We start from the raw sequence: 72089 nt of genomic DNA on the forward strand, positions 1-72089 counted from the left end.
TACATATCAAAGACTTCCAAAAACTTATATTTAATTGTCAAGTTGAGGAGGAAGCACATGTTCTGTAGAGGAAAAAGTAGTTGAGTGATACCATCAACTTGCAATAAATTCTATTGTCGATATTGGCACGTATAGTGAATGAGACTCGGTGAGAATTCAATGAGAGTGTAAAAGTGTATACTCAAAAGCTACACAAAATTTTTCATTTTTTGGCTAATACTATCCAATTACCCCTGCCACTCAATTGCAATTTTTCTTAAGAGGGTTGGATTTCATGATCCAACTGCACTTGAGTAACATTGCCCTAAATGATCTAGATGGGGCTATAATAATAGTAGAGAAAGTCGAGTTAAGAATCCAATCTATCTATGTAGCAAGAGGTCAAGCCCTTTCAATGATTGGGATGGTGCCAAATGCAGTATTAACAATATATAATTCAATATCTACACCACCCAATAATATCATGGGTCAAAGTCAAGGGACTTTAAACCAATGGTTTCCTCAATTAGCTTCTCCTAAAGGGCCAAATGTTGCCCAACCAAGACCCATGATGTCTATGAATAGCGGACAAGGTCCCATCGTAAACCAAGGGTCTGTGTAGCCACCAAACCCTTGCATATCATAATACCTAATGTGGGGATGGCTCCTAATGCCACTGGTTATGAATCCTATCCATCAAATATTGTTGAGGAAGGATATGATGAAACATTACACTGACATGATTATTGAACAATATCAACAGATCACTAATGTCAACAAAATCTAATGGGCTCTAGGAAGCCTAGTGAAGTAGGTCCATCAAGGTTTAGTTGCAAGTAGTGTGGTGGTCAACACTTCCCTCGAAACTATCCCAATGGTAAATGTGACATATGTGGGAAGTCCGGACACTTAGCTAGAGCAAGATTAGTTCCCTTCAATAAGAAAGTAGATAGTCAAGTCTTATTAATCACCAAGGACAAGGAAACAATCTTCATCAAGGTAAGGGACCGAAGTAGATTTTGCAAAGAGGAAAGGCTATTGTGGAAGAACTACCTAGTGGAAATGGTGTCAGTGTGATTGAAGCATTGCGTGTTAATGCCATTGCTGCTTCTAGTTTACGAGTGATTGATGAGAGGTCAGAAGGCCAAATATAGAGATAAAGATAATGTAAAACCTCTTGAGGAAACCCTTAAATAGGATGGTAAGGGCAAGAAAATCCTTAGCCCTAATGTATAGGGTTGTTCTTTGAAGGTTGCTAATGGCAAAGCAGAAAGGAGCCAATAAAGAAGAAAGTAAAGGCCAAGAAAGAGGTGCCTAAACCTATGAAGTGACCAAACAAGTGGATGGTTTGGTGAGAGAAGAGAGCTATGGCTAACTTTCAAGTATTTAATCTAGCAAGTTCTCTTTGTGAGTTCAAGCCTGATGTTAACCTCCTACAGCTAATTAAACTATCCCCAGGAGTACGTAAGGAGTTTAAGAAGATTCTTCACATTGGATATATTGTCAAACCATTGGAATAGCCTATGTTGGTGATGACTAGTTTGAGCATGCTGAAAAAAATTTCCCAAGGGTGCCAACTTATGTTGATGGTATATTGGTGGACCATGCCATTGTGGATAGGGATTCTTTGTCAACATTATGAGCTCAGAATTGATAGAGAAGCTAGAATTAGAGATACAAAAAGATGCCTCCATAATTCTAAGGATGGCTCATGATAGTTTGAGACAACCAGAGGGTTGTATTACTAAAGTCCATGTAACCATTGCTAACGTGGAATGCATTTTGGACTTTAGAATCATTAGGTTACAAGGCAGCCAAGCTACTAAATGCTATTAGAAAGGCCATGGATCTGACATTTTTAGTGTCAAGTCAATATACTAGCAATGGTTTTTGGTATTTGGCAAAGATGCTAGACGAGTTATAATTGATACTTACATGGAATAGCCTCAAAGTAAGAGAGCATCCATATCCTCAATGGAATTGGATGCACTAGAGGGGTCTTTGGGTGGTGAGACTTCATCGAGTGATGAATCAAGAGAAGAGTCTACTATAAGAGATATTTATCAAGTAACTCTTAATGAGCTTATAGAAGCTCACGGATAGATTCAAATATGTAGATGTGATAGAGATGGTCATTGAATGATTTGCGACCGATCATATTAGGGTATATGCTCAGCATGGAAGAAAGAAAGAGCTACGTGTTGTTAATCTAGGAATTTCGTGATATATTCGCCTGGAGTTATGATGAATTGAGGGGTGTTCCCCCTAGTTTAGCTAGGCATACTATTCCCCTAAACGAGGGAAGTTGACATGTTCATCAAAAAGTAAGGCGTATGCCCGAAGTATGCCTTTTGAGTTAAGAGATGCCTTTTCAAAGAGTTACAAAAATTACATAAGTTTGGTCTGATATTTCCTGTGTAACACACGAAGTGGTGTTTACTGGTGGTTATCAAAAAGAATAATAATAATCAAATCTAGCTTTGCATTGATTTTAGAGAGCTCAACAAAAAAACAATTAAGGATTATTATAAGTTGCCATTCATTGATCAAATCTTAGATCAACTAGCAAGTAGGGATATATGCTCCTTTATGGATTGTTTTGCCAATTACAATCAAATGGCCATCTAGAGGAAGACAAGTTCAAGACAACATTCGTAACCGTGTTTAGAACCTTTGTGTATCATGTCATGGCCTTCAGATTACGTAATGCATCAGGCGCTTGGCAAAGCACGGGCGACAAAACCTTCGGAGACATTTTCCCAGAATAGCTAAAAGTTTCCATTGATGATCTAGGGGTAGCTACCATTGGGGATAGATAATGAATAATATGATGACAGCTATGTCAACCCTTTATGGACCTATACATTGTATTAAAATGTGTTGGAAGTGTCCATTCGTCAATCAAAGTTTGTTAGATAGCCCATTTTTAAAGAGGTGCAACTTTCTCATTACAAAGTAGCTACGTGATCCAAAAGCCAGAAACAATGTGCCAAGTTAGTAGAAAACAATGCCATAAACGCAACAGTGTTTTCAGATCTCGAATCCGAGATCGTTTGGGCCTTCATGAATCACTTATCGATAGTGCGAATGTTTGAGGGCTATGACAAGTTTTTTTAGTGATTAAGCTAAAGAGAGTTAAGAACTCTCAAAATCTCATGATTTGGAGGGAGGGAAGGGGGCACATTTTCAATGCATCCCCTTATTTCTCCAAAAATGTAAATTTTCAGCTGTTCAATTCATCAGAAACCCTCGTGGCCATGAGATGCTAAATTTCTTTGCCTTTAATCACCACAAAAATCATGCAAAATGATGCATTCTATTGAAAATGAAGTGTTCAAACTTTCTCTCTCCTCTTTCTCTCTTGCCATAATTGTTATTCATGTGGGCTGAGGGGACGAGGGAGAATGGGTGCTAGAATGTCGTACGATGCGAGAAACAGAGCAAAGGAGCATGAAGGTGGATGTCAATGGCTATGTGGAGCATCGGTATGCTACCTAAGTGACTCTAAAATCATAAAAAATTAAGCGATTTTATGGAATATTTCATGGTAAGTCTCGATTTCAAAAGAAATTTGATTGTATTTCCATTTTCATCATGGAATTGGGATGCATATGGGTCGAAATTTGATATGGAAGTAATATGTATTGCATTCAAGTGTCACAATTCCAAAATTTTAGAATTTGTGGTTATTATAATGCAATATTTAATTATTCAAGCTACGCAAAACCTATAAGATCAAGAAATATGATGATACTTGATAAATTTGATGAAAGTAATGATGCATGTGCGACAAAATAGTGCATCATGGTTGCCATGGCTATAATACTCTATTTTATTATTAGAAATTGCAAAATTATTGGTAATAATAATAATAATAATAATTGAGAAAAATAAATAAATTTAAAAAATTAGAAAAAAATAGATTTTTAGCATTCAAAAATGGAAAATTTTAAGGAAACATTGATGAATATGTAGTGAGCAGTATGATATAAGGTTTAGCCTCATTCTAAGCTTGCTTTTGTATTAAAGTGGTCAAATAGGGGTAGATTCTATACAAAATGACACATAAAACATAAAAATCGATATATACAAGGCATAAACATGAAATGAATGCTAAAATTTTATACCTTTGTAATTAAAAACCAAATGTTTATGCATCATAGTAAGGCATTTAGGGGTTTAGCGAATATTTAAAGAAGTGGAAGCATGGATTAGCCCAGTTCCATCTCTTCAATGTTGCACTATGCTAGAATAAATTAGGCCAATCCTTGGGGTGTAGGAGAGCTATAGGGGCCACAACAATCGGTTGGGAGTGCCCTTTTGTATATTTTTGATTCGAGGTGAGATGGTCACCTAAGTGCAGTTGGAACAACTATTTATAGTATCGTGACACCCCTAGCCACAAGGCTATATGATGGGGTTGTTTGTTGTGTTTAGGAGCCTATGGCTAGAGCCGTTAGAGCTAGTGTCGAGCTCATTTTAGGTTCCGACAATGGGCTTGCTACTCTTGTGACTGCAATAGTAAGACCACTTACTGCATAATATCCCTTGAACCAACACTTGATGAATCCCCTATGATTACAATAGTTTGGCCATCCTTCACATCAGGTTCACCAATGTCATAGCATGTAGGCCGAAGGACTACCACATAGGGGTAAGAGACAAAAGGGTGTAGGGAGATTGAGAGATGGAATAAGATGGAAAGAGAATTGAAAATTTGGAAGATTTAACGGAGATAGATAAAGGTGAACCCGTATGAACCCTGGCAATATGAACCTTCGCGCTTCAAGCATGACCGGCATCATGTAAAAACGAACATGCTCGTAGAAGACACAGCCTGGCATCCAGTTTTGTCAGAGAGGAGTATGATGGTTTTCCAAAAAATGGTTACAATTTGCTCTGATACCAAATGATAAAACTGCAAGTAGAGGAAGACAAAGATGGAACAAGCATAGTTTTTTTTGGAGCTCAAGTCAACTTCACCTCCATTAGTCTCCAATCCTATCTTCAATAGTCCACACACTAAAAATGGTATCCTCAAAAGATAGATACCCCCAAACTTAAGGACACTTTACATACAACAATATGATAAGGCTTAGACTATGCCTTAGACTTTGGCTTATTTCTCAACAAAAATAATCCCAATACTCTCCACTCTCCTCTTCAATGCATGAGCCTCCAACCCACTTACTTTCTTTGGCTCATCCCCCCACCTTTCCCTTGTGTCCTCTCCCAGTTAGCAGGCCCTCGCCTTCATCTTTGTGGCCACATTGGACCACGGCCACCCAATTAGTCTTGTTGGTGCCCCTAAATCTATGTTGAATGGTCTTCTTGATCTCATGCTTCATTCTTTACCACATGTTCCACAAAACAAGTCACTTTAGTGACTACTAATCCCTACTCAAAGCCACATGGTTACTAACTCCCAAGACTCCACTTGACTAACTCCTATTATTAGGACAATGAGCAAGTTAGAGAAGTCCATTGACTAAGAAATCTGTCACTTACCATTTTGCAGACAGCATATTCCACTTTCACACTTTATGTCGAAAATCCCATGAAAACGGTTGGATTTTTCCAAATCTTCCCTCCAAGTTAGATATGTCCTATAGTCCTGAAATACAAAGAAAGTAGGTAACTAAGATTTGAGCACCTATAATTTAGCATAGAAATCCCAATGGTGAAAGTGTGGAGAGTGATATTATGAACATTTTTTGTTTTTGATATCTACAAAAGTGAACAATGGGATCTGAAGTTTCTAGCCCTGGAAGTCTGTACTATTCTAGGAAGCTCAGTATTAAGAAAAAAATAAGGACTAAAAAGTAGGATATCTAAAGTGGAATATCTTTATTGAGATGCCTACTATCCTATCAATATTATCTCATGACAACTATGCTTCCATTTAAAGCCATTTGTGCTAGTTAATAGTCTTCTTTATGCTAATTAACAGTGCTAGATAACAATACTATTTACAGTAACTTGTATACTAATAAGCATTGTATGCTTCTAAGAAGTTATATGCTAGTTAGCATAGTTGTCTATATGCTAACTTGTATGATAATTAGTAGTTGTATGCTAATTAAGATATGTATGCTAACTAGTAGTTATCTATAAGCAATTGCTTCTGCCAATTATAGCAGTTATCTGACTACCACTTAGCAGTTTCCTATATACTAATTAGCAAATGTCTATGTGCTAATTAGCATCTGAATTGTATCACATCCCTTATTTGTGATCTAATAAAGTCCACCTGATCCATCTTAGGCACGATTATAATTTTTGAAGAAAGCAACATCAAAACACTATAATAATATCCTTATAAAATACATTGTCCCAAATCACTTGAAGTTTTCTTCTCCATTACTTAATGAAACATTGCAACTGTATCAACATTAAGAAATAATGTACCTATTAATTATAGCTTGAACCACTTTCTAACATCCCTTCTTGTGTTGTTACATTGGATAAACTCTAAAAAATAAGCTGACTTTGATTGTGTCAAGAGACACAAGCAATGACAATGGTAAATAGTATTGAGAGACACTAGCTTGATGTTGTTACTTAAGTCTTCAAATATTCACAAATCTTCCAAAATCTCCCCTCCTTTGTTGATTTGACCAGTAAATGTTTCTTCAAATCTTCTTCTTGAAGTTTATATTTGTTGGAACTCATCAGATCTGAATGATAGGAACTCTAGTTGATTGAGAAGGATGAGAAATTTATGTGGGAGAAGAGCTTGAGTCTAGTGTCTATGGATGCTTGGTCTTCTCTTGAATCTTTTTCTTGTTGACTTGAAGGGAAAATCTTGCTAGGAACTTCAATGACTTAGTGAATCAGAGTAGCATGGACATCTTTGAGTTGAGGGAGGTGAGAAAGTGAAGACATTTTTAAGCTTGAAATGAGGAAGCTATGGCTTCCCTGTTAGGGTTTGCAGGCAGCTATTAGTTTTTCTTCTGGTGTAGCTCGTAGGATAAGAATCTCTTGGAGATATTTTATGGGGAGAGAGCTTGGATATGGAGCTTTAAAAGCCCTATAACTGCATGCAAAGTGAACCGTGGTGTGCAAGAGGAGAATCGATGATACAAACAATGATAGGCACAGATATGAAAACAATGACGAATTTCAGCAATGGTTGTGCAGTAGAGGGACTAATGTCTCACTATGATGTGCCAAGGAGAAGCGTGGGGAGTCAAGGAGAGAAACCTAGAAGGATGCTCAGAGAGATAAGGCTTGTAGAGAGAGATATAAGAGCTCAAAGTGCTACAGGTCTAGTCTTTGGCTATGGCTGCCAAACAGTGAGTGTGAGATTCAAATGAGAAAATGAAGTCATGCATTCAAACTGAGATGACTTGAGGTTGAGCAAAGTTGAGAGGAGTGAGAGGAGAGCTAAGCCGTGCTCAATTGAGCTCTGATACCATGTCAAAAACCCAGATCTAGAGCAACATGGTAGCTATGGAGGTTGGAAGATAATACAAGAATCATGGTGACATAGGTAGTGAAGAGACTTATTGTTACACAAGTAATTTAGGTTCCAAGATGGAAGCTTGAACTCATAAACACAATCTTGTGTAAGACACTAACAATGACAGTGATACTTGAGTGAAAGCACAAAAGTACTATGACCTCACGTTCAAATGATAGAAGTATAATGCTTTATAGCTTTAGGATATGTAGCACTTTCCACCACTGTGCTTATGGGATTGAGCAAGCTTGCATATCCTTAGCCCAATTGCTCCATACAAAGGGGATACATTGGGTGTGATTATCTAATTCTCAACAAGGACAACCTTAAAAGTTCAAGGCAAGTGCAAAAGAGGAACGGCACATTTTAAATATAAAAGTGCACTCTAAATCCTTGTAAAGAGATCTAGGCTCCCTCCTGTGCAATTTGTAAATGTCGATGGGCACAGGCGAAGGAACAATGGAAAGAGGAAAGAAAAAAGCAAGAAGACCTTGGCTAAAACGGCCAATCATGTAAAAAGGGATGGGCACCCAAAGAGGAGGAGGGCATGTACAAAAAGACAAAAAGGGAATGGAGAAGATCATTCTTATGTGTATCCAAAACTAGCTCTCCTCTTCTCTTCTTGTTCTTGTTCTTGCTTGCTTGAGCTCGTGCTTGAGAGAGGGATTGTGTGAGGGCGAGGGTCCATGGTGGAGAAGCTCTCCATCTTCTCCTCTCTTATTCTTCTACTCTTCTTTTCTCTTGTCTCGCATGCAAAAATGGAGCATTCTGAAGAAGGGCCTATGGGCCATCACTAATGGACAATAGAAGAAGCCCTGGGATACTGCCCTTGCAGTAATCTGGCAAAAGAATGATGACAAGGATCAAGCCATCGTAAAGCTTGAGTTAGATGATAGCTATATCCACCATGTGGATGCTTGTGACACGTCCCATGACACTTGGGATAGATTGGACACATTTTTTTGTGCCGAATCAAAGTCCTCAAAGTATGGTCTATTAATTGAAATTTTTAGACTGGACATGAAGCCTAATACATCCCTAGCATCTCATCTAAATTACATGGAAAGTCTTCTAACCTAGCAAGAATAAATCTAAAAATGGATGAAGATATATGTATTGGTGTCTTGTTAAAAAGTTTGCCTCCAGATTATGATAATGTTTCAATCAGTTTAATCAATATACCCAACCCTAAATTAGTTGACATTAAGGCCTCCTTGTTAGAAGGAGAAAATAAGATTAAAAGAAAAGAAGAAACTGCAAAAGATGGACAACTGTTATATGTCAGTAGTAATAGGAACAAAGGCAAAAAGGAGTAGCTAATTTGTGACTTCTGCAAAAGGATCAGACGTACTGAGAAGTTCTTTCATGCCGGAAAGAGGTCTCAGAAGGCCTATCTTGTAGCTGTGAAGGAAGAAGAAGACCATGAAGCAAAAGAAGAAGAAGAAGAAGAAGACCATCAAGAGTAAAAGGACAAGCCTCACCACTCCTTCTATTCCCAATTTTCTGATAGACTTTTTTGAAGCCTTGTATAACCTTACTCTAATGCTCCTTTTCATAAGCTTGTAAACTCCTCATGTAACCTGGTACTATAGCCTTTGTACACTTTGTGAAACTCTTGTTACAGCCTCTAGATATCCACCATGTTTTTAGTACCCACACTTAGCTTTGTTTGTGATAGCCTCTGGATGATTACCATGTTTGTGGTGTACCCACACTTTGCAAGTGGTTGCTCACTAAAGCCTCTACACACTTTGTGTCTTTCTGGTTATGATTGAGGAGGGGTTTTGAGAATAAGGCAATCACACCCAATGTAGTCCCTTTGTATGGAGCAGTTGGGCTAAGGATATGTAGGCTTGCTCAATCCTATAAGGACAGTGGTGGAAAGTGCTACCTATCCTAAAGCTATAAAGCAGTGTACTTGCCTATCATTTGAATGTGAGGTCATAGTAATTTTGTCCTTTCATTCAAGTATCATTGTCATTGTCAGTGTCTTACACAAGATTGTGTTTATGAGCCCAAGCTTCCATCTTGGAACCTAATTCACTTGTGTAATAGTAATTCTCTTCATTGTCTATGTCATCCATGAGTCTTGTATTCATCTTTCAACCTCCATAGCTACCGTGCTCTAGATCTGTGTTTTTGACACAGTCCTTGCACTTTTGGCATTTTTTCCTCCTATTTCTTTAACAAGGCCACCTTTTTTCACTTTGACATGTGTCTTTTAAATTTTATTTTTCATTTCTTTGCACTTGGATTAACATTACCCCCCTCCTAGCAGCCGAGTGCTAGTTCCATGGCACTTGTTGCACTTATCGGTGAGGGCTCGAGTGGTTGAAGGGTTACCATGTGGATCGGTGATGGGGCTTTGAGGAGATTGGACAAGGAGAAGAAGCATCACAAAATTGGATGAGAGATTGTAGAGGCCAAAAAAAGATTTGACTTAGGGAGACATGTCACAATCTCCCTAGGTGTGTCTAGCCCTTGATGTGCCCTAAGTGTGAAGTGGGGGGACATTAAAGGCTAGGGGGTTAGATATGGAGCCGGCCGACCGAGGCCACTAGACACATCTAACTTGAGAACCCCTAGATGCAGTATTTGTGGCACTCTGATATATATGGAAAAGCTTGTTGTTTCTTTTCTTTTGCTTTGTGTGGGTCTGTTATTTGTTTTCTCTCTCTTTTTTTTAATGATGAATTGGGAGGATACACTAAACCTTATCTTGATGCTCTTCAATAGTTACATTTCAGGGAGGCCTAAGAGATTTGCCCAAAAATGCATGGCTTTGCAAGTAGCCATTTTTGTTAATCCTTACATTGAGAGAGGTAGTAGAGAGGAAAGGACGATTACATTTTAAGAACTTGCTATCGATCATATCTTCTAAAAGGCTCATGGAAAAAGCTAGCAAGAGAGTGGCCCTTAACATTAGGTGGGTCATTGCACAACTATCTTTCTTGCTTGGTGACATAGGCAAGAGAAATGGTATTGTTGCTTTAGACTTAGAATGTGTATAGATCCTTAAGGATAAAAAAATAGAAGTAAATGACTCGAAAGATATTACTTCACTCAAAAGATAGTTCAATGCTTGCAATGCACTTAAAATAAAAGGATGTTCTCCACAAAAAGAAATAGCTTTTGTATATATTTTTATAAAGTCTCACACGTATAGATCATGAAGAAAGCAAATACAAATTTGTTGCAATATTTGAGCTTGTATTTATATTGAAAGTAAATAGATATTTTCTTTAATATCCTTACATTGTATATTTTTCTCTCTTCTCTTTGATATATGCAAAAAAGTTAGCATAGATGTTTACCATTCAAGAAGTGGAATCAAATATATAGATATACTATATATAACTTGATGTACAAATTTACTCATTTGTTGTTAAGTTAGAATGCAAATGAACATAGTAATTTGATATCTTCATTTTGTAAATCCACCCTCATTTGATGTAGTGCACATGATGATCTAACCTTTAGTATCATAATAATGTCCTCATTGAGCCAAACATCAAGATCCATTATAGGATCTTTGCTAAAATCCTCTAGATTTTGATCCAAAGCATCTAGACTACCACCAACATAATGCCATCTATTATAATAAAAGCTAAGGATGAAAATTTGAGAGTCTTGATCTATCTTACAAGTTATCTTTCATTCTATCATAGTATCCCACTCCTCATCAACAAATTGTAAGATATGATCATATGCCAGCCTCTTGGTTTGACAACATGGCCTTTGATCTCTTATCTCAACATTGAAAAAGAAATCAATAAATACATCAATAGACATAATCAAAGTAATCTTGCTTAGCCTACTTGAGATATCAAGTTTTAATGTCCTCTATATCACAGAAAAGACTTTACATGTATAGCTCTCACTAGGAGTTGCATTATAATAAAAGCTAAGGATGATATTTTGAGTAGTAGGTATGTATTTGCAAGCAATAGAGTCTTGATCTATCTTACAAGTTATCTTGCCTTTTATCTTGGTATCCCACCTCTCATCAACAAATTGTAAGACATGATCATATGCCAGCCTCTTGACTCTGGCAGCACCTACCGTAATAAAATCAAATGACAAAATTTTGAGTAGCAAGCATGTATTTGCAAGCAATAGACTCTTGATCTATCTTACAAGTTATCTTGCCTTCTATCCTAGTATCCCATACCTCATCAACAAATTGTAAGACATGATCATATACCAACCTCTTGATTGACATTATGGCCTTTGATCTTCTTATCTCAACATTGGAAAATAAATCAATAAACACATAATAGACATAAACAAAGTAATCTTGTTTAGCCTACTCGAGATATTAGGTTTTAATATCCTCTATATATTTCAAAAAAGATTTTACATCTATAACTCTCACTAGTCCACTCAAGGCTTGTAAAATCAAGCAAAGAAAGTAGGGATGTTACTCCCCATTGGCTATTATATATAGGGATAATATAAGAATGTTCATAAGAAAATAATTCATTATCTACAAGTTGTGTTTTTCTCCTGCCTTTGTATATTTATTCTCCAATCAAACCATGCATAATATCAATAATATCAATAATGGACTCAACAGATTGCCATTCCTAAAGATTAGAAGGATGAGTATCTACAAATAAAAATAGAATTTATCATAATAAAACCTAATACTAAGTTTAATTAAAAAATCATTGAGAATGAAATACTTACAATTCTGTCTCTATAATGAAAGCCTTAAAGCTCTAGGCTCCAAATTTCTCTCTATGCATACATATGTCATACTAAAATCTCTTTTACTCTTTTTTTGTTTGCTCTAAGTCTAAAATATTTGATTATTGCATACATGATGCTGTTACAAGGGCTATTGCTCGAGCCATGAACCAAATCGATGCTTTTGGACAACATAGCATTCTAATTGACATATGAAACCTCTTTGACTTTAGTCTTATTTTCCTTCTTAGACCCATGACACTAAATCCACAAAAAGTTCAAAATCCTAACTATCACAACAAACACTAACAAGTAAGCAAAAATTTTCACACTTTTACATATTTACAACTAGAACACTTCTAGGTGTATGGTCCCCTCTTACCTCCGTCTTTTCTATTTTTACCATTAGAATATTTTGCATTGTATCAACACCCCATAACTCTCTTAAAATCCCTTGTCCCTCACTAATCCATGTGTCAAGCTCAACACCACATTCATTTTCATAGGGATCATTAGCTAAAATGTGAACATTGTGACTAACTCCACTCTCTTCATTCCTTAGGATATCTAGTTGTATCACCAACCACTCTAAAAGTGATGGAGACCTAGGTCTTTCTAGAATACTAGGCACATCTATCTCCTCTATAACTAGGCCTTCATCATTTTTCTTAGCTTCTAAGCCTTCTTCATCCCATGCATATTCTAACAATATACTCTTTTGTTATTTTAATTCTTCCCATATCACATTATCTAATGTCACATATGAAAGTCCTACCTTCGCTCTTTTCACTCTATCCTCTACCTCTTATTTCATAGATGTTGTAGAGTCAAATCATAAACCCAATCTACATCTTCTTGCTTGTATTCTTTTAGGCCACAAGATGCATCATGAGATATTTATGTGGGATCATTTATATTATCAAGGTATACTTCACATTCATGAGACTTCAAGCAAGAGCTCTCAGTACATGCATCACCATGTAATCTTGCTTGATCTAACATAACATCATCATCTCTAGTCTCTACATAAAAATTTCAGACTATGAATAGTTATTTAATAATGCAATGAATATATATTCGTCACAAAAATTTGTAAATGATTATAGCATTAGATGTCATGAAAATTTGTAAATGACTATAGCATTAGATGATGCAACATGGTTTAAACCATATAACTAATCTTTTGGTGGAAAAGCTTGAAAATCTACACCTTGGACTATACAATTCTAAGGATAGTTAAACACTCATACTAAAATATTCACCCTACCTTGAGCTATTACAAAGACTAACTAATTCTTATGGACCATATGAACTTAAGAGTAGTAGTTTTAAGAAGACTAACCAATCTCCATCTAGCATTGTCAAAGCTTCATTGGTCTCCAATAAAAACAACCACCATTCCAAAGTCCTCCCTTAGTTTTGCTTTTGTAACAGCTCAGTCTTTTCCAAATCAAATCGGGGCAACATGGATTCAATCCCAAAAGAGATGTTTCCTTGTTTTTCTTCTACGCACTTACAAAGGGGCAGAGGGGAGACAAGGAAAATCTCTTGGCAAAAGTAGAGTGAAGAGGGAGCTTTGATTGTCGATCTCCACCTAAACACATTCAACTTCTAAGAGGGAGTTGCTTTCCATAAGCACTTCAATCTCCTCCACTAGATAGCTATCTTGGACATGGGAAGTTCCTTCCTTCATTTGGTCCATGGGTATCATTAGAGATGGCCCTTTGAAATCTCTTCCTTGCTTACATATCCATAGCTACTTTCCACTGAAACTTTCAAGTGACCTCAACAATGGAGTTATTTGAGAACCAAAGACATAGGCCAATCATCCCTTCTGGGTTGCATTCACAGATGCTTCTTGTTTCATCTCTTTTTGGTGTTCTCTCTCTCTCTCTCTCTCTCTCTCTCTCTCTCTCTCTCTCTCTCTCTCTCTCTCTCTCTCTCCCCCCCCCCCCCATTAGACAACAAACAACAACATCACAAGGTGCAAGCATCATCATGAGGAGTGTAGCAACTAGTGGTAGGTATTTCTCTCTCTTAAACCCCTCATATCTCGTATGCTTGATTGAGCCAAACGTTTATTTTGATTTGTCTTTCTCTTAACTCAAAGGTTTCACACGGGTTTTGATTTATGTCTTTAATAACTTTGTTGAGATAAGTGCTTTCAATTTTGGGGCACAAGAAAAGTGAATTTCCTTATGCAAAAGAAATGCATGTATTCATTTTAGTAAGAACAATTATAGAGAAAGGAACTTTGGCTCGCACATGAATACAATCTTCTTGCTTGACACTCCTAGAAAACTTTGGGTAATCATCCCATGTGCAAATAGTTGCTTTGCCTTTATGCTTCACCAATTGCTACCCATTGAATAGTAGTTATTACACTCATCCATAGTTGACCCTCTCCATAGATGTAATGGTAGAGATTAAGGTTGTCGGTAGAACTTACAACAACACTACCATATGCACTCATTTTTGTATGGACACACAAAAACATGAAGAGTTTATTCAAATAGAAAATAACACCTATGAATGCATAGAAATGTAAATAGCTTATTGAAAAGGAAAAAGAAAATTGGTCATTCCTCTTATCTATGAGAGAGAGAGAGAGAGAGAGAGAGAGAGAGAGAGAGAGAGAGAGAGAGAGAGAGAGATGATGTTGACCCTTTTCTTAGATTTAGATATTTTGAACCAAGAGATCAGGTTTAGGGTGGATAGGATAACATGGAAAGTATCTCAATGTCAGAAAGCAAGACATTAGGAGGACACATTGGATAGAGAGGAGAGGTTGTTAGCTTTTAATGTTTGTATTGTATAAGTTCTTGCAGGATATGAGGAAAGTCAATTAGAGGAGAGACTATGCAAACATTACTATAAAGAGGCTTGTTTCTTTACTTGAACTTTGCAACCACTAAGGGAGTACACAGAGCACTTGTTTCTTTGCACTACATTGGGGCTTCATATACCCCATCTTCTCAACTACATCCATGCCATGGGTGAAGACACAATGCATTGCACCATCTTGATGCACTACACATCATGGGGCCCATTGAGGCTATACTTAGCAAAATCTGGTTGCACGTGCACATGAGAGAGCACCGCCATTGTTCACACACCTTTTGGCACTGCACTTAAAGATGTTCACACACTCAAATCCTGGGGTTAGTGAGTGGGGGGAAAGGGAGAGTGTAGATGATCGTGTAGGAGTCCATCGACTATGAGAGGGGTTCATATATCCAAACAAGAGTGGTTGTTAGTGGAGGGGGTGAGGTCTCGAGTGTTAAAGGTTTACAAGTTTACCAATGAACCTTTTCTTGTTTGCATATGCATTGAACACAAAGCACTAGATAGGCTAGGCACAAGTATTCCAATGCATCCATTTATCTTAAGTGATCATAGATTGCCTCTTGTGCATGTCATATCTTTTGAAATTACACCCTATCTTAAACTTTTTAGTACTTGTACACATAAATCATGATCTATAGCACTTAGTTAGAATATATTCTATCAAAAAACATAACTACAAAACTCAATAATGAACCCATGTTTTGTAAAGTTGTAATGAGGATACTCTAATGTACAAGCTAACATAACATCATCATTGACATGCAATCTACTACTTCCTTTGATCTATATTTGGAGGTTGTAATTACTTTATTTAAATTACAAGCATATTACATATTTGTATGTATGTATGCAATATACTTGAGTTGGAAAAGTCGATAGTTAGTTCCAAAAAGAGAACCCATTGAGGAAACACATACACAAATGCATGCGCGCGCACACACACACACACACGCACACACACATTCTCTCTCTGTCTCATATTTGAGGTCCGCACGAATAAGGACACGTTCATTGTTAGAATCGACATATCATATGAGACAAAAACTATGAATGAGGATGATTTTAAAAACTAGGAATTTCAAAGAATAAATAAACAAACTCAAAAGCACAATTATTATAAATTATTACACAATATTATCATAATACATGTCTCTCATCTCGTAGGAGCAAGGCAGGCGTTGCTGCGCGATGATCTCTCTCTCTCTCTCTATTGGTGCCTTTGTGCCGCTTGCTAGAACACGAACAACTAGAGCCTCCATATGAGCAACTAGAGAGAGCTCTCTTTAAAAAAAAAATTCCAATAAATAAATTAGCTATAGAACGGTTTTATAAGTTTCTAGATTTATAAATTTAGATACTCTTCAATTGTCCTTTCTATAACTCTGAATTTTGAGAAAATATAAATATTTGAGAAAATAAAAAGCGATGAAGTGTTATGAGCCTTCAAACTGCAATATCTGGTCCTTCGGGACCAACTGGTTCTTAATGTGCGCGTGTAATAAGGAGGTGAATAGTTACACAGGCCAACACTCCTACCATGGCGGAGGAGCACGTATGGCTGTCTTCAATGGGCGTTTGGGCGAAGAAGCCTCGCTTGCCTTCCAGTTCCTCGGTCTCTGCAGAACATCAAGAAGAAGGTGACGACTCTTGCTCGCCCAAATATGTGCACGAAGAAGAAGAAGAAGAAGATGTAGAAGGCACACGCCCTAGTTGCCCTGTTTGCCTCTCCTCGCTCCACGACTCGAACTTGGCCATTCTGCGGTGGTGTATGCACAGGTTCTGCCTGGATTGCATCCAGAAATGGAGCTCGATGAAGCGCTTCTGCCCTCTCTGCAAACAGACCTTTCATGGCTGGTATCACAGCCTCAGAAGCTCTTCTCAGTTCAGAGAGAAAGTCTTGCTGCCGCCTTCGGAAACAGTGTCTGCACGGTTCAGGCAACACTATAGGTGAACACTGTCAAGCCTAAAGTCAGGCATCCTGAATTAACGTGGAAAATTTTACCGTTCTAGTCCTAAGGAAATACTTAGAAAGTCTTTTGCCTTGATTCTGAGCATTTCAATGGCCAAATCTACATTTTTATTATGCTGCGTATGTGAAGAGTAACGTTGCATCCCATGTGCAGTCATATGTGGAGCACACATGCTAGTATGCTGCCTGCAAATGCACGTGACACGCCTTATGAATGTAAGGGCCACGAGATGACACACATTCTTATTTGGAAGAGTTGACTCTATGATGAAGTCGAATGTCATACATCTGAGCCATATTGATATGTTTGCCTTGCCTGGAAACATTATGTTAGTGTGTAGTGCAGAGATATCTGGTTTGGGCTATTGTGCTTTTGCAGGCTTATTGATCCATTGGGAAACTTCTATCAATGATAAATCCATTTATTTGTGATTGCAGAAGAACCGAAAGGCAGCTGAATTCAACATCTTTCCAAAGATCAAAGCCATTGCGATGGAGGCGTTCCTTTTCTTCCTTCAGAGCACCCCGGGAAGCTGAACTTGAATGGAGAGCAAGGTCTTGTGCCTTTCCTCTTCTTACTTTATGGATGTAGTTCTATTTAACGCCAATGCCCTAAAATGTTATTTGATTGTCATTGTTATATGTGCTATGGTGGTGATTCATCCTTGTATATTTTTTTCTACTTATCACCCATGATTTGAGAGAGGGTGTTAACACAGTCCATATCATGGGTTATACAAGTACTTTATTAGGGTCATTTCATTTTCAGTAGATATTTCAGCCTATCATCCTGTATTTTTGGTCCATTTTGTGGCTGGCCAAGCTGATTATTGTTTTGCATAATTTTTGCATATTTATAGGCCACCTCTCATCATTGTCAATTTTTGTCATTGCATCTTGTTTGAGAGTGGGTGTCTAGGAGCATGCTGCTGGTTGCCCACAACATGTGCCTTGGTACACACTGTTGTGCTTGGTAGATGGATTTTGTTCTTGAGTTCATTATTTGTGAGTTAGTGGGTTCATGCATTTTTTGTTCTTGTGTTTAGTTCTTCGTGTATATAACAATTTCATTACTTTGCTTCTGTTGCCCACATTTTTCTGACACATGAATGAACCAAAGATGGTATCTAGGAGATGTGGTCGGGTATGAATGAGCTATATTAGAGACCCAACTAGATGCCTGTACTTAGTGATGTCGGCTGTTGCATGTGAGGAACGGTAAGACAACTTGGACCGTGGGTCCATAAGGCATGAAGTTGACTTGCAAGAAGTCATGCTAAGGGCTATCAATAACTTAGCCATATATATAATGGGCTTGGGCACCACCCAAGTATACATGCTTATATGTCGGGCAAGTGATGGTGCAGACAAGGGCAGATGACGTAATTGTGAAGAGACAAGGAGAAAAGAAGACAAGCTCAACATAAATTAAATGGATGACGTGGCATTTAACAAGTCAGCTGAATTAAAGCAACAATTTTGTAAGTGTTAGGCTGTTTAATTTGTGTCGGGCTGCCATGATGTGAAAGCTTATAAGTGTGAAGCTTAGCATTTGTAGAGGGGATCATCATGGAGTTGGACATGATCAACAAACACATCCTTTGTTAGAGATTTATTCATCCCCTGGACAGGCATTGGCAGTTAGTACTCTCGGGCACAGTCATACATTTCCTATTTTTTAGGTTGGACAGTTCTATCCAATCTGTAGGTCATTTCTAGCATTACTGGGTAGTTGGGCAAGCTAGTTAGGTTGCGTAGGATGCCACATGGCAGTCACTTTTGCTGCGCAGCATTTTAGGCATTGTTTTATTTATCGATTGCTATTTTGGCAGTAATTGGTTTGTTTTTACTGGCCGACTTGATTATTTTATTGCTATTTTTTGTGCCTATTTATAAGCAGCCTGCCCTGGTCATCATTCAATTGTTATCTCAGGTGGGGAGAGAGATCTGCTTGTGGAGATACATTCAATAGCCCGTGTATACATCCGCCTTCTTCATTTCAATGTTCATCTATTGCAGATTTCTGCGTTCTACTGCCTCTTTTCTCTCCCCCTCCTCTCATGTCCATTTTCTTTCAGTCCAGTCATACGCTTTCGCATTTGTTGCACTTTGACATGGTATTAGAGCAATGTTGAAGGGCTGAATGATTGTGGGAAGGCGTGAATGGGAGATTTCAGTGTGATAAAAGTTTGCGTTTTCAGCGTCAGAAGGCTGAGGTGAACAGGTGCAGTGCTGAAAAGGAGCAAAGTTGCTGTTTTCTGCAGGGTTTTGCTGTTCGTTAAGGAGAAAGGCTGAAAACATCAACCTTTTGGGTAGATTTTGAGTTTTCATTGCCTTTGATGGTTGAAATGGGTTCAAGGTGAGTGGAGAAAGCCCTAGCAAGCATCGTTTGCGGAGTTAGAGGGGGCTGCCCTTGTTTTTGTATAGGTTATTTAGGTGACAATGTCTTCCTAGATCGACGCAGATTTTCAAGCTACTTGTGCTATTGGCTCTTCCTTCAGATCAAAAGCGCGGAGTTAGAGGGGGCTGCCCTTGTTTTTGTATAGGTTATTTAGGTGACAATGTCTTCCTAGATCGATGCAGATTTTCAAGCTACTTGTGCTATTGGCTCTTCCTTCAGATCAAAAGCTGAATGGGGAGAATCACCGCATCTGGCAGTTTTTGATGTTTGCTATCTTGGAGTCCTTTGATTTGGTGGAGCTCGTGATTGAGGCTATAGATTGTCTTATAGCTTGTGATGCCTCCAAGCTTTCTATTGATAATAAAGCCGAGTTGCTCAAGGTATACACACATTGGGATAAGCTGAATGTGTGCATTCGTTTTTTCCTCTTTCTCTCTTGCACTTTAGTTGTTGTTGCTTATATTGAGCATTTGATTGTGGCTCAAGAGATATGGCCAGAGTTGGATCAAATGTACAATTGGATGATCATTATGAAGCAAGTGTCTCCAGAGGTCTTTGAGTCAAAATAAGTCTCCTTCTATATGGGATCGTGTCAATAAGCTTCAGCAATTACGAATGCCAATTTAGAATGCAAGGAAGGTGATTATCTCGGAGGATATGGTGAGGAAGAACCTAAAAATCAAAATGTTTCCAAGACGAAGGCAATGATAGGTCAATCTTTCCAATTGAGGGGGAAGAATGACAAGAAGAAGAAGGACACTACTTGTCACATCTGTGGCAAGACAAGTCATTGGAAGGAGGATTGTCTTACCAAGGATAAGTACACCAAGAAAGAAGACTACAAAGGACTCAACAGTGGTGGCTACTCCTTCATTGGTCACCTTTTTCCATTCGGAGGTGATGGTGGATGCTCCTCTGATGGCCACTGATTTAGTGATATTGGTCCCCTAGTCTCATGAGTGGATTGTGGATAGTGGGGCTTTCCACTACACAACTTCTTCTTTAGATGGTATTTCTTGAATGCGTTTGATGGATGGTCAGATTCTCATAGGTGATAACTCTTTAGTCATGATCAAAGGCAAAGGTGATATATGCAGTTGATTCTAGATGGGCAAGGTGGTATCCATACATTAGAGGTTTTCTATGCGTTGGTTTTTGGATATCATCTTTTTTCAATGAGCAAGATTTGTGCTCCTGGCCTTATGGTAGAGTTTGATCAGGACTCGTTCTTGATGGAGCTTTTCGACAGGTTCTTTGTGTATGTTATGAGGAGAATGGAGTCTACAAGATATGGACTTCATTGGTCTTTTATTCTCTTTTTCATTTTTCTCAAACTGAGATTGAGCTATAGTATGCTTAGTGTGACCACCTCAACTACAAGTAACATTGGCAGCTAGCTTGTGGTTAGCTTGTGCTTTGATTGCTGGAGATTAGGGTGAGCCGCCTGCCATGTGTATCTTGCATTTGTGGCAAGGAGCATAAAGATGCTATATCTAGCAAGGCTTTACGAAGGGCTAAGGAGCCCTTGGAGCTTGTTTTGACAGACTTATGTGGATTGATGAGGATGGAGTCCCCTAAGGGGAGCTTTTTCTTTATGCGAATTGTTAATGATTTTAGCAGGATGACTTGGGGCTATTTCTTGGAGTTGAAGTCAGAAGCATTCTTACACTTTAAGGACTAGTTGATTTTTGAGGAGAATAGGTTTGGTTGCAAACTCAAGACCTTGCGTTCTGATAAGGGAGGGTTGTTGAGCTAAAAATTCATTACTCTTTGATTGGCTCTCTAAAACAGCTCCAAGAGAGTAAGCTATCAGAAGTTTCATTAAACAGGGAGCAACTCTAGAGAGTTTTTGTGTTCCACATGCAAAACTCTAATTTGGGAGGATCCTTCTATGTCTATAAATAGACAAGCTGCCCACCATTTAACCCTATGGTTGTGTTATTGGCTTTAGCCATTAGCCCTTTTCCACCTGATTAACTTTTATCATTTGCCCCAAGTTTGTTTTTGTGTTTTCAATACTTTTCTTCATCTACCTCTGCTTTGACTGGTTTTATTGCACTCGGGATTTGTCTCCGATAGACGATACACATCAATACCTCCCTCATTCTACTCCCATGAGAGCCACCGGTTGTTAGATAGCTCTGCCCTTGAGCATCTTGTACTTTTTTTTTTTTTTCATTTACAACATTGATTCATTCACTTCAAAGTTCTTTTTCTTCTCTATTTGTGTTTATGTTTGTGTTTTTGTGTTTTGTGTTTAGGATTTGAGTTTTGCACGTTATTGTTTGAGTCTTTATGTTTTAGTAGTGGTCATACTTTTTGTGTTTCCTCAATGCAAACCCTAGCATATCTTCACATGATATCAGAGCTAGTGCTCTTGTAAAGAGCATCCTATAGATATTGTGGAGGCTTGGTTTTGTGCGAGGTACATGATTGATGTGTAACTGATTTATAATCTCTTAGATACCTCCTTCTTGAGATGCCACGATACCTTATTAGGCTTTTCCATCATTGGAAGCCTTGAGGAGGCATTATGTACTCGACGAGAAAGACGACACCCCACCTTCACCTTTACCTTCTTTTTCTTCTTCTATTATAGATTTCAGTCTCATGACAGAGGAGGATGAAGAGGACTTGCGTGTCATGTATAGTCGAGCTTACACCCCTCCTATTAGCTTTGTTACTCCACCTGGACCGGTTGGTGAGGATGGCAACCTCTTTGACCATGGAGAATATACTGCATTTGGGATGATTGGCTACCCATTTTCTTTATCTTAGCTAGGCCTAGTAAAACCAAACTTCCTTCTCAGATAGGTGGTACTAACTTGATTTAACACTAATCACAACAAGTAATTAATTCACATAAATCGAATGTACACTTTACCACTTTAATGTTTGACAATGGATAGCTTTTTGGCCCCAAAATTGGTGCCCCTTGTCGTATTTCTTTAGCTTTTATTGCAAATGTATGGAGTGCAATTGAGATTCTTTGATCCCCTCCGCTAATCCAAGCGCCTCTTGCTATCAAAACTAACCAGCAAGCCTTCAAACCAATCTGCCCCTTGGTTTGCTTGGGGAATTGGTCTTCACCTTGCTTCTGGCGAGACAAGTTTAGTCTCGAATTGACATTGGTTGGATGGCCTCTTGAATCTCCTTGAAATTCTTTAATTTCAGTTGATGAAATTCAAGTCATAGGCCCTCAATTTCGAGCTTGTATCTCGAGGTGGCTATCAAATTGTAATTTTTGTAGTAAATGGGGTTTACGATAAAGATTTTTCAATATTTCTACCTTTGATGAGGCAAACTGTTGGAAAATGCTGAGGGGGAGTTGAGAAATGGCTGTAGGATGAGAGAGAATGCCAAAGAGAGAAATTTCAGACTCCCATTGCAAGAAAATGAAAGAAATCAGTTGGTGGCTTGTCTAGACAGCCATGAAAGCTATCTCCATTGATGAAACACATTGAATATGATGTTGTTTGGCTGAAACAACCCTTAAACTGCTGTCACCTATTGTTGTTGTCTCTTTAAGGCATGTCATCTGCTCTTGGAGGTTCATATGTTGGCTAGAAATGGCTTGTCAATTGTAATAGCAACTATGGTAGCCCCCCCCTCCCCCCCTCCCCCCCGTCTCTCTCTCTCAACCTTCTCATCCCATTTTTCAGCATTATCCAGCTTATTAAATTACTTTTTGTAATATTACTTTTAAAAATTAATTTAATAATTATTCTAGTGTTTTTTTAAAAAAAAATTCCACTAGCCAATAATTAAATTGGCTAGGCCAATTTGTCTTCCAAGTGTCCATGTGCAGTTATTGATCCCTAGATTGGCATTAATCAATTAATTAATGCCTAGTCTCTAATGTCACTATTGACATTAGTAGCCAATAAATAGTCTAGACCAAAATCTAATACCATGCATCACCTAATATTTGCCATGCATAACTCATTACAACTTTAGCTATGGGAATCAATTGATATCTTGGGGTTCTAGGCCCACACTTCAAAATAATTAACTTGCACCTCACATATGCAAGTTATATTTGCATATTTGATTAACTCATAATCAAATGCCAAGCAAAGTAATAAAATTTCGTGTCCTCGTAATAGACCACCTCCTTGAAATCCTTGCAATTGTCCTCTATTGCATTGCAATGTGCAATAGCATATATTGTCACTACTGAAAATACATGTTGACATTATAGTCAAATAACATGTGTGCGCATGTGAAATTTCAGTCACTTAAATGAGTTACAATCCACTCACAAAGAACCATAACCATTGTTAGAACCATAAGGGATGCATCCATTGTAAAGAAATATCCTAACACAAACACAAATAACAATCGTATGACAAAGCACAGATTGATAAAAGAACACAGTTAGGGTTAGGGTAACTCAGAGACAATGAACACAGTGAATAAATGAAATGATATGACTACTGAATATACAATGCTCATGCAACAAACACACTATGCAGTGAATGAATACTAAACCTCAAACTCCTGTATCTCAAGGATCAGGGCAAGGGTAATGAGCTGGAGAGTGTGCTGTGCTTCGAACGAATCCCGAATTACAGCAAGGCAGCCTCCGGATGTTGAACGCCAGCAAACGCAGTAGTGGATAGCTGGATTTGATGCAGACGGCAATCGAGAGAGAGAAAGACTATAAATGTAGGTGAGGAGAGAGAAAGACTAAAAACGCACGCTGCAGGAGAGAGAAAACAACAAACGCAAGTAGTGGAGAGAGAAAAACTGTTGCGATAGGTTGAGGAGAGAGAAAACTACAGTGACAGCAGGGAGGAGAGAGAAAATTGCAGCGACAGCAGTTAGGAGAGAGAAAACTGTGCTGGCGGCAGCTGTGGGGTGTGCAAATGCAGCAGTATGCTGACGTGGCAGGCTGTATGACAGTTGTGCAGGTGGTCAACAGCAGTCTCCTGGCTGGAAACAGCAGCAAATGGGAGGTGGAGGGCTGGAAACAGGTGCCAGACTGTAGATGACAGCAAGGGATAGCTGAGACTATGATGTCCTGCGCGAAAGGGGTGTGGGCAGCAAGTTGAAAACACTTGAAACTTGCAAAAACGAAATTAGGGCTGAATGGAGGACAACATACTTATTTATAGAAAGCTTTGGGCCCTTCCAAGTTGGTTTGTGCTTATGGGACACAGACACTCTCTAGAAACACATTTCTTTTAAAAAAACAAGGTTTCTTCATTAATTAAGCATGTTTTGGGGCTGTTTTAGTAAAGCTAATGCATTTTTAGCTTAACACTCCCTCTCAAGCCAAATAACGGTGCCACGAGAAAAAATGTCACGAGGACGTGAAAATTTGATGCTTTGCTTATGTTTAATTGACATTTGATTAAAGGATTAATCAAATGTGCAATTAAAAGATGCACATGTGTTGCACATGTGAGGTGCAAGCTACTTTTTCATAGTTAAAGGCCCAAGGACACTGCGAAAAATATGGGTGTCAAAGGCAAAAGTTGTAACAATTTACACTTGTTAGAGTCTAGGTGAATTTTGGTGTTTGTTTGCCCCTAGGACCATTAATTGGCCATTAAGTGTCAATGGTGACACTAGGGACTTGTTAGAGATCAGATCAGATTAGGGCAGCTGGCCAAGTTTGGTGCAGTCGGACTGCCACGTGGCAGTCCGACCTGCAGCAGCCAGTCGGCTGCATTTAATGCAGCCGCCTGGCCATTTCTGGCGCCCTATTTCCCCCGGTTTTTCGGCTATTTATACCTGGCACTTTCAGCAGTCTGGTACACTTCTCTGCTCGCAGATTACAGACCGGTGACGCGCAGATTCCGTCTCTGTTCGCAGATTTCAGACAGCAGACAGTGCAGACTGCAGCGGACTTCGAGGTGGACAGCAGGTTGCATCGTCGAGGTGGAGACACGCAGTCTAGCGCACTGCGCCTGTGTATATATCTGCATATCTTTGTATTCAGCATTCTTTATACAGCAGATCTTCATCGTCCACTGTCTCTTTCTCTCTCTTCTCTCTCTGCGTTCTCTCTCTCTCAGTCTTACGCTTCCGCACCGTTGCACTCTGACATGGTATCAGAGCAGTGTTTGAGGGCTGACTGAGCGCAGAATCAACCTGAAGAGGAGTTTCCATCGCGACACAAATTTGCGTTTTTTGCGTTTAAGGGCAGACAGGAGGGCTACGCCTTGGAACAAGGCTGAAACGAGTGTGGGCGCACAAGAAAGGAGTACAGGTGGTGGATTTGCTGCTGTTTACTGCTGTTTGACGCTGAGGAAGTTTGAGTTTTCAGCCTAAAAGTGCAGGTTTTGCTTTTTCATCGCCTTCGGCGGGTGAAGAAGGTTCAGGACGCGGAAGAGCCTTAGCAGGCTGAGTTTTCCCAGTCAGAGGGGGCTGCTTTTGCGTTTGTGAAGGCATTGCAGGTGAAGATGTCTACAGAGATTGACTTGGAGTTCCAGGCGATTATGGACCGGAAGGTGCCTGTCTTACCGGCTCTTCCTACAGATCAGAAGCTCGACGGCGACAACTACCGCATTTGGCGCGTCATGATGTTGGCCATTCTTGAGTCCTATGATTTGGCGGAGTTGGTACAGGAGGAGATTGACCGGCCCTCGGTAAGAGATGAGTCCAAACTCTCTTCCGATGCTCGTGCGGAGTTGGCCAAGGCCCAGACTCATTGGGACAAACTGAATGCCAGGATTCGATCCTTTCTCTTTCTATCATGCACTACAGCCATGATCGCTCACATCGAGCACTTGACGGTGGCTCGGGAGATATGGTTGGAGCTTGATCAGATGTACAATTGGATGACCCTAATGAAGCGGGTTTCTTTGGAGGTACAGATGCGGACCTTGTCCGTAAATAAGTCTTCTTTGCTACGGGGGCACATTAACAAGCTAAGGCAGCTACAGATGCAGGTTCAGAATGCGGGGAAGCCGATTTCCTTCGAAGACATGGCGATCACACTATTGTCCCAGTTGCCGCCACGATTCGGTACATTTTACTCTGCCCTTATTGCTTCGGGGCGAGAGTCTACTCTTCGGTGGGAAGAGTTGGTTCCTATGGTCTTGGACCAAGAGGAACAGTTAAAGGGACAAAATGCTTCCAAGTCGGAGGCGCTGATAGGTCAAGCCTCTCAGAAGAAGGGGAAGGACCAAAAGAAGAAGAAGGGGGATAACAAGTCCAAGAAGGACAAGGAGAAGGACAAGGACAAAGACTCCACATGCCATATCTGTGGAAAGACTGGCCATTGGAAGAAGGATTGCCCTGACAAAGATACAAAGGACACCAAGAAGAAGGACACCAAGGATTCTGGAGCGGTGGCTGCACCCTCATCAGCTGCATTTCTTCATCTAGCTGTCATTGAGGACGCTTCACTGAATGCTTCTGATGCTGCGATGACGGCTCCCCAGGCTCGAGAGTGGATTGTTGATAGTGGTGCCTCACGGCACATGACTCCTTCATCCGATGGTGTTGCACAGTTGCGACCCTCGCGTGGGCAGATTCTCATTGGAGACAGCTCTTCAGTTTCTATTGCAGGTCGGGGTAAGATGCAGCTTATTCCGGATGGACGAGGTGGTACCCATACCTCAGAGGTTTTGCATGTACCAGGCTTAGGGTACCATCTCCTTTCAGTTCATAAGATTTGCTCCCTTGGCCTTTTGGTGGAGTTTGACAGTACTACAGTGCGAGTTCTTGATCGTGGATCGAGGAAGGTTCTCTCATCCGGATATGAGGAGAACGGCATTTACAAACTGAAGTCTTCCACCGCCCTCTCTACTCTTCTTCTTACCTCTCAGTCACAGTCAGAGTTATGGCATGCTCGGTTTGGTCACCTGAACTATGAATATCTTCGGAGGGCGTCACGTGGACAGCTTGTTCGAGGGTTGCCGGATATAGTGGTGAGCCAGCAGCCATGTGTCTCTTGCATACGGGGGAAACAACATAGAGATGCCATTCCCCATACCGCTTCGCGGCGGTCTACTTCACCGATGGAGCTAGTATCTACGGATCTATGTGGCCCTATGAGGAATGAGTCCCTGCGTGGGAGCTCATACTTCATGCTGATCGTGGATGACTACAGTAGGATGACATGGGCCTATTTTTTGGCACTAAAGTCAGAAGCTTTCTCGCACTTCAAGGATTGGCTTCTCTTTGAGGAGAACCGATCGGGCCGGAAGCTGAAGACCTTGCGATCCGACAAGGGAGGTGAATTTGTTTCTAATGAGTTTGCTCGGTTTTGTGCAGATAGAGGAATTCACCAGGAGTTTGCCAATACCAACACTCCTCAAGAAAATGGTATCCTTGAACGGAAGAACCGCAGTGTGATCGAGATGGCGCGCACCATGATGGAGCACCGCCAGATCCCTCAGGTTCTGTGGGCCGAGGCTGTGGCTACTGTAGTCCACATCCTTAATCGATCCCCTACTTCGGCCGTGGAAGGGATGACCCCATTTGAGGCTTATTTTGGGACGAAGCCAGATGTTTCTTACTTTCGGGTCTTTGGGTGTGATGCCTATGTTCACATTCCCAAGGCTCACCGTGATAAATTTGAAGCAGCTTCCCGCAAACAGGTATTTGTTGGCTACAGCTCCCAGTCCCAAGGCTATCGACTGTATGATCCCGTCAAGCGGGATGTGTACACTAGCCGTGATGTGCGGTTTGTGGAGGTTCCGGCTGCTTCAACGGGTGAGGAGCATCCCGTTCTTGGAGATCCAGGGGAGAGTTGGGCTCCTTCGACAGTTCCACTGGAGCCCGTGCCTTTTGATTATGATTCTGTTTCTGACACAGAGTCTACTGTTCCACCGGACACCTCTGAGGAGTTACCGCCGTTGGATATTCCAGAGTCTTCTGCTGATGGAGAAAGACGAGGGGAGGTTCGGCCTCCTCCTCGCTGGGCCCGTGACACACTCCGTGATTCAGGGATCGAGGGGGTTCCTGAGGAGTGGGGGCCGTAGGATGGTCCGCGGCGGTCACGGCGGCACCAGGCACATTCTACGGAGCTTGTTTGCTCCAACTATTGTTTGATGGCCCGTGTTATGCAGGATCGAGAGCCCACCTCCGTGAAGGAGGCTTTACAGTCCGCACCATGGAAGAAAGCTATGGAAGTCGAGTTGGAGGCTATTGAGAGGAATGGCACTTGGTCACTCATGCCTCGCCCCCCGAAGAAGAAGGTGATTGGAGTCAAGTGGGTCTTCAAGACCAAATACCTAAGTGATGGTACTTTGGATAAGCACAAGGCTCGCCTTGTTGCTAAAGGTTTTGCACAGCGCCCCGGGATTGACTGTCATGACACTTTTGCCCCCACAGCTCGTATGGCGACCATTAGAGCTGTTCTTGCTTTGGCTGGCCATAGGAGATGGCCTGTTTATCAGTTGAATGTGAAGTCGGCCTTCCTCAATGGTGATTTGAAGGAGGAGATCTATGTTGAGCAGCCTCCAGGCTTTGGATCTTCCGATGGGAAAGTCTACAGGTTGAAGAAGGCCTTGTATGGCCTCAAGCAGGCTCCGCGTGCATGGAACGAGAAGATTGATTCGTTCCTCCAATCTCAGTTGGGATATCGGCGGTCCAAGGCCGATCCGCAGCTGTATGTACACACTTCCGAGGATGGTTGTGTGCTGTTTGTCTTATATGTTGATGATTTGATTGTCACAGGTGATGATGCACAACAGGTCCAGGAGACGAAGTCAGCTTTACATCGGACGTTCGAGATGACGGACTTGGGTCTATTCCATTTCTTTTTGGGCCATGAGATTTATCAGTCTCAGAGGGGGATCTTTATCTCTCAACAGAGATATGTACAGGAGCTCTTGGTGTCTTTTGAGATGGAGGATTGTCGGGCCCTCTCTACTCCTATGGATCCGAACTGGAAGGCCACTTCCCATTCAGCTTCTCCTTTGGCGGATGCATCCCGCTATCGACAGTTGATTGGGTCCTTGATTTGGCTTCTCAACACGAGGGTTGATCTATGTTTTGCTGTTGGGCTCTTGGTAGGGTTCATGAGTGAACCTAAGACGGTGCATTGGCAGGCTGCTCAGAGGATACTTCGGTATTTGAGGGGGACGTCTGATTTAGGGATTCATTACCCCGCAGGCACAGATGGTTCAGATCTTGTACTTGCAGGTTGGAGCGACTTGGATTGGGCCGGTGACGTGGACCACAGGCGGTCTACTACAGGTTACTGTTTTACTTTTGGTGCAGGTGTTATTTCATGGAGTAGCAAGAAGCAGCCCACGGTAGCCCTTTCGTCTATTGAGGCGGAGTATCGGGCCGCGTCTTCCACCACCTGCGAGGTTGTGTGGCTTCGGCGATTATTGGAGGAGCTTGGGTACCCCCAGACTCGTCCTACATTGCTGCGATGTGACAATGAGAGTTGCATTGCCTTGGCAAGGAACCCTGTTTTTCATGCCCGGATGAAGCACATAGAGATCCAATACCACTTCATCCGAGAAAAGCTTGTGGATGAGACCATCACTGTGGAGTACTGCAAGACGGAGGACAATCTTGCGGATTTGTTTACGAAGGCGCTTCCTCAGGCTCTACTTCGGCGACATTCCAGATCCCTCAGGCTTCTGCCCTGCCCAGGCTCTGAGAGGGGGTGTTAGAGATCAGATCAGATCAAGGCAGCTGGCCAGGTTTGGTGCAGTCGGACTGCCACGTGGCAGTCCGACCTGCAGCAGCCAGTCGGATGCAGCCGCCTGGCCATTTCTGGCGCCCTATTTCCCTCGGTTTCTCGGCTATTTATACCTGGCACTTTCAGTAGTCTGGTACACTTCGCTGCTCGCAGATTACAGACCGGTGAGACGCGCAGATTCCGTCTCTGTTCGCAGATTTCAGACAGCAGACAGTGCAGACTGCAGCGGACTTCGAGGTGGACAGCAGGTTGCATTGTCGAGGTGGAGACACGCAGTCCAGCACACTGCGCCTGTGTATATATCTGCATATCTTTGTATTCAGCATTCTTTATACAGCAGATCTTCATCGTCCACTGTCTCTTTCTCTCTCTTCTCTCTCTGCGTTCTCTCTCTCTCAGTCCTACGCTTCCGCACCGCTGCACTCTGACAGGACTAGGCATTAATTAATGGATTAATACTTGTCCAAGGGTCAATTAATGCATGGGACCACTTTGGGTTGCAAATGGCCTAGCCAATTAATTTTTGGATGGGCAAGGTCAATTTTTTGGGCATGGATTAAGGGTTGAATTAATTTTCAGAATTAATTAAATGGCTCGAAATTACTGAAAATGGATTAAGAAAGCTACCACTTGGCAAACTTTCCCATGCAAGTGGGGGAAAGGCTAAATAGGGCTGAACGGAGAGGGGAATCTCGTTTTTTAATTTTGGAGCTGTTGAAAAGAGGTGTTGGATTGTGGCTACCAGCTTTTGGGGTCATTTCCCAGCCATTGGAGACCATTTTGGTGATGGAGATTGCATATTCTTGACCTTGGGAAGCTGGCAATTGCTGCTGATGCACTTTCTCTTGAAGATCACAGTCTTTGATGCTCCTATTGTTGTTGGTGCATCCGTTTGGGGCTGGTACAGCAAGGCAGCAGCTGATTTTGATCAGTTCTTCGCGACAAATCTCAAAATTCTCTCTCTCTACAGCATTCTCTCATCTTCTTCAGCCTATGCTCAGCCATTCTTAGCAATTCTTAGCCATTTGGAGGAGATTTCAGCCATTTTTGGTGGACTGATTTGTAATTTCTGCAGTAAACCCTAATTCACAGCAAAAATTAGGGTTTAGCAGCCACCTTGGGATCTGTGCCAGAGATTGAAGGCTCAAGGGACTGAAATTAGCAAACTGATAATTGAAGATTGTCAAGGATTTCAGGAGCCAGCACATCCCAAATTGATTTGGGGCAGCATTTGGCCAGCCAAGGGTCAAATTGGAGAAGAAGTCCTGGGTGAATCAAGGGGCAAATGACCCAAAAGGCTTGCTGGTCATTTATGACAGCAAGAGCAATTGGTTAGCAGGAGGAGATTGAAGAATCTCAAGTTGTACCCCTTCCAATTAAATGAAAGCTAAAGAAATACTGCTAGGGGTGCCAATTTTGGGGCCAACAGGGTGTCTATTGTCCAAGAATGTTATGGTAAAGTGTGTATTTCATTTTATGTGCATTTATTTATTGCTGTAATTAACTCTTAAATCAGGTTATCACCGCCAATTCCAAGAAGGAAGGCTGGTTTCAAAGAAGGCCAGCCAAGCCCTTTTTCTTTATATTTTACCCCAAGGCGTCCCACCCCAAAGCAGCCAGAGCATCGGACAAAGGGTACGCGTCGGCTGCCCAGTGGCCTACTAAGACTACAAAGGCAATGGTTATCTTACCAAGGGAGCCCAAGTGATCACCCTAGAGAGGATAGCGCATCGAACAAAGGGTGCTCGTTGGCTGTCGACATCAACACTTCGTAAAATTTGGGGTTTTTGCTGAAATTGCTATATTTTGGCAAAACTGGCTTGTTCTATGCATGATAGAGGAAATGCAAATGTGTGTTTGATGCTTTGAGCACAAAATTTTGGGGCTTTTGACCGTTCGTGTCAAATTTAATGCCCGTGGGTACATGTACAACAGAAATTGCAGCTTAAATTTTGGGATTTCTCTTGTAATGTGATGCACATGCCCTTGGAACAGCTGTAATCAGTTGGATAATGCTGTAGCACTTGGTTTGGTGCTTCTGAAAACGTAATTACAGATCTGAAATCTGTACTTCTGCGTGGTCATTTATTGCTGATTGGTACTTGTTTGTACCTTGGTCACTTGGGTGACAGTTTGGGCCTGCATTTGCTGGTTTTTTGGTTACATTTGGGTTGAAAATCATGGCTGGCAGCAATGACAGCAGTAATTTGATGCACATAAAAAAGCTTGAAGGCGCACATAAATTTGCAGTGTGGCAAAAACAGTGCTACAATATCCTGGTACAAAAGAAACAGGAAAAGCTGATCAAAACCAAAGGGGCAAAGCCTGCAGACATGGATCAGGACGATTGGGATGAGTTGAATGAGCTTGCACGCCCAACCATAGAGCTATCGATTTTCTATGCCTTACTCTTCAACATTGAAGGTTTGGATTCTGCATATGCTATATGGACTAGACTGGAAGAACTGTATGCACAAAAGAGTGTTGCAAGCAAAGTGTATTGGCTGAAAAAGCTTATGGATTTGCGTATGAAAGAAGGTACAGCAATGTCTACTCACTTGAGTGAGTTTAACTCCATTTTCAGCCAGCTGCGCCTTGAAGTTCATGATTGATGAGGAATTTAAGACTACTTTCTTGCTTTGCACTCTACCAGAGAGTTGGGATACATTCAGGGCTGCTATGAGCCATTCTAATGTGATCCTTTTGTATGCTGATGTAGAGAGTGCTCTACTTATGGAAGAGATGAATCGTTTGAACAATGCATCCAGTAAGTCTTCCAGTGCTTTGCATACTAGGGGTAGATCACAGCAAAAGGGCAAATATGATGGCAAGGGATGCAGTAAATCACGTGGCAAAGATGTTGAATGCCATCATTGTGGCAAGAAGGGTCGCTTTAAACGTGACTGCTACAAATGGAAGAAAGAGAAAGGAAAAGGCAAGAAACAGATGATAGCAAGGAAGAGAAGAAGGACAGCTAGCCTAATAAGAGCAATGTAAAAATTGAAGAGGTGAATGTAGTCACTCATGACAGTGATAGTGGAAGTGACATACTCTGTCTCGTCACACTTTGGTGCACATGCTTTACTTGCAGATACAGATGATGACATGTATACCTGGATTCTCGATTCAGGTGTTTCCTTTCATGTCACCCCTCATCGTGATTGGTTCTCCGCCTATACAGGGGGTCGATATGGTGTTGTCCATCTTGGGGACAACTATGCATGTGAGATTGCAAGTATTGGCAGTGTGCAGTTACAGTTTCAGCATGGCTTTGTCTTTACACTTCAACATGTACGCCATATACCTCAGCTCAAGAAGAGCTTGATTAGCACAGGGCAGCTAGATGATGATGGTTTTCATACCACCTTTGGTGATGGAAAATGGAAGATCTGTAAGGGATCTAGGGTTATTGCCAGAGGTTGCAAGAGTGATACTTTGTATCCACTTCATGTACCTAGTGTGCGTGACCATGTTGTTGCCGTGACCCAGCAGCCAAGCGTTTCTTTGTGGCATGGCCAGTTGGGACACATGAGTCAAACAGGAATGAAAGTGCTTTCTCGTTTGGGTTACTTGCCTTGTTTTTGTTATACTGATTTTGAGCATTGTGATCATTGAATTTATGGCAAACATGCACAGACGTCTCACAAAAAGTCTCTTTCTTTGAAATCTTCTCCTCTAGAGTTAGTACATTCGGATGGATGTCAAATGCTAGGATTATCTTTAGGGGAAAATAAATATTTTGTCACCTTTGTCAATGATGCTATACGGAAAGTATGGGCTTACCCTATTCGTAGCAAGGATGAAGTGCTTGACAAGTTTAAAAAATTCTTGGCATTGGTTGAAAATCAGACAGATAAGACACTTAAGTGTCTTCGCTTTGACAATGTTGGGGAATATATGTCCAAGGCCTTTTAGGCATTTTGTGACAGCAAAGGGATAAAGAGGGAGCTCACTGCCCCTCATAATCCGCCCCAAAATGGAGTTGCAGAGCGTATGAATCGGACCATACAGGATAAGGTCCGTACGATGCTGTCTCATGCTGCATTACCCCATGGTTTTTGGGCAGAGTCTGTTATGATAGCTGTTCATTAATTAATTAGTCACCAAACAAGTGTTTGGCTGCGAGGCTTTTGTGCACATTTGTAAAGAAAAATGCAGCAAACTTAAGTCAAAGTTCTGTAAATGCATTTTCCTAGGATATGGTGATGAGGGTGAAATGGGGTATAAATTGTGGGATCCCGAGAAAAGGAAAGTAGTACGCAGCAATGACGTTATCTTTCGGGAAGATTGCATGCATAAACAGCTCGAAAAGATTGAGGAGGTTCGTAGGGTTGTATTTCGGGAAGAAATAACCTTTGGACAGTAAAATGTGCCCGTTGTACAGCAGCAAATACTTGCTATAAATGAACCTGTAAATGCAGGAAATGATGCTGGAAATGATTAGCCAGCTATTGCCCATGAAAATGAGCCATTACATGTGCAGGAATAGCCAGGACAGCATGCTGAAAATGGAAATTTGCAGGAACAGCCAGCAAACAATGACCATTGGGTTAGAAGATTGTCTAGGGCTACTAGACAACCTGACATGTTTGTTCCTGGTGCAATTAATGTGGCTGATTATGTCATGTTGACAGATTGCGGTGAACCATCTTACTTCAAGGAAACAATGGACAGACAGGACAGCAAGAAATGGTATAAAGCCATGTTGTCAGAGATGGAATCTCTTGAAAAAAATGGCACTTGGGACTTGATGCAGTTGCCTAAAGGGCAGAAAACCTTTCCATGCAAATGGGTTTACAAGATGAAGGTCACTTTTGGTTTCTTACCAAAGTACAAAGCAAGATTGGTTGCAAAAGGGTAGAAGTAGGAGCATGGAATTGACTTTGATGAGATTTTCTCTCCTGTAGTCAAGATGACTACATTGAGAACCATTTTGGGCTTGATTGCAGTTGAGGATATGGAGCTCATACAGATGGATGTAAAGACTGCGTTTTTACATGGTGATCTGCATGAAGACATAGATATGCAGCAGCCTGAAGGGTTTGTTAAACAAGGGAATGAAAAAATGGTATGTAAACTCAAAAGGAGTTTGTATGGGCTGAAACAAGCACTAAGAGAATGGTATCATGAATTTGATACATTCATGCAGTCCCAAGGCTTTCATAGAAGTCAAGTTGATCACTGCTTGTACACCAAGAAGGCAGTAGATGGCAGCTTGATTATCTTGGTTTTGTATGTTGATGACATGCTGATTGCTGGCAGGGATACTCATGCCTTGGACTCACTGAAGCAAAGTCTTCATGGCAGCTTTGACATGAAGGATCTTGGTGATGTAAATCACATTCTTGGCATGCGAATACTCAGAGAAAGATCGAAAGGCTTACTCTATCTATCTCAGCAGGAGTATATCTCCAAAGTTTTGCAGCGTTTCAATATGGAGGGGGAGAAAACAATTGGGGTTCCATTGCCTGCATATGTGAAACTTAGTGCAAAGGACAGCCCTATATCTAATGATGAGAAGGCTGAAATGGCCAAGATACCATATGCTTCAGCTGTTGGCAGTTTGATGTATGCTATGGTTGCTACACGTCCCGACATTGCCTTTGTAGTGGGAGTGGTTAGCAGATACATGGCAACCCCTGGCAAGAAGCATTGGGATGGAGTGTGACCTGATCGTTAGAGAACTTGGGAGTCCTTGTAGTGGAGAATTCGGCAAGAAGACGCCAATACTCACCAACTTGACTTTCAAGTCATCTTGGTCAGAGATTTTGAAATTTTGAAGCTCGTGGTTAAGATTTACACGACGGGTCCTATCTCGAGCCGCATAATGGTCAGTCAAGTGTGCCCATCGCTCTGACGCTAGGTCAAAATGTTGAAGTTTTGCATGTTTCAGGTGTTTTCAGCTTGCTGCCCACACCCCTTTCGCGGAGGACATCGCAGTCTTAGCTGTCCCTTGCTATCATCTACAGTCTGGCGCCTGTTTCCAACCTTCCACCCGCAGTTTTCAGCTGTTTACAGCAGAGCGATTGTTGCTGATCACTCTCCATTCAGAAAACAATCTCGTTTTTGCGGATTTCAGGTATTTCAGCTTGCCGCCCACACCTCAGACACGGAGGACATTGCGGTCCAAGCTGGCCATTGCTGTCTATAATAGTCTGGTGCCTGTTTCCAGCCTATCACGCACTGTTCGGAGCTGATTTCAGCATATTGACTGCTGCTGCTGTTTTTTCCTGCGTTTTTAGTCTTTCTCTCTCCTCACTTGTGTTTTTCTATAGGTTGCAACCTCTTATTGCTGATCGCATCCTCCTCCCACTGGCAGCTCACTTTCAGCCCTTCCACTGCCCTCCCACCCCTTGAGGCGGACATTGCGGTTCGTGCTTCATACTGCCCTCACACCCCTTGAGGTGGACATTGTGGTTCGTGGTTCATGGTGGCTGACCTCTTCCTTCTTCAGCAAGGCACACTGGTATCCATGGCTTCTTTACCAACAGATGACCAGACTACTGGGTGCTCCTATTGTGGCATCACCGGACACACCACCGATGCTTGCCGACTTCGACCTTTGCTCCCCACCCCCCGGAGTATATGCGTCTTCCACCAGGCACTCCTTGTGCCACCCCTCATTTCTGGGCCACAGAGATCGTTCTGCATCGGCTATTAGAGTACTATGCTCAAGGCAATAAGACGTATGCGATGTGCACTAAGTCCTTTTGAGCACATAGAGGATCGACTGGCGCTATGACCTCCTGGAGATTGTCGCAATGCTAGCGGCAATCTTCTTCCACTTATTTTCAGGTACAGTGGCTTCCACGACCTACGGATCTGCAGTCCACTCCATCGAGAGACAGTGATTGTTTGATACCGTCTCCTCGTCAGTCCGCTCCTTCGAGAGACGGTGGTTGCTCAACTCCTTCCTCTTCTTCGGCTACCTAGTCTGCTCCACTGAGAGACATCGATTGTTGCCCACTTCTTGCTCATTTTGAGCCCCACCCTTTCCCACCCTTGATTACTCAGGTTCAAGAGGCTATCTTTGGGAGCTCTTCGGCACCCCAGATACCTTCTTTGGTACGACGGCGGCACTTTCTTCGTCATCAGACATTTCGGAGTCCGTGATTCATGAATTTTTTGATTCCCTATCTACTTCAGAGGGGGATGTTATTTCTTTGCCCTCAGAGGGGGCATCTACTTTTTCTTTGACTTTAGGGGGGGCCCCTCCATCTCCCACCTCAGAGGAGGAACCTACTCCACATGAAGTTCTTCACTCATCCTCTACTTTCTTGGGGTGGCTATTGTCACAAGGTGGTGATACTTTTTACAATTGCTTTTCTTATTTACTTATATAAATATTTTATTATTTTTTCTTTTGTTACTGTTGCTTTTTACCCCCAGAGTTCTCTTGGAATAAGCCGGGATCTTTGCATGGCCAGAAGAGGTAGCCATTGGGACAAATTAGACTAATGGTTGTTTGAGTCTTAGGACCAGTTCCATATTGAATGGGCACTGAAGAATAGAATGCCAGTGGTTTGGGACTGTGTGCTTAGCCACTGGAGATGGTGCAGGACAATGAGCCTGGCCAAGACAGAAGATGCATATGTGAGAATGCTCACGAAATAAAAGTCACTGTAACTGAGCTACATTACACTTTTTGATGTGGTTGCAATGATAAAAGTTGCTCAGAAAAACTTGAGGAATGCAGGGGTCACCATCCCTAAAATTTAGGGAGTTACTATTTTTGGACTCCAGAATGTGTTCGCGTCATTGTCTTCGTTTTTGTACGAGAATTGCCGAGGTCAAAATTTGCACCGATCATGGAGAATTTTAGACTGGAAGGTTTAAACGAGAAAATTGTTACATGTATGCCATGTGGCACAAATTCCCGAGAGAGAGAGAGAGAGAGAGAGAGAGAGAGAGAGAGAGAGCATTAAAAAAAACGTAATAGGCATAAGGGGCAGATGGGAGAATGAAATTTTGAGGAGCTGAGGGCAGATTGCTGCAAAAAAACCAGCCATGGAGAGCACTTCTATGTCTCTGACTCAAGCACGGAGGTAGAGCTTGCTTCCTATGATCAACTCTCTCTCTATTCTCAGAAGAAATGCTTTGCATGATGGATTGATTCCATCGAATGTACAATTCTGTGTTTTCTCTGTAATATTGCATTTGGATCATTAAGTATTGGACACAGTGAACTCGGCACATGCTGGATAAGAACAATGAACTTTGCTCATGCTGAATAAGAACAGTGAACTTTGCACATGCTGAATAGTAAGAACAGTGAATTCTGCACATGTTGGACAGTAAGAACAGAGTGCTAGACAAGTAAGAACAGTGAACTCTGCACATGTTGAATAAAAACAATGAACTTTGCACATGTTGAACCGTAAGAACAGTGAACTTTGCACGTGCTGGACAATAAGAACAGTGAATTCTGCACATGCTGGACAGTAAGGGATATTGATCTGGACATGCTGTACTGTTCTTATGCAGCTGGGATTTACTCAAAAGAGATAAAAACCAACTATTCATAGGTTATGTATTTTGGAACATTATCATTTTTGTAATTTTCTATCTTTTAATTGATAATAAATACTGAGAGGGGTGCCGGTCTTCGGGGCCAATCTGGTGTAGGATGGAGTGAGGTCTCTGTTTATGTGTGTGTGTGTAAAGACCAGGTGTTAATTGAAGGAACTACCGCTTTATGTGAGTCATAGACCGGTTGTAGCTGTCTTCGATCAGTCATCTCTTCTACTGATATCCAGGATCTTTAGGTACCACCTAGATCAGGACCTTGGAGGTTCAGCCACGACTTGGTGACGAGGCCTTCGTATTCCTTCTAGCATGGGTGCACGGAGCTAGTAGCTTCTCTCTCGAGGTTGAATTTCAGTTTCTTCAGTTCACTCTGTCTACTGTTCTTTATTGCAGGTTCCCTTTCCGGTGGAAATCTTGGATCTTAAGGATCCTCTACATCTTCTTCCTTCTCTTCTCTTCTTGCCTTGGTCACTTGGTTAGCATGGAGTCACCTCCTGAGATCGAGTACGGGCATATCCTTATGGTTCTCGGCACCACACAAAGTCCGACATTCCTCCTATGCATTGTATGTTTTCATCATCTTTGTACTAGGGCGCTTGGGCAAGTGAACAATTTTCCCACGAGGGAGACTGTCCAAGTGGCACCTGCTACATGAGTATTCTTCAGCATGTAGCATTGTATCTCCACCTCATTTTTCTCTTGTTCCCCTTTTTGGGCTTGAGAGGGGGTGTTGAGAAATCCTTCACCCTTCACCCGCAGTTTGTGTTTCTGCGTTTTGCGTTTTGCGTTTAGGGTTTGCAGCCTTAAAAAGGGGCGCCATCCTAGACTGACTGTGTCTATTTATAGGCTACTCTCTCATTCATTCCACACGGCTGATTCATTCAGTCCGTCACCTCTTCTCTCCAGTCTCTCCACTACCCTCACACCCCTTCAGGAGGACATTGCGGTTCGTGGTTTGTGGCTGTCTTCATCATCTTCCTTGTGCTACGACACCCTTGTTCCCTTGTATCACATTCACTTCATGATTTAGATCTTCATCATTCCATTCATCAGAGTTTCTTCTCTCTTCTCTTCTCTTCTCTTCTCCATGTTTGTCGAGTTCACTCCGTGTTCCTCCTCGCAAACCCTACTGTCTCACTGGTACGTCATCTTTTGACAGGCCCATCCCTAATGAAGCTCTCGACGGCCCTGCAATATCATTAGATTTATGTGCAATATATAAAGAGAGAAATTCATGCAAACTTCATTGAGTAGCTTCTCTTAAAGGGCAATCCTTCGATCGAGCTCCTCAATCTTTTTTCGTCTATAAGCCATGATCACATTATATTCTTTAGTGGACAGCTTGTATAGCTTTTCTTCTGTGTGGTCAGAAGTGTCTTCCACCATGTTGGAACTTTGTGGAGCAAGCTGATCTGCCCACTCACGCTCGGTTCTGGGCATAGTTGATTTTGGAGATTGAATTGGTGTTGTTGTGTTCGAAGTCATTTGAACCTAGTGTTGTTTTTGCTTTTGCAAAGAGCTTTTCGATCAAAGGCCTAGGTTTCTCAGAGAGTACCAGGCTTTGATACCATGTAAATAAATACCCTAACATAGAAACACAAATAACAATTGTTCGACAAAGCACAGGTTTCTCAGAGAGTACCAGGCTCTGATACCATGTATAGAAATACCCTAACATAGAAACACAAATAACAATTGTACGACAAAGCACGGGTTGATAAAAGAATACAGTTAGGGTTAGGGTAACTCAGAGACAATGAACACAGTGAATAAATGAAATGATATGACTACTGAATATACAATGCTCATGCAACAAACACACTATGCAGTGAATGAATACCGAACCTCAAACTCCTGTATCTCAAGGATCAGGGTAGGGGTAATGAGTTGGAGAGTGTGTCATGCTCCGAATGGATCTCGAATTGTAGCAAGGCAGCCTCCGAATGTCAAACACCAGCAAACGCAACAATGGATAGCTGGATCTGATGCAGACAGCATACTAGAGAGAGAAAGACTAAAAACGCAGGTGAGGAGAGAGAAAGACTAAAAACGTAGGTGAGGAGAGAGAAAACAACAAATGCAGGCAGTGGAGAGAAAATCTGCTGTGACAACAGGGAGGAGAGAGGAAATTGCAGCGACAGTAGTTAGGAGAGAGAAAACTGTGCTGGCGTCAACTGGGGCCTGAAAACGCAGCAATATGCTGATGTGGCAAGCTGTACGACAGCTGTACGGGTGGTCAGCAGCAGTTGCCTGGCTGGAAACAGCAGCAAACGGGAGGTGGAGGGCTGGAAACAGGCACCAGACTGTAGATGACAGCTAGGGAGAGTTGAGACTGCAATGTCCTTCGCGAAAGGGGTGTGGGCAACAAGCTGAAAACACCTGAAATCTGCAAAAACGAGATTAGGGCTGAATGGAGGACAGCATACTTATTTATAGAAAGTTTTGGGCCCTCCAAAGTGGGTTTGTGCTTACGGGACACAGACACTCTCTAGAAATGCATTTCTTAAAAAAAAAACAAGGTTTCTTCATTAATTAAGCATGTTTTGGGGCTGTTTTAGTAAAGCTAATGCATTTTTAGCTCAACATCCATGTGCCAAAACCCAATACTATTCGGACCACTAAGGCATTGTAATGCATAAACTGAGTAGAAACAACATCTCATAGCAATGATATACCACATGATAGTCATGTAAAGCATACATCCGTTGCAAACCACATGTAACTTTTGCAATTGTACTTCTTTTGCATCACTTGCAAGTGCACATTGCATACCATCCATATATTCCAAATATGCCTTTCAAATGTACATCACATGAAAATGTATATTCCATGTATTCCATAAATGTCAACAACCTTGCAAATGTATAGTTTCAGAATCTAGGTGCAAACCATACCATATGCATACCAACCGCAGTGACTAGTACATTGAATAATGATCCCAATGGCAAAATTAATGTCCACAGTACCTTGGATGCAAACCAAGTACATCCGAGATCCATTACATAATTGAGCTGTCCATCACTAGGGGAGTGGAGATGCAACCTTCCCATTGAGCATTAGGCAATACTCTGGACCTTTTATGCTTTGTTGAGCTTGAAAAAGCTCGATTCAAAATCGGCTCTAACTGAATACATCAAGGTAAAGTGCATCATTGAGAATAATTTGCTAGGTCACCCTCCTCTATCTAATTGCATTTTTTCATAGGTGAAACAATGCTGAAGCTTTAACAAGAAGCACACGGAAACTTTACCTTTAACTTTAATTGCCTCAAAACTTACACTAGGAGCCTAAGTTCTCGGCGTTTTTTTCTCTTAAGCATTGAGATGCTTTAACTTTCATATTGTTGCAATTCCAACTTAACTAATATGTAACATTGTTTCTAATTGACTAGACCCTTAAGTGTATCTGACATATTAAGAGCGCCAAATGCATTAGGAAACATTTTTGTTTGCATACTTTGGACTATTGCAATGTGATTGTGCATGGGAGTTTGCATACTACTTGCCATACCAAGATACATCTTTCCATTCATTGCATGCATTAATAGCTGCATTTTCCTCTTGCAAGCACTGCTAGCTACATTTTTCCTCATGACTAGCACTATACGAAGCATTTGCATGACCAACATTAATACAAGGAGTCCCAAACACACTGGGCTACATATATGCATTGCCAAACTTGCAACTTTGTGTTCGTGGTTCCAACATCATGTCAACATTGCCGTTATGCATATTATCAGCCATACCTTGATGCATGGGGCCCTTACATACTACTCATTGGTTGCTGTATACCATAAGGAGTTGTGCCATACATCCCCATATGTGGTTCGTGATCCATCATAGCATGGAAACTAGTGCCACCACCAAAGTACCCTAGTTGCTCCATCATTGTATATATGCATTGCTGTCCAAAAAGCCTTTGCATTGGCACTTCCAAGTTGGCCTTGCATGGGCATCAATTGCTCCATTAGCATCATTTGCTTATGCCCACTACCCACGTTTGGAACATCATGCTTTTGTATTACTCTTTCTTTAGGGCATCTTGCTGTTCCGAAGTTCTTTAAAGATAATTTCCTCTTTCTTTTGCTGGTCATTGGCTTCTAAAGGCCTAGAAGGACCCGAATTTTGGTCTAAACCAACATTATTAGCTTGCTGTCCATGTTGTAAGCGTGTTCCATGATTAGGGATTGCATTTTTCCCTTCATTATGTGCATTTTCAGAATGAGACGCATCATTGCTGCTTGATCCCATCTCACTATCTGGAGACATTCTTGCTGTAGTGCTCAGCTGAATACAATTTCAACACTAGAGCAAAGCTTCTGACCTTCAATTAGGTGCCTTGGGCCCACCAATTCAAGGGATTTGATGGTATCTCGGTGATGGAACCTTGAAACTAGCCTTTCTCCTCTGATAGGGTTGTACTAACATGATTTAACACTAACTACAACAATGAATTAATTCGCATAAAACTTTGCCACTTTAATCTTGGACAATGGACAGCTGGTTGGCCCCAAAATTGGCGCCCCTTCTGGTATTTCTTTAGCTTTTATTGCAAATGGATGGAGTACAACTGAGATTCTTTGATCCCCTTCTCTAATCCAAGTGCCTCTTGTTGTCAATATTAACTAGCAAGTCTTCAAACCAATTTACCCCTTGGTTTGCTCGGGGAATTAGCCGTCATCTTGTTCATTGCAAGACAAATTTAGCCCCAAATTGGCATTGGTTGGTTGGCCTCTTGAATCTCCCTAAAATTCTTTAATTTCAGCTAATAGAATTTAAGTCCTAGGCCCTCAATTTTGAGCATGCACTTGTGGTGGTTGTCTAATTTTGATATATGTTGTAAATTAGGATTTTTAGCGGAGATTTTCAAATATTTTCAACTCGATGACTCAAATTTTTGAAAAATGTTGAGGGGAGTTGAGAAATGGCTGTAGGATGAGAGAGAATGCCATGGAGAGAGAAATTTCAGACTTCCATTATGAGAAAATGGAAGAAATCAGCTGTTGCACTGTCTAGTCAACCATGAAAGCAATCTCCATTGATGGAACATATAATGTCATTTGGCTGCAACAGCCCTCAAACTGCTGTCATCTATTGTTGCAGTCTCTTCAGGTCATGTCACTTGCTCTTGGAGAGTCTCTTGTTGGTTGAAAATATAACAGCTATGGCAGCTTTCTCTCTCTCTCTCTTAGCTTGCACAAGGTTGGAATGACTCTCTCTCCCTTGAGCCTAAAAAATGTCTTTTTCACTTGCATGGGCAAGTGTTGTCAAGCGGCAGGCTTCTAATCTCATTTTTTAACATTATCTAGCTTGTTAAATTAATTTTTAGAATATTAATATTGAAAATTAATTTAATAATTGTTCTAGTTTCCAAAAAAACAATTTTAGTAGCCAATAATTTAAATTGGCTAGGCCAATTTGTCTCCCAAGCGTCCTTGAGCAATTTTTGACCTCTAGACTGTTTTTTAATGCCTAGTCTCAATGTCACCATTGCCATTAGTGGCCAATAAATTGGTCTAGGCCAAAATTTGACATTAGATACCACCTACTAGTACTTGTTAGTCATAGCTTATTACGGCTTTTGTCATTGGCACCAATTGATATCTCGGGATCCTAGGTCTCACACGATGAAACAATTAACTTGCACCTCATATGTGCAAGTCACATTTGCACATTTGATTAACTTATAATTAAATGCCAAGCAAAGTAATAACATTTCACGTTCTCGTGACATCCAGTGTCAGGTTCATACAACCCCTTTGAGTCATACGAATCAAAACCCTCTCCTATTTATCCTTTCGGTGTGCAGGATCCGGATGATTTTTTGTATGTGAATGTCAATAGAGGGGGCTTTGGAAGCAAATATCTTTTAGCAGGTATATCTTCATCTTTTGTTTCATTTGAGCATGTAAACCACTCTTCTCAAATCCGTTTCATCCCACCCATTTCTGTCCACACCTTGGTTTCCTCTCTTCCTTCCAAAACCTCAGATTATACTCTACTTCCACATCTAGCACACTAGGAGTTGAATCCTTTGTCTCCGCTCCTAGCATTTTCTCTTTCTCCACACCATATTCTACCTGCCCTCACTTTACTTTCACTTTTCACCCTAGTACATTGTTGGGGGGAATGCCACCCATTAACATTGTGCCTTCCACATATCCACAAGTGAGCACTTCTTTTCACCTTTGGACGCCTGCGATGGGCATTCCCCTCACTACCCTTGGACACTCACATCCCCATTCATCAACCTTCCAGATGCAAGGCTTTCCATCCTCTGCGTATGGTGCATCGTCACACATTCCACGGGTCCCTCCTATGCAAGGATTTCCATCTTTTGCTCCACGTGTCCCTATCCCTTCTCCATGGGCTCCTCATGCCCAATCAGCCCATGCCCATATTTGGATCCATTGTGTACACTTCTTGCATGCCTGGCGGGCACTTTAGGATTCATTCCCAAGTGTACTCCACTTTCCCTCCCTATCAACCCTACTCCCGTTAGACACCCTATTCATCCCCTAGTACCTCTCATGAGCTTCCATGACCTACATTAGGTGGTTTTTTTGTTTTCAACACTTTTCTTCATCAACCTTTCCTTTGACTAGTAGTTATTGCACTTGGGATCCGTCTCCAGTGGACGACACACATCAACACCTTCCTCAACCCTCTCCCACAAGAGCCATTGGCTGTTGGACAGCTTTGCCCTCGAGCATCTTGTACATTCTTTCCTTCATTTACAACATTGATTCATTCACTTCAAAGTTCTCTTTCTTCTTTGTTTGTGTTTGTGTTTTGGCATTTCGTGTTTTTGCGTTTTGAGTTTTTGTTTTGTGTTTTGTGTTTTGCGTTTTGTGTTTAGGGTTTGAGTTTTGCACATTACTGTTTGAGTCTTTATGTTTCAGTTGTGGCCGTACTTTTTGTGTTTCCTCAGTGCAAACCCTAGCATATCTTCACAAGGGGAGTTTGTTTTCCACAAACTTGCTCAGTTTTGTGCCAATCATGGCATACACCAGGAGTTTGCCAACATGAGCACACCTTAGGAGAATGGCATATTGGAGTGGAAGAATCGCAGTGTGATTGACATGGTGCGGGCTATGATGGAGCATTGGCAGACATTGCAGTGTCTACGGGCTGAAGCATTGGCTCTTAGAATTTGCCAATTTTATGTGCAACTTCTTACCAGGTGTAAGATATACCTATACATGAATGGAGAGGGAGTCTTTTTTATAAAGAGTTGTTGATTGTGATAGTGAGAGCTTGCCCATAGCTATGTTTCATGCTTGCATGAAGCATGTAGAGCTCAGGTACCGATTTGATCGAGAGAGGAAATCAAGAGGATCCTGATCTTGGATTGGGAATTGAACTGGTGTGTAGTCCAACAATGGACAATGTGATGGACATTTTAACGAAGGCTCCTCCATTGCCTTTGCGTCTTCCTCATTGCACTTCTTGGGAGTTTAGACATAGAGAGGGGGTGTTAATGGTCATGGTGATCTCCTGTTTGCGAGCCCTACACTTGAGTCAGCAATGTACATTAGGAGCTTTGTTCAGTGATGATCATTTACGCCATCTTGGTCCAATTTGTCCATTTTGTTGTTATTGTTCTTCTTTTGGCTCTGCCTATCTTATATGTGCTCTGACATGTTTTGTGCCACTGTTTTAGGTCATGAGCCTTATCTTAGGACAGCCTGTCAGCTGGGCAGCTTCAGTCAGTCAGACTCTGTCAGCTTTAGTCTTCTCATTCCCAGTACCCTTACAAGTTACTGCATTAACTTGCTGTGACACATGCAGAGGCTTTTCTTATATCAACCACCTTTATCATCAGTGCTGGTTTTCCTCATTGCCTTCACTTTGCGCTTTGGTTTTTTTGTCTTCAGTTGGCAAGTTTATGCTTTTGCTCAGATTCTGATAAAGGCAGGATGCAAAGAGGAAAAGGGAGGGGGTTTTTCAGCGCTGAGTGCTGCTGTGGGGAGAGGGAGGGAGGGAGATAAAAAGAGGGGGTACATGTGTGGGTATAGAGGACGTTTCTTAGGGAGCTTTATTATTATTATTGTTATTTTCAGGGAGTGGGGTGTGTGGTGGGGGGTGGGTGGTGTGTGTGTGGGGTGTGGTGAATGGGATTCACACCTATAACACATTCACACAACATAAGTCGAGCAAAAAATTTTATGAAACGAGTTGACTTTTGACCTGTGAAGCTCTGCCTAAAACTTTCAATTTTCTCTTTTTTGGAGTACCTTTTTGAAAGGCTCTTCAAAATTTTAGAGTTCCTGACTAGAGTATGTGTCAACTTGCAGTATTTACAGGAAAGGCCTGAAAGCTGTTCCACCTGTTTTAAAGACGACTATAGTTGAACAGGTTCTGTCTCTGATCTCATCTGGTTTTCTGATCAGTATGCTTACAGAAGTTGCAATGGTTCTTACGCTCAATTCATTTTACTCCCCTTAATCACCTGTTATCTTGCAATGGTCCTTAGGTTCATTTCATTTTACTCTCCTTAATCACCTGTTATCTTACTTCAGGAGCCTGCAACCAATCCAGGAAGAAAATCGAGAATTGAGAAGCGCTTGGAGCCCTGGATTCGGCGGGAATTGCAGGCAATTGCTCTTGATTCTGACCCCACAGTTTTAGTGCAGTTTGTGCTTTCTCTATGGTTTATAGCCCTGGAACAAACAGAGAGGATTAAAGAGGGCTGTGAAAGCTCGAGAAATTTACGCCAGCAGCCTTCAAGGCACTTAGGGGGAGTCAATCAAGTTGGAGATACTGAGGCAGTTCACCAATTAAAACCCTTTTTGCATGAAAAGGCAGCAACCTTTTGGCATGAATTAAAATGCTTTGCAGAAAGTCCCTACTCAATGAAAGCGTATGACTCTACCATTGCTTGTAAGAAAGAGTAACTTGGATATTTATAGATCCCATGATTTGCTTTATGTGCTATTTGGAGGGTTTATGCTGCATGTTTTAGCGTTTTAATAAGTGTGCAAAATTAGGGTTCAAGCTGCATGTTTCAGCGTTACACAGTCTGTAAAATTATGCCTTAACCAACTTTTGTTGCATGCTTTACATCAAGGCAGAGATAAAATGCCTTCGCGTGAATAAAGCTGCTGAAGGAATTAAAGATCAAATACCGCAGCTGGGTAAGTCTCAGGATGGCATCTCTGTTTAGGGTTTTTGATGATACTCCAGGGTTCGTGCACATGTGGATAGGGCAGGATAGGAATTGGAACTGGTTGAGGGATGAGAGGAGCGCCCCCTTTCAAGGTCCTCGGGGCTGTCCATTAGGCTCACTATCACATAGCCCTCATATATATTTGCTGTGATAAACTGGAGGTAGGAGATATTGTTATGCTGCTACTTTGAAATTTCCCTCCCACAAACATACAATATTGTTATGCTGCTACTTTAAAATCTCCCTCACACAAACATGCTTAACGTTTTGGTATGTTTTAAAACCTCCCGATTATTAACCCCTAGCGTTTGTTTTGCAATGTATTGGTGAAATTCATTCACCTTGAAAGCTAGTTTAGTCAAAATTTTGCACTCCTTGCCTTGATGGTTGTCGATTCTAGAGAGAGTTTGGAGCCCCCAAGTGATCTTTTTTGAGATTTTGAATTTTCAAAGGGGACAAAATCAGACTAAATGTGTCTGTGGAATATTCGGTCATTGGTTCGCTTGGCTTATTGTGTAATTAATAATGCTTAAGACTTTGATCCAAAGTGACTTCAAACCGGTAGCATGATTTAGTGCCATAATACTAGTATTTGGACATTTAGAGAGTTGATCCAATCCCTTGGTTTATGACCTTGTGCATGGGTACATGTGAGTGGAAGTAAGCTATGCATACGTGTTAAGTTACTTTGAATTTATATTCGAAAAGGTTCAAGAGAGAGATTGGAAGTAAGCGATGCATGTGTATCAAATCACATTCAATTTGTTTGGAAAAGGTTTGCACTTAAATATGTAAGTTCTAGTCCCTTTTGCAAGAAAAGTGGGACCAGTGTTTAGTGTTGCCTAAGTAGTGGACAAAGATTATTTACATTGCAAAAATTAAATGTCTTATTTCCATATATTAAGAGCAAGAAATCTTTATTTTAAGAGACTTAGGCCTTATAGTTCCATTCCTTTCTTTGCTTCCTTTCCTAAGTCATCTTGATGTGTCTCTCTTCTTCAACACTTTGAAGTTCTCTCTCTCTCTCTCTCTCTCTCTCTCTCTCTCTCTCTCTCTCTCTCTCTCTCGTTGCCACAATTGTCGGGTGTCTTACCTTTGACTTGTGGTGTTCTTGTCATCGTTGTTAAGTGTTGGTCATGTAGATTTTAGATGGGATGCGTTGACTTGCCACCCCACACCCCTTGGACTTGTGATATTCTCATCATTGTTGTTTAGCATTGGTCATGTAGATTGTAGATGGAACGTGTTGATTTGTTGGGCATACATTCGGTGTTGTGCTTGTTTTCTTGTTTGATTGTCATTGTCTAGCTACATTTTTGTGGATTATGAAGAGGTGTGCTAATATTTTAATCACTTACTTTTTGTGCCTCCATTTGGGCCATTGCTTTCATGATGTACAAGTTATGTCTAAGACATTTCATGGCCATTATTGTTGCACAATGGGCACATTATATTATCTCATAGGCAAACAGTTGTGTGCACATGTTTTTTGATGATTGCATAATAGCTTTACCCTTGACTTCTAGTGTTAAAGTTTTGAGTTTAATTTTTGACTAATTGTGATATAAGGATTTTGGCTTGGGGTACAATCCAATTGGTCATCTCTATGATGTTGCCATACTTGGTTGAAGATATGGCAATGCTAGAGGATTTTAATGTTTATAATGTGGTTTGGGGGATTTTGAAATGGCCTTTTAAGACCCTAATGGAATTTGGGGATCTATAACCATATATCGATGGCCTAATTCTTGTGAGGGGCTTTGTCAACCACTTAAAGGAGAGAGATGTGTGCACACGTGCACATCCTAAACAAAGATTGGCTATGAAATCAACGTACAAGAAGCCTATGTCTCAAATATAATGTAATAATTGAAAATATACTAATGCTAGTAAGAATCTATCCCATGTCTAGTCCCTATATGGCATGTAGAATGAGCACAATTATGGTGTGATGAGTAAGTACCTCATTGTTAACATGGATCTAACATATTATACATGGATATTGGACAAGGAGGGCTTTCATATCCACTCTATTCTACATGGACTATATCTTGCCTCCATAGCTCTTATGATCGTGTGTTTTGAGGTTGATCAATGTGTTCTTGATGTGGGCATGGTAGTAGTCTAGGTAGTTGGTGTCTCGGTGGCCTTGACGTTCTAGGTTCTTTGTATTATGAGTCCTTGTTGCAAACTGAATGATATGGGAGGAGGGGAATGTTATATGTAGGTGGGGTTCAAGGTGGTGATAAGCTAGAATAGCTAGCTCTACATGTGCAAAAGCCTATCTTGATGCCTCTTTAGCTCCACGAAGAACATAACAAGGCATCTCTCAGCGCCGCACAACCCCCCCACCGCCCCCCTCCGCAAAAAAGAAGAAGAAGAAAACACACACACACACACAACAATGTAATGGAGATTTGATTGAAGGCTACAAGCAAAGTCCAAATATACTCTCCTTAGCCACCTATGCTTCTCCAGTTGCCTTAATCTACTTTGATCCATCCAATAGCAAACCTCTCATATCATGGACACGTGGTACATTTGATGTAGCCTAGTCATCTAATAAACCTATCGTTTTTGAAACTAGCTCATCTTTGTAGTGTTGCAACTCTCTTCTTGGGAGGGTTTAAAATATTGGGAGTCCTAAAAAATACTAGAACAATGGAGAGAGAGAGAGAGAGAGAGGAAATGAAATGAAACGATTTATTGATGTCTACAAGAGGCCAAAACGGCCTATGAGAAGTTACAATTGTCTTTAAAATGGCACAAGTATCTAAACATAAACAATACAATAATAGAAACCTAAATCTAAATGCTAATTGCAAAAGAAAATAATTGGTAGTATGAGAGTATACATCATCTCAAAAAATCCCTAATTGGTTGGAGCATAGTCTCAATCTCCTCCCATGTAGAGAAGACCCCTAATTGCTATTGTATGGTGAAAGGCTACAAACACCACCCCTCTTACAAATGCTAAAAAAAATCTATAGAAAAGCCTAAACTCGTATCTAATGTAGACTATCATGACCCTCAAAATTAACCTTCTCCTTACCCAAGGATTCCTAGAGAAGTGGTTGGTCATCCTAATGTGTAGTGATAGGGTGTGGATCCTCATGAAATAGTTACTCCCTCAAAGTGCACATGCATTTAGGCTTTTAGCCGAGTGGATCTCATGTTGTGTAAGTGTTCATGGATGGTGTATAAAGTACTTTTTTTCCCTATGACATAGAAGTTGTCGAAGTAAGTGGCAAGGGATCCCCTAGTGGAGTGCAAAGAAAAGTGTGCATGTGGGGTGCACAATGTAACCCTTGTGAAAGTTTTCATCTAGTGCTAATATCTTCCTTCAAGCTTGCTAAAAACATTTATGAGTTTGTGCACTTCCTTGTTTTAAAAATAGTTGCAAACTAGTGCTAAATATCCTAATAAAGATACTATCTTAGAGGAAAATAAATGTTCAATAAATGAACTCTTGTATTGAAAAAAGTTGCCCATTGTGCATGATGTAGAATGGGCATATATTATATGATGTCCTTATGACCCTTTGCTACATGATTCTTGTATGTTTATATAGATTTCAGATATGTGATACTTTGATAGTGGTGCCACTAAGCACATTGTTTGTAAAATGGTTTTTTCACTTGTCCTGATTTTGTACCAAAATGTAATGTTGTCACATGCACCAATACCTCCTCTTATCCTTTTAGAGAAGTTGGTAAAATCATGTTAATTACTATTAATGAAAGTACTTTTACACTTTCGTATGCTTTTGTATGTACCAAAGTCTCATTTCAAAAAGAATTTAGTATTTTTACTTGCTAAGATTGGCTTGATTGTCAAATTTATTGATAATAGATGTACTGCTCATGGTCTCTTGTGTAATGATATTCTATTTTGCATATTTGCATGCTATTTCATGTGCAAAACTTTGGTAGTACATGCTTTGGTCCTCAAAATTTTGCTAGTTTACTACGCCTGCTCTGCAAAAATTTGATGTGGTATTTTCATTGCCCACTATTGAGGCATTTGTAAAACGTATTTGTGAGGGTTGCATGTTGGGTGAAATGTACCATGTTTTCTTTCCAATATATATTTGAAAAATTTAGTATATCTATGAATAAACATGCGATAAAACACCAACCATTATATACACCTCAACAAAAGAGTAGTTGAGAGAGAGAAAAATTCACTCATGGAGATGACAGAAGGTATGTCAAGAAGTCAATCTTTGCCACATGATTTTTGGCTTGAGACCATTGTGTGTATAGCTTATATAGGTACTCCACCAAAGCATTGCGATTTGTCACTACATGTGAGGTTAGCATGGAAAAGGGCCATCTACAACTCACTTATGTGCTTTTGATTGCCTTGTTTATGCATTAGTACATATATAATATTGAAAAAATTTGTCTTTGTTTGAGGTTGTTGGTTGTTTCAATAGCTATCTTATACAAACTAGCCTTTTTGTACCCCTTCTTGAGAACCATGATCTTTCTTGGGCACTCCCTTGCAAAAATCTAGATTAGCTACACACAATAGCATGCGTGGAAACGCTAAAAACTTAATCTTTGTGCTAACTTCCAATTGATTAGAGCAGAGAGTTATAGTACATCAAGGGTTCACACCTACAACCCCATAGTATGCAAGATACTTTTTCTATTGGGATATCCATTGAGGTGTTTGTTAGCATCTAACACAATTCTAATACTCGTGTGAGTCTTGCAAGCATGGATCATTTTAGCATTTACATATGTCAAACTCATAAAAACTTTAGTGAATCCTTACCAAAAGCTCAAAAAAGATATAGAAAATATTGCATGTATCCATTGGACAATACCCCAAACAATTTTGAAAAAAAAGGTTCTATGTTTTACTATTCACAAACTCAACGCATTTTGATCAATCATGATGCCATCTTTATGGAACATGCTACAAACATTTACTTGTATATACCAAGGGGACATATGTGCACTCACATGACATATATGACAATTTTTTTTGCCTATTTTCAAGGGTGAGTAGTTAAACATAGCATCAAACAAGGCATTTTTAAACTTTATATAGATATTTAATGAATCAACGACAAACCTATTTCCAATATGTATGTGAATGACGAACTTGTTGATGAGAAAGTATAGGTTGAGAAGTCCACGACTATTTGAAAACCGCTTGTGTAGACAATTACATGATAGTAAGTTGGATGCACTTTTGTCTAACTATACTCATTTTTGGCTCTCATAGTGCATCTTATGCATCAATTTATTGTGTTTTCACTATGTGTGATGAGGGCAAGGTTGTTTCTTTTGAAGAGGTATAAAATTAAAGAAAATGGATGGATACAATGAGTATGATGCTATTGTCAAGAATGTTACTTGATTCTTGTGTGACTTGCTTTTAGAAAACATGCAATTGGTAGTAAGTGGGTTTACAAGTTGAAATGTCAGTCCGAGTGAGAGTGAGAGAGAAGCACAAGAGGAAGTAAGAGAGCAGTGGCTATGGTTGTTTGAGGAGAATTTGACCGACTCCCGAAGAAAGGAGCAAGACTAGTATATGAGAACTCCAATAGTCACAATGTGTGACCTACATGCCCTTTATTATTTCATAGTAAAGAATAAATAAAAAACATGATAGTGATGGGTGGCGACCTGGAGTGTATAGGTGTGTAAGCACCAAGTACATGATAAATATATGCGGCTAGGGCATAGGTAGCCTTTAACCCCCAACCACCTCCCACTTAAAGGCGAATGTGCTAGGAGTGAGGAGAAAGAAAATACAAAATGTACATATAAGTATAACTGGTTGAGGAAAGATATCATATCATCATATGTCCATTATCTTCCTAAGGAATGCATAACATTCCATTGGGAGACTTTTAGTGAGCATATCAACATGATTCTCATTTGTTGAGACCTAAACAAGCTCTACATGCTTTTCCTCAAGCACCTCCTTGATGAAGTGATAATGGACCTCAATGTGCTTGGTCTTTGCATGAAAGATCAAATTATGTGTTAACTAGATGTGGTACTCATAGAATCCAAATACAATGTAGGAGTTATAGAAGTGATATCAATGTCTACAATCAAGGGGTCTAACCATAGAGCCTCCTTGCAAGCCTCAATGGCTACAATGTACTTAGCCTCGGTAGTAGATAGGACAATGTTTTTCTACACTCTAAACATCTAAGAGACAATACTTTATATTCAGGTGAAGATATAGCTAGAGGTAAACTTCCTACTATTTGCATGTCGTGCATAATCTGAACCCATGACTCCAATATCTTGACTGCCATAGCAAAGGCACAAGTTGGCAGTTCCCTTAAGGTATCTCATGATACACTTGGTAGGCATTCCAATTTCGCCTAGCAAGTGTCACGGTATAGTGTGCTACAACTCCCGTTGCAAATGCTATGTCAAGTGTAGTGGCTATTATGGCATACATCAAGCTACCTATTATGGTTGCATAGGGAATTTGGTTATCTTGTCCCTCTCATAATTTGAATGGAGACACTTTGCTTGATAGACCTTCACATGGGAAGGTAAAGGGGTGCCAATGGGCTTACCATCTTGCATATAGAGTCGCTTAAGTGCCTTTTGCGGATGTAGTCTTGCGGATAAGTAGAGGAGTCCCTTAGAGCGGTTGTGCATAATGCGCATGCTAGGGATGTGTGAAGCATGTCCCATGTCTTTCATCTCAAAGCTCTTCTTAAGCCGAGTCTTCAAAGCATCTAGCTCATCATGAGCACTCCTAGTAATTAGCATATCATCAACATATAATACCAAAATGATAAGGCTACCATAATGGGTCTTCTTTGTGAAGTCACATATCCATAGCGCAGTGGCTATAGGATGTGATTGCATGAAGGCATTAAACTTATGATACCACTCCTAGGTGTGTGTGTGAGTTCATAAAGACTTATCCTCAACATGCATACTAGGTGTCCCCTACTCTTTTTCATAAAGCCCTTTTAGGCTGTTGTATATAGATGTCCTCATGCATGTCTCCATATAGAAAATCCATCTTAATATCCATTTGGTACACATCCAAATCCAATTGCGCAACCAAAGCCAAATGAAGGCTAGTCATCTTGACCACAAGAGAGAAGATCTTGTCAACAAAGTCAACTCCCTTCTCTTAGTTAAAACCCTTTGTAGCCAATCGGGCCTTATATGCTAGCTTAGGGCAACCAAGAGTGCTCTTCAACTTATACATCCACTTGCATGGCAATGCGTGGTTTCCATTATGCAAGGAAACTAAATTCCAAGTATGATTCTTTTGTAGTGAGTCAAACTTAGATTGCATAGTACTTTCCTAAGAGTAAATTTTACCTTTGCACATAGTCTCCTCATAAGTAAATGGCTTATCAGAATTTGTGACTATGACATAATGCATAGTAGGCTCATAGCAGTCTAGGAGGATGTGTGACTCATAGCGGTTAGGACTTGAGGTTCTGGTAGAGTACTATAAGATTGGATGTGGAGCCGGTATATCCCATCCTCTCTATCCATCATCAACATTATTATGTACAATAGGGGCCAATGGAGAATCAACATCAACTATAGGCTGTCTAACAGGGGTTCACTATATGGTAAGAGGAGGTTTCTCTTGAAAGATTACCCTGCATATCTCAATTACCTACTCAGGTTTCTTATGCAAATTTTCCTCATGAAATGCAATATCATGGGCTATAGATAACTTTCCTACCATATGTGGATCCCAAAGACGATAGCCCATCTCACGTGCATCACCATATCCAAGAAAGATGCATTTGACAGACTTTGGATCCAATTTGTTACACCTATCTTTGGAAGTATGGCACAAAGTCTCACATCCAATGACTTGCAAGTATGCATATGAGGGAGGTTTACAAGACCATACCTCATAACCCTACCACCAAGAGCAATGCATGGGAATTTATTAATCAAGTGAACTGTAATAGTCATTGCCTCAATCCAAAATGTATGATGTAAACCCGCATGACTAAGCATATTGTAGACCCTCTCCTAAATGGTCCTATTCATATGCTGTGCAACATCATTCTAAGGAGGGATATATGGGGCAGTTAACTAACACTTAATATCTTGATGATCACAAAATTGCTCAAAAGCACGTGAGACATACTTACCCCCATTATTAGATCTTAGGCATTTCAATCTAGACCTAGATTGGTTTTGAACCAAGACAACAAAGTGTTGAAATGTGGCTGAAATATTAGACTTATGATTTACAGAAATCAGTTTTCTACGAGTTGCCGTATTGGACCCACTTATAAATCCTTGGATCCCATGCATATTTTCAAGAATGTGGGTAGCTTACTATGGGACCGCATCAGAGGAAAGAGAGACACTACAGGGGCACGAATGGATTTGAAGGAGGTAGACAAGATGGAGGCGCTTTGGCCACAATCGAGTGGTGCTGATGGTCTCTTGCAACTACCTCGCGCTCCTTGGGTTTTGTCAACTAAAGAAGAGTGCAGTGTGAAGTAAATTATCAGGTCTATCCGTACTTCGATGGGTATGATGCGTTCTCTTAGATCTGCATTTTCTAAAGACGACCAACTATCAGGGCTAAAATTCCATGATTGGCATAAGATATGTCAAGTTTGTACTACGAATGGATTGTAAGTAGCCTACGTATTTTGCTATTTGGAGTGTAGTCATTGTTCATAATGCTTCTTCATTTGTGGCAGTTTGTATTACCGATCGCAATTATAGGATGCCTTACTTCAGAAATACACAGGGTGATTTACGGGTTGTCAAATTTAGTGCAACGGATCTCACAAAAGGAGATCAAGACATCCTCTATTGAATCCGCAAGGCGGGGAGTAGTGGAGACGGTCTGTCTCTTTGAGAAGTACCTACACCAGCATGCTCATGATACAAACCCACATCCTAGTGCATCTTGTAGACGAAGTGGAGATTGATAGACTTGTCCACATGCGATGGGTGTTCTTCTTGGAGCGCTTTATGAAAACCCTGAAAGGCTTTGTGCGACAACGAGCTCGGCCAGAAGGTAGCATGGCTGAAGGTTGGTTGGTGTTTGAGGCGTTAGTGCATATTTCACAGTGGCTACCAATGGTGGATTCAGACAACAGTATGCTATGGTCACTGAAGGACGATGATAGATTGACCGGAGATGTGGGAGATGTGGTGGTTGGAAATGGGGTAGAAAAAAGGATGGATGCTGTAATGGAGGAGAAAGTGAATCGTTTTTGTATGTTGCACCATGCCTCCATGGAGATGTGGATTACAGGTACGAGCAAGCCATGAAAGATTGAGAAGAAGCACGATCCAAATTTCAACGTAGTAAGTGCCATCAACCGATTTGATATCTCAAGGGCATGGAGGAGATGCCGCGGTTTATGTCTATGCGATAGTTACATGGAGCCTCTGGGGAAGTTACTATATGTATATCCTCTATATCACGTGCATTCAAGGCCTATTTATAAATATAATTATCTATGAATTTTTTCTGAATAATGCATAACCCTTTTCTATTCAATTTGTAAATAATACCTTTATATTACACCTTCTGTATGTAAAAAATGTATAAAAATGATATTTTAAAAATATTTTATTTTGAACCCACGTGATGCATATATATATTCATGAGTAACTTACCCAAGCATGGAGCTTTGATGGCAGCCTCTCACGAAGGGGTGGTCTCTACTATTGAGGAGTGGGAATTCTCGAGGGGATGTAGTCCAAAGGAGGCCACATGTTTTATAAGCTATCGTATCTAGATTTTATATGTGATAACTAATTAACTGTTTCAATGTACAATATAAACACAATGTGATGTGGTCGCATGGACGACATTTCTGCTGTTGGAGCAGTTTTTGTCAAAAGGTCGTATCTATTGGGGATCAAAGTTAGAAGGAAGTAGAGATAGGAGATGGAAGAGGAAAAAAAGAATAGACAAGAGGTAAACACGACAAAGACAAAGCACAAGGAAGTGAATCAATATATATTGACATAACTTGGAATCCTTTATTTGGCACTACTCAGAAGAAATCTCCAGGCATTAGATCTCTTGAAGCCCCTTCGTAGACCAAAAACGTGGATCAAAATAACAGCTCCTTCTATGCTACTCGGAACCCAAATCTGATGGCTCCATTGGCTTTGAAAGGGGGTAAAACCTTAGGACACCTGCTCCAGAATCTCCTAGTTCACTCCTTCTTCTTCTTCTAGTTCAAAGTGTAGTTTTCAGCTTGTCAACATTGATCACAACGTGCGCGATTTCGCCCATGTCTTTTTTATGAAAAATCCCATAACTGACTGAAAAAGCAACTTGCTTTTTGCATGCCATCCTAATCTAGAAGCTTTTATGACGTTTTTGGATTTTTACAATAAATCATATAAAAATAAGCTAAAATTATAAAAAAATCTAGTATTTTTGGATAATTCATGCCACTCACACTAGTACTAATGACTCAGATCACATTGAATCTCTTGATCAATAAGAAAGTTAAATGATGATGCACTCCAAAGTTTTTCACACAGTGTCCGCATAGTGGCACAACATCCACCCCCTCTAAACCTGCACATCCTCCGGTATATGCCACCGATGCACCACCGAGGTTAAACACCCATAACATCAACTTGCTGCTTATCATGTATATAAGAAGGCATCCCCTTGGATCACAGATCAAAATATTCAGCATCTGCATAACTCTTGAGCCATACCTTGTGCCCCCTCTAGGGTCATAAGGCCTTGGGCGTGTACCATACATTAGAGGCTATTGAATCTCCATATACATGCTATCAATGCACCCATCAATAAATATATAGTAGCATGTTTGCTCTTTCAAAGTCGAGCGCATGGAAATCTGCTTATATTGACAATTGTATACCACATCAAATATAAACTCAGTCTCACTTGCATCCAATATATTCTCACCATCACCAAAAATAGTGAAATGGTCCCCATATCTTGAAGCATCTTAGAGTTGCCTATCAAGGCCTCTGACAAAGCATCCAAAACATTTTCCAACTGTGGAGCATTACATCTAACATCCTGTAAAGGCATATCCTCGGGCTCATGAACTGTCTCATAAATGATAATTGTATCTTGCAAATCATGTGCATCCAACAATTCATCAATCTCCCTTTGAGTCCCTGCATCAGGTAAAACATGATCTTCATAAACCTCTTCAGATGCATCAGGAAAATCTATAGATGCAATGATTGACTCTTCCAGTACACGATCTTCCAAGGTATTCGTGTCTGTCTCAATATCAAAATGCAACTTATATCCCAGCTGTTTGCTCTCTTGCTTGCTATCTTGTTTTTGCTCCTACCCAATCTCTTCCATAATATACTCGAGAGGTGGCTGATTTGTAGCTTTAGGAAAATCCACACTTCTTCTTGTGACTTCCTTAGATATCCCTGTATTATCTTCATCTCTCTCCTGTTTCTCTTCCACAAGTACATCCGTGTTTTTCCCTTTTGCTGAATATGCGTCCACTGAATATGCATCTACTAGTGATTCCCAACTAGTTATGTGACGAATGTCTTGCCCTACATGAGACATTTCACTATTAGTAACTTTTCTCTTTTCAGCTGCATGCAAAGCATGTGTCCCTATTGCAGCCTTTGGACCAACCATCACTTGGCCAGACATTCTATCCAACTGTAGACCAAAAGTAAAAGCATGTACAGTCGCATAAGCATTTCGGATAGCCAAGTCTTTCAACAAATTCTACATACCTCCCTTTACAAAATTCAAAGCAAGAGGCAATCCCATTTCTTGTGCATGGATCTTTCCATCTTTCCAAAAGATGAGCTATCATGCCAAGGCCTCCTGATAAGCAACACAATCCTTTCTTTCATGCTGCAAACTATCACACCACATACATCTTTTCCCTAGTTTAGGAGCTATTGCCTGTCCCCTTTCCTCTTGTCCTTTCTCATCCAATTTTGCGACCTTTAATTAAAGATCATGTATGCCTTTGACCAATTCATCTGATACATCTTTTTCCCTAACATTGGGAACAGTAGGTGCAACCATAGGGTTAGCCACAGAAGTGGATGGCTTACTGGATACATCAACTGTTTTGCCCGTAATAGTGGGCAAGCTAGATACATGCAATCTTTCTCTTCTTCTATGCTTTTTCACCAGTGCAAAAATAGCTTCCTTAACATATCTCCACTTTTTTTTAAGCCCTGTCTTTGTAGTCTGATCCTCTAGCAAATCATCAAGCTTAATTTGAAGCTCAGGATCTGCTACTTGTAGAAACAATTCAATTTTCTGACTTGCAAGAGCTTGCTGTTCTACAAGATTCAACTGTTCAAATCGACTTTCAAACTCTCTTAACAATTCTATAGCCACAAGACCTTTATTAGGTTGTAAAACCCATTCCTAAAAAGTCTTGTGCGTAATCAAACTGGTATCTTCAATGTAAAATTTTTCCACGAGTGTCTTCTTGAAAGATACCAATCAGCATCGTGCATGTACAATTCAGTAATTCACACTTTCAGTTCATATACAGTAACCTATACAAAATACCGGCTCCATGCAAGTTGAGCCACCCTAAAGAATTCCATCTTTTGAGTATAGGTATGTACATATGCAGATACATTCCTGCCATTGAACAACTTTATCTCATGCTCTATTGCCAACAAAGCATTGATCACAACAATTTCTGTTTGAGGAAAAGCCTGCATTACCTGTTCTTGTTGTTGTACCTGCATAAGCATATTCATATTCTGCACCAATTGTTGCAAAGCATCACTAGAAATTGTATTCGAAGGTTCCCCCATCTTGTCTTTCCTTCTGAGACCTTTCACGTCGGGTTCACCAATGTCGGAGGGGTTTTTGTTGAAAGGTTGTATCCATCGGGGATCAGAGGTAGAAGGAAATAGAGATAGGAGATGGAAGAGAAGAAAAATAATAGACAAGAGGTAAACATGACAAAGACAAAGCACAAGGAAGTGAATCAATATGTATTGACAGAACTTGGAATCCTTTATCTGGCACTACTCAGAAGCAATCTCCAGGCATTAGATTTCCTGAAGCCCCTTCGTAGACCAAAAACATGGACAAAATAACAGCTCCTTCTGTGCTGTTGCTCGGAACCCAAATCTGATGGCTCCATTGGCTTCGAAAGGGGGGTTAAACTGCAGGACACTTGATCCAAAATCTCCCAGTTCACTCATTCTTCTTCCAGTTCAAAGTGCAGTTTTTAGCCTCTCAACAACAATTGTGACACGCACAATTTTGCCCATCTATCTTTTTTATGAGAAATCTCATAACTAGCTAAAAAAGCAACTTGCTTTTTGCATGCCATCCTAATCTAGAAGCTTTTCTGATGTTTTCAAAATTTTACAATAAATCATATAAAAAATAGGCTAAAATTATCCAAAAATCTAGTATTTTTGGATAATCCATGCCACTCACACTAGTACTAATGACTCAGATCACGTTGAATCTCTTTATCAATAAGAAAGTCAGATGATGATGCACTCCAGAGTTTTTCACATAGTGTCCGCATAGTGGCACGACGTCATGTGGAGCGTATCGACAAAAATGCTCTTGACAATGGATTGTGGGGTCATGGCAAAGTTTGAGCAAGAGAGCCAACGGTGAGCCACGGATCCAAACACCGTTATAGATCAAATGGAGTATTTTGGAAACTTGCAAAGTATTATCATGGTGGATTACCATAACTTCTTCATGATCCTATTCAATGTGTAGTGGTTCAAAGTGGTGCTTGAAGGAGTCGGGGCAATTGTTCGACGAGGTCCATTTGGATTTCTCGAAATAGATTCCGAAAAAAGATGGATGGATTTACGCGACACGTTTGTCTTACCGACCCATTGTGAACATGTGCATGAACTCATGTTTTTTTAAATTTTATCACGACATGGTATATGCCACAAATGTTAAATCTCTATTGTATGTGATTTTGAACATGTAATTTTCTATCCAAACTCCCAACAACCTCGATGGTGGTATGTTATGCCTTTAGCTCCCCGAAGTGAGAGAGTATATAATGAAAGCAATGTTCCCAACATAGATGAGGATAGTATGCAGATAGAGGGGTCGATATTGCAAGGGGTGGAGGTCGCCCAAAGCTTGGAGCATGTAGAGGAGGTAGAATTGGGTAACGATGATGGAAAGACAGGAGGTCAAGAATTCTTTGAGAACGGGGTGGACTCATCCTTTTGTGGTGACATTTCTATCGACCTTCTAGTGTTTGCGGAGTTGTGTCAGGAGATTGACATATGGGACCATAGGCTACGTCATACTTGTAGCATCCACCTACTCAATTCGTTGATGAATCGCTTATAAGTGTACTCTAGAATATGCATTTTAAGTAATATCATTTTTTTAGAGTTATATTACCGTGCTTTACTAGAATCTTTATATTGATTATGCTAACATCAATTTTTGTCTGTGCAGGTGACCTTTGTGGATATTTGGACATCACGATGAGTCAAGGGATGAGCAACGAGGAGCTGCATGAGATCTTCACACGTATGTCTCCGGATGAGATGGCTCGATTCAGAGATATGGCGGTCTCAGACACCATCAAGCCGTTCCATTAGATCTACTTCGACATGCTTTGATGCTTCGGTTTCAAGTAGACGAGGTCATCGCTCCAAACTTGGGCCGGGGAGGACAGAGGGAGGTTTTGGGGGATGTTGCGGAGACGTGGATGCGGTGAGCCCACGATTGGCTCGAGATACAGGTGCTACTCTTCTCTCTCGTGCAGGTTTGAGAGAGGGTGGCTCAGGTGGTTTTTGTGGAGGTATCAACACAGTGTCTCTGTCTCGTTGTTCTATTGGAGTTGCGTCACCTGTAGGATTTGTCACACCTGTGGGGATTTCTACTCCAGTCACTCTAGCTTTTGCTCAGTCGTCCACACGTGGCATTCCTATGGATGCTACTTCAAGAGATACCACCCTTGTGGGTACACAAGATGTACAGGGGTCTCTTGGATATGCTCAAGAGTGTGGTCACAAGTGGGAGAGGACACATCTTAGACATACCCTAGAGGGGTATGGAGACCTTGTAGATGATAGGACAGGAGTCGTGATCATAAATGATGAGGGGAAGAGGGTGATGGCTCATATGAGAGAGTTGTGCCAACAAGTTTTTCGGCACAATGTCTTGGATCACTGGAAGAGCATACCCGAGGGGAGCAATGACTACATAGTAACATCCTTGCATGAGGAGTTTTTGGTACCCACCGTGGCAGATAGGTTTTCCACAGGCTGGATGATGGAGTGCATGTATGCTTATATGTCACACAGATGATCGGATGCATGCAAGGTACTTAAGAGTGGCGCCTCAAAGTCCGAGTGACTAGACACAGATGATTGGTAGAGACTCATGGAGGAGGCTACAGATTCTCTAGGACGTTGGAGATGGCAGTGCGAGGCAGCGAGGGCACGACTGGAGGCAGGGGTGGTCCATCATCTTGGGAATGGCAGCCACATGACTTATTTGGAGGACTTTGTAAGTTTTACTTTTGTTCTTTTGGCTTATTTTTTTGCAATATCGCTTGTACTAACAATTGTGTTTCTAACAGTTGTATTTTGTTTTCTTTGCAGCACTCAATTACAAACCGCGATCCCACAGGTCTAGAGACTTGATATGTAGAGAGACACAGTCTCACTGCATTGATCGATATATTGTATGCACGCAGCGACCTAGTAAGTCACTCATGTTTCTTGTCCGTAGTTACTATTTTTAATTAAAATGCATTATTGTATGGTGGACTGATATGTAGTTTCTTTTTTTGTAGAGTCCGTTCGATGCTCCTTTGCATTGGGACGAGCTTTCGGATGGCGAGGATTTGTAGCTCACACTTGGATTCGTGGAGCGCACATTCTCTTCTTTTTTGGTCTTGTGATGTATGTAGGCATTTTCTATGCACTATGTTATTATCATCCTTTGTATCTTGCTATGATTCCATGAGCACTTTCATTAAGCGATCTTGTATTTATTTTATGTATCAGTCTTGTGGATTCAAGTACACTTTGCCTTCATTTTGACGACCATTATACACTTTACATGTAATCCAGTTGTAGAATGTAAATGTAGCACATAGTGCTACATGTGTCAAGGAAGCTTCTCGTCGGGGGGGGGGGGGGGGGTCAATCATGAATACATATATATATATAACGTGAGTTCAAAATAAGGGGTTTTTTAAAATACCATTTTTATATATTTTTTACATACAGAAGGGTGTCATATAAAGGGGTTACTTACAAATTGAAAATATCTCGTGGCAACCTCATTTTTGATAGAGGTGCCAAGATTGGCACTATTTATTCTTTGCTTGTCTCGGGCTCCACTGATCATGTATTGTCTACTAGGTGCTCTGCACCTAGTTTCCTCCCAATGCTCATGTTGGGGTTGGTGCTACATGCCAGCTTAAGTTTGGCACTCTCATCAAACTTTAAAGCACCACTACTACTATAGGTTATGTCTTGATGCATGAAGATTGGGCACTTTTTGCTTCAAACAAAATGAATGTATATCATATACTTACATTCTCTAAGCACTAAAGGGGGTATAGGATTGTGATTGATGGCATGAGTGCCAACCTAGCCCACATCCATGCTACGTGGAGCCCTCAAGAGCATCCCCTAAGCTCTTGGCAAGGGGTGTAGTCTTTGTCACATGGTCTCATAATCAACGATTTGTAAAAGAGCTTTAGTTCCCTTAATCTTTGATGATACCATAATCATATCACCACTTATTTCTAATTGAAAGAGATAGTGTAAATGACCAATCCTAGCATAGTGGGACATTAGCATGCATAGAGAGAGACCATTGGCGCAAACAAATAGTGAGTCATGCAACATTTGAGGGGCCACCATATGCAAAAGGCTACATCAAACTAACACGTTAAAAAGATTATTTACCACATCAAAATAATATACCGAATAGATTATTTTGTCCATTTCTATGTTGATTTTGTGTCCCTCTAAAGGCACATTAAAAGATTATGTTGATTTTGTGTCCCTCTAAAGGCACATTAAAAGATTAATTCCCCGAACATTACAAATTATTCTATCATTTTTTTTTCTCTAATCCCCTGGAAGGAAGGAGAAGCAAGCCTCAAATCAGGGGCAAGAAAGCAACAGACAACCCTCCTCTGGCCCCCCCCCCCCCCTCTCTCTCTCTCTCTCTCTCTCTCTCTCTCTCTCTCTCTCTCTCTCTCTCTCTCTCTCTCTCTCTCTCTCTCTCTCTCTCTCTCTCTCTCTCTCTCTCTCTCTCTCTCTCTCTCTCTCTCTCTCTCTCTCTCTCTCGCTCTGTGGTTGCCCCAACTCTGCCACCTTGAGTGGTGATCATCAAGACCTTGAGTATTTGTCACACATTGCCATTGCTGATATCCTATATACCCCCTCCAAAGCAGACATATGCATGTGCATGTGCACAAACATACACATGTGCTAGCATGCACTGTCATGTTGGTAGTACCAGTAAAGTGATGTTCCCTTTTAGTCTAGGTGTCTTCTAAGACTCATTTTTAATGCTCAGGTTTGGCATAGCCATGCAGGAAAGGCAACTGTATCATTGTTATAATTACTTATCACAAGCTCACTCTGTAATAATTGTTCCTCACAGGTGCACAAACACTATGAATTTAGGCCCAATGATCAGCAGACACAATCGAATCATCAACACTGACCCAAAATTGGCACTGTCGGATCGATGTCTAATTGGTACACAGCTGTCGGTCTCGCTGACTGGTACATAGCCACCGACCACAAGCTGATAGCCTTGTTCATGCCGCTGTTGGTGCCGACTAGTGCGAGTGACTAGTGACATTAATGTGTTGGCAGCACTAGAGAGAACTCAGAAATCACTGATGCTGGCTTCCATGGCAACGGGCATGTAGATCATTGTTTCTTGGATACATGGCAATGGGTACGCACCCTATCCCTCTCCCTTTACTCCCCACCTCTCTATACACACATACAATATATATGTATGTATAGATACATGCTTACATATACAATCATACATATGCATGTGTACATGCATATACATAATTACATATGCTACACTACTAATAGCATGCACGAGGGGATGACACAAAACCAGAATTTGAAAGGAGAAGCAACTTTTAAAAACAAAGTTTCAAAGGAGTTGATTAGTCCTCAAGGGTAAATGAGAAATTGAGCTCAACCACAATGAATCCATCATACCATGGGACTAAACGAATAACAAAATCCTTGAAGCACCAATGAGCTATTATAGCTTTGATGATTCAATTCAAAAATGTGAGTCCCACCATGAATCGCAAATGTCTATCTTGACAATGCAAGTTGCTTATATAGATAGGGACACCTAAGTGTGCATAGGAGTGTCCTTAACAATCTCGCAAACACCATCATTGGATTTGTACACTTCCTTAGCTAAAAAAAGTTGTTCTTATTAAGAATTTGAAGTCTTGTGACATCTAAGGGAATCCAAGGATTAACATTGCATGGGTGGGGATTGCAAACCATAGGCTCATTACAAGGACGACCGAGGGGACAAAAATGGGATACATTGTACACAAACACCTTTCTAAAGGAGGAGGGAGAAACCTCCTAGATGAATTCAATAGCAGGAAAATCAAGTAGGCTAGGCACGGTATGAAAACTGGTAGTTGACTCCTTCCTCATAACGCTTGATGATCCTAGACTGGGAGGCTAAACCTTGTCCTATAGCATGGTCACCTTTTGTCTAGATACACAACCTTTTGCCTAGCTACATACATGAAGTACATGCTCCTATGATTGACCACTATGCTAATTGTATGGCTATACCATAATATCGCTCTTTAGCGCATGTGCACGCACACGAACACACACACACCCCCCTCCATGCCACTTGAGAAAAAATACCGTTGTAGTGGATCCCTCTTGGTGTCGTGTCACTAGCATGCCTTCAATCTATCTATATGTGTGTGTTATATATTATATGTTTAATACGTGTATTACCTATTTCGGCAACCAAAGGCTCTCATAAACTCTCTCCATTGTTCACCAAAGGGCTGCCATGGGTGTGGATTTCTGGTTTCCCCCTCTGCCTTGTTTTATACATGTTTTGTGAAGGCTCTTTTGGTCATGTTGTGCCAATGGGAAGAACTTAGGGAGGGCCATGAGAGGGTGGGTGGGTTGCGGGAGCATGGGCGGCTAGATGGATGGGAGTTATATTTTGTTTATAAATATGTAGATAACCATATTATAATACATTAAATTAATATTAATATATATGAGTGTAATAATATATTACCATTATTTATTTTTTATAATTATATATTAATACTCATATAAATATATGATATATATTAGAGTTAAATATTTATATTAACATTTTTGTGTGTGTGTGTGTGTGTGTGTGTGTGTGTGTGTGTGTGTGTGTGTGTGTATATATAAAAGTGTGTATATATAAGTATAATTATATGTTATTATGATATAATTTTTATAATTATATATTAATGCTCTTATATATATTATATATATTAGCATTGAATATTTATGTTACATTTATATTCACACTCATATATATATATATATATATATATATAAATTCCAACTATTTATATTACATATAAGTCTATCTTAATCAATGGCTCATATATATAAATATATAAATATGATAAATAAATAAATAAATACCTCTCTCACATCCTCAAACAATGGCTCAATGACGGTGAGCTTGCATATGTAAATTTTATATATTAAGGTTGACTATTTGTCTTGATTGATGGTTATATATATATATATACATATATGTATATATATATATATATATATATATATATATATATATATATATATATACATATATATATATATATGTATGTATATATATATATATATGTATATGTATATCTATATATATATGTATATGTATATATATATATATATGTATATGTATATGTATATATATGTATATGTATATGTATATGTATATATATGTATATGTATATGTATATGTATATGTGTATGTATATATATATATATATGTATATGTATATGTATATGTATGTATATGTGTATATATATATATATATATATATATATATATATATATATATATATATATATATATATATATATATATATATATATATATATATATATGTATATAAGTTGATTTTCAAGGACTGATGGGTCATGTTACTACATTCCACTTCATTACACTTTATCAAGTCTAGAAAGACTTGAGACTTATTGGCATCTAGGCTTTGTTTTTATACTCTCCTCTCTTAGTGACTTTGCTTTCCACTTTATCTATGAGACAAATGTGAAAGCACATCCTTCCTCTAACTTGTTGCTCCCATTATGTCATTGCCACCTCATTGGAGTCCTTCATCTAAAGATATAGGAAGGGGTCCACCCTCCTAATTGGTTATGGGAAGAGTCACTACATGATATAGGCCTCATACCGACATTCAAAGCAACACAAATGTTCATTAAAAAAATTGCCCTCGTCGTCGCTAAAAGCGTCGGTATAACTGTCTCTACAAAACCATCATTATGTGCATTGCTATTTTTGTCGCTTTTGCGACGCAAATAACGACACATATAATGATGGTTTGTGATGTATATTGCGACGGCAATAGCGATGCGTGCAGTAAATTAGCGACACTAATAGCGACGGTTATAGAGAAAAAAATTTATTTGTGGTAGGGTAGCATATAGCACCATGTGCTATATAATATTCTACAAATAAATTATATGTTGGGTATGCAATGGTCATTAAGATGAGCGCAAAATGTACTTGAACCCACAAGACTGATATATAGAATAAGTACAAGATCGCTGATGAAAATTCATGAAATTATTGCAATATACAAAGGATGATAAGTACATCTAAGGAATAATACATAGAAGATGCCTGCATGGATCATAGGACCAAAAAACAAGAGGATATGCACTCCAGGAATCCAAGCGCGAGCTATAAATCCTCGTCTCGATGCAAAGGAGCATCGAACAAACTCTGCAAAATGAACAACTACACATCAATCCACCATATATAATGTATTTTTTAAAAAGTAGTAACTACGGACAAGAAAGATGAGTGACTTACTCGATCGCTGCGCGCCTACAGTCTATCAATTAGTGCAGTGAGATTGTGTTTCTTTGCATATCGAGTCTCCAAGCCGGTGGGATCACGGTTTGTGATGGAGTGCTGCAAAGAAAATAGAATATAACTGCTAGAAACATGATTGTCAATACAAGTGATATTACAAATAAGAAAGCGAGAAACACAAAAGAAAAACTTACAAAGTCCTCTAGATAAGTCTTCTGACCACCACTCCCCATATGATGCACGACCCCTGACCCCTGTCTCTAATCGTGCCCTCGCTACCTCCCACTGCTGTCGCCAACGTCTTGGAGAATCTGTAGCATCCTCCTCGAGTCTTTGCCCTTTGTGTTTAGCCACTCGGACTTTGAGGCGCCACTCTTGACTTTCTTGCGTGTGTTCGATCGTCTATGTGATATGTATGCACACATACACTCCATCATTCACCCAGTGGAAAACCTCTCTGCTGTGGTAGGTACGGAAAACTCCTCCTGCAAGGATGCCACTATATAGTCTTTGATCCCCTCGGGTATATTCTTCTAATGGTCCAAGATGTTGTGCCGAAAAACTTATTGGCACAACTGTCATGTGAGACATCACCCTCGTTCCCTCATCATTCATGATCACAACACCTGTCTTGTCATCTACAAGGTATCCATACCCCTTTGGGATATGTCTACGGTGTGTTCTCTCCCACCTACGACTGTGCTCTTGGGCATAACCAGGAGACCCCTGTACATTTGGTGTACCCACGGGGGTAGAATCTCTCGGAGTAGCACCCATAGGGGTGCCACCTGTAGGACGACTGAGAAAAAGCTGGAGTCATTGGAGTAGATATCCCCACAGGTGTGACAAATCCTGGAGGTAAAGTATCCACATTTCCACAGCACCTCATCTACTAGAAACTAAAGCATTAGAGCATGCCAAAGTAGATCTCATGGCACGGCTCGATGGTGTTTGAGACATCTCTTGGTCCACCATATCTCTGAATTGGGCCATTTGATCTGGAGACATACATGTGAATATCTCTTGTAACTCCTCGTCGCTCATCCCTCGACTCATCTTGATCTCCAAATATCGTCAAAGTAACCTGCACAGACAGAAAATGATGTTAGCATAATCAATATAAATATTTAAGTAAAGCACGATAATATAACTCTGAAAAAATGATGCTACTTAAAATGCATATTCTAAAGTACCCTTAAAAGCGATTCATCAATGAATTGAGTAGGCGGATGTAGCAAGTATGACCTAGCCTATGGTCCCATGTCAATCTCCTAGCACAACTCCCCATACACTAGAAGGTCTATAGATAGGTCACTACAGAAGGAGGAGTCTATTTTTTTGTCAAAGAATTCATGGCCTCCTGTCTTTCTATCATCATTACCCGAATCTGTCTCCTCTGCACGCTCCAAGCCCTCTTCGACCTTCACCCTCTCCTGCAATATCGACCCCTCCACCTACATACTCTCCTAATCTACGTTGGGAACATTGCTTTCATAATACACTCTCACACTCCGAGGAGCTGAAGGCACAACATACCACCATCGAGGTTGTCGAGGGTTTGGATAGAAAATTACATGTTCAAAATCACATATAAGAGTGATTTAACATTTGCGACTGTTCCATGTCGTGAAAAAAATGTAAAAAATAGTTCATGCACGTGTTCACAATGGGTCGGCAAGACAAACGTGTTGCACAAATCCATCCATCTTTTCTCAGAATCTATTTTTAGAAATCCAAATGGACCTCACCGAATGGTTGCCCCAGCTCCTTCCAATACCACTTGGAACCACTGTGCATTGAATATGATCATGGAGAAGCTATAGTAATCCACTGAGATAATACTTTGCAAGTTTGCAAAATACTCCATCTAATCTATAACGGTGTTTGGATCCATAGCTTGCCATTGGCTCTCTTGCTCGAACTTTGCCATGACACCACAATCCGTTGTGGAGCACATTTTGTCAATGCACTCAACGCGAAAATGTCACCCATGCGACCACGCTGCACTATATATTTTGTACTGTAAATTGAAACTGTTAGATTAGTTATCATATATAAAATCTAGATACGATAGTTTATAAAATATTTGGTCACCTTTGGATTACATCCCCTCGAGAATTCCCACACCTCAGTAGAGATCTCCACCCCTTCGTGAGAAGCTATGATCAAAGCTCTATGTAACCATTGCATAGACATAAACCGCGTCATCTCCTCCATGCCCTCATGATATCGAATTGGGTAATGGTGCGTATTGTGTCAAAATTCTAATCGTGCTTCTTCCCGATCTTTCCTGGCTTGTTCATACCTAGCGAGCCACGTCTCCATGGATGCATGATGCAACATACAAAAATGATTCACTTTCTTCTCTATTGCAACATCCATCCTTTTTTCTACCCCATTTACAACCAGCACATCTCCTGTCATTCTATCATCGTCCTTTAGCGACCATAGCATTCTGTTGTTTGAATCCACCGTTGGTAGCCACTGTGAAATATGCACTAATGCCTCTGATACCAGCCAAAACCTTTAGTCATGCTACCTTCCAGCCAAGCTCGTTGTTGTACAAAGCCTTTCAGGGTTTTCATGAAGCACTCTAAGAAGAGAATCCATTGCATATGGACGGGTCTTGCAATCTCCACTTCATCTACAAGATGCACTAGGAGGTGGGTTTGTATCGTGAGCATACTAGTGGGTAGGTACTTCTCAAAGAGACAGACCGTCTCCACCACTCCTCGCCTTACACAATTCAATATTGGATGTCTTGATCTCCTTCTATGAGATCCATTTGCACTAAATTCGACAACCTGTAAATCGCCCCACGTATTTCTGGAGTGAGGCATCTCGCGATCGTGATCGGTAGTACAAACTGCGATAAATGAAGAAGCATTATGAACATCGATTAGACACTAAAAAACATAATACGCAGGCCACTTACAATTGAGGCCAGTATAAACCTGACATATCTTATACCAATCATGAGATTTTAGTCGTGATAGTTGGTCATCTTTAGAAAAAGAGGATCTGAGGGAACGCATCATACCCATCGGGGTGCAGATAGACCTGATAATTTGCTTCACAAAGCACTCTTCTCTTTAGTGGACAGAACCCAAGGAGCACGAGGTAGTTGCAAGCGACCATCAGTGCACTCAATTGTGGCCAAAGGGTCTCCATCTTGCCTACCTCCTTCAAATTCATTTGTGCCCATGCAGTGTCTCTCTTTCCTGTGATGTGGTTCCATAATAAGTTGTCCACATTCTTGAAAATATGCATGGGATCCAAGAAGTGGTTGATCTGTATGTGGGTCCAATACAGAAACTCATAGAAAACTGAGAACCGCCACATTCCGTTTGGATGTGACTCCGTTGTCGAAGGGGTTTTAGTCGAAAGGTCG

The 72089-nt window shown here is 40.6% G+C and overlaps 1 protein-coding gene across 1 annotated transcript; it reads left to right on the forward strand.

Annotated features, from left to right (window-relative positions):
• The first annotated feature begins 16431 nt into the window (after window positions 1-16431).
• LOC148018813 (uncharacterized) lies at window positions 16432-47423 on the forward strand. The gene is made up of 4 exons (XM_087660763.1): window positions 16432-16924; window positions 17385-17501; window positions 46785-46845; window positions 47010-47423. The coding sequence occupies exons 1-4, from the start codon at window positions 16515-16517 to the stop codon at window positions 47382-47384; spliced, it is 963 nt and encodes a 320-aa protein (XP_087516889.1). The 5' UTR covers window positions 16432-16514; the 3' UTR covers window positions 47385-47423.
• The last annotated feature ends 24666 nt before the right edge of the window (window positions 47424-72089 follow it).

Source organism: Lygodium microphyllum, chromosome 20 (assembly GCF_053477565.2).
Source record: "Lygodium microphyllum isolate KBCC chromosome 20, Lygodium_microphyllum_v1.1.10, whole genome shotgun sequence".
NCBI lineage: Eukaryota > Viridiplantae > Streptophyta > Polypodiopsida > Schizaeales > Lygodiaceae > Lygodium > Lygodium microphyllum.

Coding starts and splice junctions, on each gene's coding strand:
- LOC148018813 (XM_087660763.1), top strand. CDS start 16,515: ATGGCGGAGGAGCACGTATGGCTGTCTTCAATGGGCGTTTGGGCGAAG. Junction 17,502..46,784: donor GAACTTGAATGGAGAGCAAG/GTCTTGTGCCTT, acceptor GTCAACTTGCAG/TATTTACAGGAAAGGCCTGA. Junction 46,846..47,009: donor AGACGACTATAGTTGAACAG/GTTCTGTCTCTG, acceptor ATCTTACTTCAG/GAGCCTGCAACCAATCCAGG.